We start from the raw sequence: 72,089 nt of genomic DNA, 5'->3' as shown, positions 1-72,089 counted from the left end.
CTGACAGCAAAGAGTAATGAGATCAAAGCTGTAACAGTTGGCAGCAGTCTACAGACATGTAGCACATGCCATGAGCGAATGCCAAATCAGGCATGCAAGAATGAGCACTATAACCCAAACATGCAGCAAACTACACCTAATCGCTTTATAAAGCTTGCATCTATCAAAGATGACCTTCGAAAAGATTATGTTTGCTTTTCCGTTGACATGAATTGATGCACTTCTATATCAGTTTCCATTTATGCTTATGGATAACTCTATGTTGAGAATTACAATGGCCCAGGAGATAATCTGCATGCTCACCACTCAGAAAGCATGAAAAGCTAAGAGTTGCTATACTGCTCAGCTGTACAGCAATATATATATACCAAACATATAGGGGGCTTTGCAATAGGAGGCTTTGCAATTTTGCTCCAAAAAATGATTAAAAATGTTTAGAAATTGTGCAAAAAGATATGCTAAGCATTCCATGTCATCTCTATACATTGGTCTTCTATCTATAATATATAATTATCTCTAAATAAATAATAATGGCCTAATATAATTTACTAATCAACAGTCATTTTTCTTAAAATCTTAATCAACACTAAAAGTAATTTGTCTGGCGCATTGTTAAAAATTTAAATATAAAAATGTAAAAACTTTTAATCAGTTAACAATCGGGGAACATAGTTGGTAGTAGGCTTACAATTCTCCATTCCTTCATAACAGCAAGGAACATTTAAAGACGAGCTGTATATTAAACACATAATATAAAATTGAGCGCATGCAAGTTCCTCTCTGTTATGAGAGATACTACCAACAGAATAATAGTATCCAATTATAGTCAAGTTTTTCAATCGACTAAAATATTGTTGTACATAAATGCAATGTACTGCTATACTCAGTGTAAGATGTATGAGAGATTTGTATTTTATTATTTAGTGATCCGATAAAAATTAACCATTATAGTTGTTAAAAATGAACATGCACAAGATTTTAGTAGATTTTATCAGACGGTATCAGTATTTTTCTATTATTTGTGATTGTTTTATGTTTGACGTGATCTGACTGCCAAGATGTTTCAAGCTTAAATTAGGTAAAACTTGATAGCGATTAAAACGCATGCAGAGCGAGTGTAAATGCAATCATGATGTATACAGTTGCAAAAAGACTGGCTGATAGAGATGCGTAACGCTGCGATTTGAATGCAACTTGAAAAAACACTCAACTTTAACAAACTTGAGCATTTTAACTGCGATCAAGTTTTGTCGATTTTAATCTTGAAACATCCTGGTATTCAGCCTGCCTCAAACATTAAAAAACAATCGCGAATGATAGAAAAATACTGATACTTTTTGATACAATCTACTAAAACTTTGATCTTACTTTCATCTGAAAACAATATTTTTGTAATATCTTAACAACAAAGTTATAAAATTAAAAATGTCTGTAAACCTGGTTTAGCTGGTGCTTCGGAGTAATATTTAAGCAATAAGCTGAGTTTTGTTAACAGTATCTCTAGGCAGCAAATATTTGAGTCATTCAGAGTTCACCTTTTCTGATACTGCTCAGAGAAACTTCAAAACATTTCCGAACGTTTTCGATGTTCTGATAATTTTAAAGCCTTTTGTTTCAGCGAAATTACAAAATTTTAAAGTCATTTCTATTATTATTTTTATTATTAGTGCATCAGTAAAATGTCGATAGAGAACAACCGAATAGATGTGTATGACGTATCTTCATCACTCAACCACAAGACAATATCACAAGAAGTCAGCGCTAATCGATATGCTGAGCCAATCAACTTATTCTTACCATTTCTAGGCTCTACAGAGTCTGCAACAAAAGCATGAATGTGATACAATGTCATACAATGCACGATTGCAAGCCTCCTTGTCTTCCTTATCTTACCTGTGAGAAAAAAGCTTCACAAGTTATTACGCAACATATATTTGTGTTTCCAATTAACCTCATTCAGTTTCTATTACAGTACTTTCATACCTTTTGCTTTCTCACATCTTCATTGTATTTACCACTTGAGCTGATATGAAATCACACTTTCATATCAGCATATGTATGTTATATATAAGCGCCTATGCAACATATGCCACATATATATTGTGACAAATACAATTGGTTACCTCAGATGAATATGCAAAATAAATAATAAAAAGTTTGTGTCTGTTTAGGCTCTCAAATTAGTACATTAAAATATTCCACTATTTGGTTCAGTAAGAAATTAGCAAATATATTTGGTATTGCTGTCTTTTATTCTTGTATTTATGTATGAAAGTTATGAGCATGATACAATGTTGCAGGGGACATAACTTCTAAAGAATATTAGTCATGACCTAAGGCTAAAGTCTGTTGCTTGTGACAGACTGAACTACTCACCCCTAATCTAACTACAGTGAATAGATAATATGTCAACAAGGTAAAATGCTAAACATACCCAGGAGTCCTGCGATGAACAGAAGGAGAAATATCTGAGAGCACCTTCCTCGGTCCATCCCATAGAGTTATACTGGCTTTAGGAATATCTCATAAATCTAAGCAAGCTTGAAGATTACTGTGAGCTGTTTCATAGAACTATGCAATGTTTTAGAAATTGAATTCCTACAAGATAAAAGAGCAGAAATAAAGTGAACCTTCTGAAATTCTGTTTAGATGAAGCGTGATAAAGCATAACCAACACAGTCAATAAAAATGAATACGAAGCTATCATTATACTTGCATTGAACTGGCCACCCAGCTCTAGTTAAAGACAAGCTACTGCTTGCGTACTCACCCGTCTTCACGGTGTGTAACTTCTCAGCGATATTGTTAGCAGCCTATTTGGTCACAATCTAATATCCAATCAACGAAAAAGCTAGCCCATGCGATGCAGTGGGCTGCCTCAGGCTGCATGACCGTGTGTAGGTTAATTGGTTTAATGCGGCATATTAATATTGTAATGACAGGTCTCATGAGATGATCTGATTAGGAACGTTGACACCAAAGTACAAATATTACATAAAATGATGAGTGCTCAGATGAAAGCTGATTTCACTATCCTTAGCCCTTAGGTGAAGACGTGCAGCAAAGGTTTAGGTGATTTGTAATAGGTTGAGCAAGATTAAACATTTAGTTAAGGTGTAGCGTAGCCCTTAGGTGAAAACGTGCAAGAAAGGTTTAGATGATTTGTAATAGACTGAGAAAGATCAGAACCTTTAGTTCGACCTGTGAAACCGACTGCAGAAGGAAAATGATTGTGGATTTAAGAAAGTGAGAAAACAAAGTGCATACTTCTGTTATTTGCTATGTTGCATGATTGATATGTCAAAAAATCACATTCAAACCAATCGTATTAACATTTAATTGCTTCTAGATTTAGTGCTAGATAATTTGTCTCATATGTTCAAGAGTACATATGATTTATGCTCATTGCAGTAGGGAAATCCATCGCGCAATTTTAGCCATTTGGTGAGTAAGTTGTGTATATGTCATAAACAATTTTTACTACTAAATAAGCACGTATGTACATAACTGGAAGCCATTTTATATGTAACTTTTTATTTAGTATGAAGAATAGAGCAGACAACTTTGTGTTGCTTAGCAGTAATTTATCGCTACTCATCCATGTAAAACTTCAAAAAATTGTTTAAGTCGAATATCAACAGATGAGCTTAAACGGCACACAAGTAAATGCCAAAATAATAATATTTTTAAGGGCGTAGCAATCCTCACAAAAGCAGAAGAAAAAGATCTAGGTTCAGAGACATAGACTGGTGCAGTAATAAGTTTAATTATGTGGATCGAGCAGTCCGCAGTTTTTTGGCTTCGTCGTGTGTGCAGGTAGAATTCTCCATTGTTTGATGGCAAGCTATGAACATTCCACATTGATCTTGGAAAAACTAACATATCTGTATTTCGAAAAAAATATGTCGTGCAATTTAGTAGCAATAGAAACGAACAACCCTTTATCCGCTTACATGCGATGCTCTCAGCCAACAATTGTCTGTATACAATTGCATTTTTGTATACATCAAACAAATAAAATGTCGGTCGGTCGGACGGTGACCGAGATTTAGTGACAAGGGTTAAGATAGTTGCTTTTTAATATAAACATTTGGAAAGGTCTATAGACTGGGAAATGATAGCTTAAGAAGATAAAAACAAACAATTGTAGCCTTGGACCTTGAAAAAACTCTAGTCACATTCTCCCAACTATTCTTTTATGGTATAGCGACTGCTACAGATGTTCCATCATGCTAACTTTGAAAATGTGCCAAATATGTCATCGTTGATTTGTCAGGTTCCCTCAGCAAGCCTTTACTACTATGTTTAAATAAACTCACACATCCCATACCTAGATTACAGACCAGTCAACCTCAGACTAAAAACTTTTTCCAATATTGCTCCAAAACTCACCTATTTCGAATTTCCAAAACTTCACCTCCTTCGAATAGGAAAAAAACTAAACTTAACCTTTTAATTAGTTGCGGTATTAATTAGTTTGTATTGACAAGTTGTCCCTTTTTTCTTATCACTTTCACTTGGTTTAGAGTTCATGATTACAAGAATTTCACGTTAAGTTCAAAAGAGCGCACGTCTTCAATCTCAATGCGTCTGTTTTAACATTGAAGGTTAATGTTTAACAATGGAAAAAAAGGTAAAATGGATTTGGACCTAAATACATTTTTCCTTTTTTCTAGACAGCAATGTTTATGTTGTGACAATAATAAATTAGTATACATGAATACCCAAAATAAAGTGAAACATAAAGTGAACATAGGTAAAATAAAGTGACATTTGCTAATAACAAAGCAAATGTAATATGGCACAAAAAACACTCTTTCATAATTAAAGATGGGCACGAAATTTGCAACAGTCCAATTCTGTTCACGTTAGCACGCTCTAACTAAAAGACCTCAGGCTAACACGCATGGCATTTAGATGACATTTTTGAGGGTCAGCTACATCCCGGGGTAAAAAGATAAGACGCGCTGCCCATACTAGCTGGAGGCCATTGAACTCCTATGGTACAACAGACAAATAACAATTTTATACAGATATTTTGACATACTATAATAGACTACACAAGACAGTCTATGTAAGTAAATGGCTCGTACGATTAATCTCTCATGCCTCTCAAAGCTAAAAATTATCATTGTTTGAAATCTGAGCGCGCTAAATAGCAGAACTACACGCGTGGAATTTCATATGAATAGACCTGGGTAGTGATTAGAGTTCTATTAAAAACTAGGGAGCAATCATATACATTGTAGGCATACAATGAGGCAGATTCTTATAGATATTGTTCATTTGTCTCTTCTATTCATCTCAATAAGCAAATCAGACTGAACTATTAATTGTCTAACCCATAAACTTTTGTATCTCTGTTCTCAATCCAGCATACTTAGTTATATGAAAAGCCAAGCTGAATAAAAGGACTTTATCTGAACGTTGGAGTTGTCTATACAATTCAAAATGGCTAGTAGATTATGCAGTAGTTGCTCCTACAACATAAACATCCTTTTATGTAAATTCCACTTAATGTAAAGAATTTATGTACAATTTTTGCTTTGTATTGCGTAATAAATTTTATGTAAAGTAAAGCATCAAGTTGGTGTAAGTAAGTCCTCGATGTTGATTTGAAAAACTAGAGTCTCATAGTTAGCCTTGAAAATATTGTTTTATCGCTTGCCACACTTTAGAGAGAAAATGATATATATAGCGGTATCTTATTACATATACCAGTACTCTCACAGTCTAGCACCGTGAGAGACCGTCAGGTGTCAGTAAAGCAAAGAGAATAAGTAACTGTATATTTATTCAAAATACTTGAAGACAGCTGATTGGTGCAGATGTTAGAGTGTCGATCTAGCAAGCGGAATGTCATGAGTTGGAGTCTCTTTAAAATCAATCTTTTTCCATGTAACCTCTTACCTTGGCTTTGGAAAAATGAACGGACAGACACTGCTTTTATGACAGTAAATAAATATATTTGCTTCATTTAGACAACTTTTATTTGTAGCATAGGCCTTGCTGATTTAAAAATAGAAAAAAGTTGATTTAAATTGACATTGAAGGTGTGCACTCTCCTTAACGTAAAATTACTGTATTCATAGACCTTAATCCAAGTGAAACTGATCAGGAAAAAGAAAGACTTATTGTCACAAACCGATAACACTACAGTTACTTATACTACAGCAAGTTAGTCTTGGTAAAAGCTTTCTTTTATTCTGACCTCTAGCCCTGGCTTCAGACAAATGGACAGACAAACAGACGCCCTATAGTTAAAATATATTGTTGCTTTACTTGATTTTAAGCACGTATATTAATTTCGTTTTTTTTTGTAGCATAGAGCTTGATGTCTAAAAAAAGTGAAAAATATATTTAGGTAATGAAGCGTCAAACTTCAACGTCAACATATTGACACTGAAGGTGTGTACTTCCTCTAACTTAACGTAAAATTATCATAACCATAAACTCTAAACCAAATGAAAGTGATTAGAAAAAAGAGATAAGTTTTTGATACAAACATATAATACTACAGCTACTGTACAGTCATTAAATTGAAAGTTGAATGTTTGTTCTATTTCAACAGCTAAATAAATGTGTTTGGTATACAATCTTGGAACAAATGAAGCAATTTACATGTATTTTATGGTTCGTATAACATACAATCCTTATACCTTATTATAATAAGTTATAAGGATTGTATGTTTATGTAGGATTATAATAAGACTTATTATTATAAGTATTATTATAATAAGCTATAATAATTAAAAATCATAATACTTATAATGTTTTCAGAACGAATTATTTACATTGTAGGAGGGTCGACTGTGCAACCCAGTTTATCCAGTTACATGAAAAAGAAAGCTAACAAAAAAGAACTTCATCGAAATGTCGAAGTTGTCTATACAATGCTACATGGCTAATAGCTAGTAGTTCTATATCTCTAGATCGGAAGCGATAAAGAACCAGGTGTTTTGTTAATTATTGTTTCTGATAACTCGGTCAAAAGTTGATGACTCAGGTCAAAGTAAATACTGAGCCAAATTAAAGTACATTAAACATAAAACTACTTCAGCTGCTGCCAAGAAACTGACAAAAATAGCCATAGATTCTACTAATTTAAACCCAACCAGTAAGGCTTTCAACCATATAACTTTATCTATGAGAGAAGAATCTTTACTACAATAATAGCCGTGTCACTCTGTTCATCTGTCTGTTCGTCTATCTGTTCGAAACCAATCTAATAGCATTAGGAAAAAAGATTGCACTGCACTGTTATAGAACCCAGATACTCAGAATTCTAGTCAAGCGAGCTACCAACGGTGCCACTCAACCATTTTGGCACATGTAAGAATAATTGTGCATATAGTTAACACATGTGTTGATCTTTAATTGGGACGGACTGCCAAGGTAATACTAAGCTATAATAAAAATTAGCACTTTGTGGCTGGACAACTGCCTCCAGTAAAATAACATACCGTCTACAGTTTTCGCACATAATGATACTCTTTACTTGCTGCTATAACTTTGAGAACAACCATTTATTAGGCTTTAGGCTAGTTAGCATTTTTACTGCATTGAAAGATTGTTTTTAATTAATTCACTAAATAAAACATAGCTGTTTTTGAATTTTATTATTAAAGAGATAAAGGCAAGTTATTTTTGTTTCGCAAGCATGTAAGCTGCAAAAATGAGCTTCATTTTATCACGTTCACTTTCGACAAACTTCATGATAGGCGATCCACATACCGCATGTCATAGCGAGCCATCATGTATAAAAGGCTATAACTTTTACTTATCTTACATTAGCTTTTATACATATAAAAGGCTGATAACTTTTTTGTTTGAAATTATTATTGCATTTTGAATTAAAAATAGAAAACTTTTTAATTTATTATTTATGAGGAAGCAGTTATATCAGGTCAGTTTTCCTAAAACTTGACACTATTACCAGGTTAAAATTGCTACAAAACCATACTCTATAGGAAACGTTTTTCACAAATCCTACTACACCTTTCGTATTATAACAAGTCTAAATTCAATTACCCATCAAAGTTGAAAGATCTGCATTCTATCAGCTTCTAATGTTAACCATATTTAAACTGATTAAAAGTCTTGAAAACGGTTGCAGTTGCCTAAAGAAGTGAAAGACAGGTATATACATAAAAAATGAAGGCAGTGACATGCACACTGAACGACGGTGTACATGAGAGCAGCACCACCGCTGACTTCACCTTGTAGTACATACATCAGAGCATATTTATTATTTATCAGAGCAATATTTCGTATTGTTATATAAATATATCGAAAAGACAGTTTTAAAAAAGCATCCTTGTCCGTACACACCTACTATAGCTTTTAATTTGTTGAATTCAAACATGGCTTAAGATATCTGCAGCAGTTATATTCGAGAAGGGCCAAACTGTAGTGTTTGCCTTCTTAGCAGAGGAAGTTTTACTTAAGAAAACAGAAAGGAGAAAAAATAAAACCAAAACCAGGTCATTATATTGCAGGCCTTCACTTACACCAAACTGTACAATTTTTGAATGGGTAAGGAAGAAAAATCTCAGGCTGTGCAAATATGAAGCAGTTTAGAACGTAGCTTCATAAATAAAACTTAAAATCGTAGATAATGCAATCGTTACGACCGCACACATACTTGCTAAGTTTATTGGATCACTTCAAAGGGTTAGTACAGCTATTTTAGAGAAACTTGCACCCTCACAGCTTAGGAACCATGGAGCTAGCTATACTATCTATACTAGCTAGCTATACTATCTAGTGTTTGCAAAACTGCCATAAAACTTTATCTTCAGAATAGGCTAACAAATTTGTTCCAGTAGCCAGTAACTTGACGCAACAAATATAGTTGGCTCCAAATTAAATTAATCACAAGGATGAACAATTTCCACTCATTTCATCCATTACATTTAAAATATTTTTACTACCAAAGTTATTCAGCGTCGAAGTCTTCCACAATATTTCATCTGCAACCAGAACTAGTAGTGCTGAAATTGTTTTCAAAATTTTAGTTAGAAGTTTGTTTCTTTACATTTCTGGTGAGGAAACCTCAGATGGGTAAACGACTACCATGAATTAAGTATTATGTTGCTACAAAATTCAGCTTAGCGCAATAATGGAATTATAACACATTAAAAAATACATTATTGCAACTATATTCTACATAATCTATGCAAATCATAATTTGAAAAGTTGTCAAGAGACATAACACCAAAGATATCTTCAGTATGACGTTACATACTTACGTAATGCTTTCTTTTGACCTGCTGTGATCAAGGCAGCATACCTAATGACTGCGCTGCCAAGGAAAGGCTGTTAAATATTCAATTGACATCCTTACTTAGTCATGTGATAACACAATCATCTTTGTAACAGCCATTCAGCATTTTCCAACCAATGCTAGACTTACTTTTGACTGACCCGAGTTTTATTGCTAGGCTCAGCCTAGTTTCTAATCTCAAAATACACGTATCGGCTAACAAATCAACAACAGTAACATGATTTACACTAAGCTATCAGTTACCAGTTACTGAAATAATAGCTTTAAAAATGTATGCTGTAGTCTGAGCTCTTACAGCCTAATGGGGCGTATCAATGTGATTGTCATGTTCTGTATAATAAGTTAATAACTAAAACCTGATAATATTAAATGAAAATTATTCTTGAATCATTCAAGAAACATTGAAATTAACTTTACTGAATCATTTAAAAGTCAACAATGGTAAAACTACTATCAATGCTAGGTCAATTAATTAGATTCATGTTGAACTTCAAATGAACCTATACGTACTAAAAACATATAGAAAAAGTCACTGGGGTGAGACAAAGATTATTTGTACCGAACTGACAATTGCTAAATATGCAGCCTTTAAAATAATGTTGTATTTCGGGCTTAAAGTAATCAAATTTTTCTCAGCAAATCTTACGACATCCACGATAGCTTTTTTAAAAGATCCAAACTTTAAAAAACCTGAAAGTTGACAGTTTTCGTAAATTCCCCAAAATACTTGTTTCCAATCATGGTAAAGCAAAGCTCAGACAGTAAGTATTTTATATTATTTCAAATCTTACGCTAGTTATCAATTCAAATTCAAAATAGACCTGCAACAATTTTGAACAAGCGGCTTTATACAAAGTTAAAAATGGTGAATTTTGTTTACATTTTATGAACAACAGTGCTCTATAACTCATATTAATCAGACGATACCATGCAGGCCATGTTTTACAAGGGTATGTAACTTCCAAATAACAATAATTTGACTTTCTACTGCCTAGTCATTTAAGGTTAACTGACAGCATTTCAAAATCACATCTATTTATAGATATATAATCATGATATTTCGTTTTTCAACAACTATTTGGATGCTAAAAGAATAAAAAAGCAATTTTGGAGACAAAAACACTGACAAAAAAGCAAAAAAACAGCTTGGAGGCAAACTCTAAGCTGTAACATAAGGATTCAATTTTCATCTAATCATTGAGGTATCACATAGGTGTGTTTTGCGAATGTCGAAGCCTACGATTAGGCAATGTGTCAAAAGCACGAGACAAAAGCTCTTCTGTTGGCTACCATTATAATACATTTTCCCCTTTTAGTCGCCACGCTACATGCTTTAGTTATCTAACAGGGGAGATAATTCTAACGCAAGATCATAGCAGATTCTACAAATACTGAAAAGTCGGCACCGTAAATCTACATCACACATTAAATCCCGAGTCGCGGTTATAGAGTTACATACACCAATCGGCTTGTGCGTACATCTTGTAGAGTTGCTAGCAAAAGATTAATCCTTTGCAGACAAAAGGATAAATAAAAATTGACCATAAAAAGGAGTTATTCTCAGAAGTCATCTGTTTAGAACCTATTAGCGCATGCTCTGCGAAACATGGATAAGGATTTTAATGGGACCATTTTTAGATATCCAAACGTGATTTTAATATAATTATATAGCATCACAGCGGGTCAACACTTTGCAAGGATGGCGAATCTTTCTGTACATTTTCATGACATTAAAATGTTGTTAAAGCCTGGTATTTGATTTCTAGAGACAGATGTATACAGTAGATTAATATCAGTCAAGAAATATGCCAAAAAACTGAGAAAATGGTGAGAGAAGACTCAGACAAATATAAAATAAAAAGTTAGAACGTTAGAACTAACATTAGAATGTGTAGTAGAGAAAGTTGAAAAGAAAGAGAAGGGCAGATTGGGTGAAGAACATAGCTGGAAGAGATTGGTGGCAGGGTGAGAGAAGGATAGGAGAGCATGAACAAAGGAAACAAAGAGGAAGAACATGAAAACATTGTTGCTTGTATAAAAATAAGATTATAGCAGAATATGTCTGGGTAGCTTTATGAGCAGATTTCTCAGGATTCTTTTTCACCCCGGCCTCAATACCGAGTTGCCCTCAAATCATGGTGATTTGAATATTCGAATATTTGAAACAAATCATATTGTACTGATTTGACACAAATGGTGATTTGATTCGATTTGATAAGTCTGGGAAGTAACTTGATTTGAAGTTTCAGGCTGATTTGAAGATTTGATTTGAAAAATAAATCAAATCCCACCACAACCTATAACTATGTTTTATGTAACTGATCAAAATAGTTTACGAAGTTAGCCCAAACTTTGGCAAGAAATGCGCACCATTGATACCGAGGCTAAGCGCACGCTCAGATTTTCCTTTCTCAGGAGTCTCTCACACCCCAGTCTTAATACCTGCGAAATCACACATTTCTCAGGATTTTCTCACACCCCAGCCTTAATACCTGCAAAATCTGATCATACCCAATCAACATCGGCAGTTTTATCTAGTCTTCCAAGCCTATTCAAACCAGCTGAAAGTTGTACTGAAGTTTTTATAAAGCCTTATCAGGTAAACAAGAACACTCATGAATAATGTGAATCATTTCTGATGCAAAACTGAATAGAATGCTAAGCGCTGATCATATTTCTGATGATATAATTAGACTGTATATATTATAGTGTCAAATATATCATCATGTTTGCAGACAAAAGTCAGCGCTAAGGCCAGCATAGTAAATAAATAAAAAAGACAGTAATTCTGTTGTTATTTCTATAATGCTGTTCGACGGTTGACACTGATCTCAAGTCATCACAATGAAATCAGCACAGAGGAAATATATATGTCCTGTACAATTCCATCCACATTAATGTATCCAAGTGAAATAATTTTCTATGATGCAGCAAAACAAAAATGTTATCGGCATCTAAAAATAGTCGCTTGGCATTCAATCAAAATAGACACAATTATATGTACAAAAATTGTGTACATTTGTGAGTAATTATAAGCAAAAATAAATAAATAATAAATGCACCTTAATGGCCAACTGGCGGTTGAGATAATGTCATAAAATGAAACAACTGGAAAACGTATCACTGACCAACGGAAGAAACTGCCATTGAATGCTCGGTGTTATATAGACTACCGACAGGACACCAGACTGTGAGATAGCACCAGCTATGATAAAAACTCATAATCCCTTCTCACAGCTCAATCTTGTCACGGTTCTATCCAAGAAGGTATAGGAACACCGAGTTTGATCAACAAACGCTTCAGGTAGGAATTTGGAACTGCGAAAACACGCTCTAGATGCTCTTTCGTTTCAGAATCAACGTCGGCGTAATACTTACTGCGACCTTTGCCTGACCCAAGGCATTTCGACTTGGTATTACTTATGACAATGCAGTAAAATCCCTTCTCTTTGTCAAATCTGTAAAAAAATACAGTTGAACTAGAAACCAGAAATGTCAGTAGCTTTAGCAATGGTAAAGAGTCAGTTAGATACAATTAAAGATAAACTTACAGAAAATTTTAGTAGATTTTATCAGAAAGTATCGGTACTTTTTTATAATTTACGATTGTTTCTGATGTTTGCGGGGATCTGATCGATCGCGATTAAAACGCTCAGATTCAAGCAAAAGAGCAATTACGACATCTACAGTTGCACTCTGGCAGAGAGACAGAGAGAATAGAGTCATGTAATGCTGCAACTTCGACCAAATAGCCGATATGAATAGCGAGAGAGACAGGCAGTCGCTCAACCCATGACGTCATTTTAGTATGCATTTTCCTTCTGATAGTTTTAACCGTGATCAAGTTTTGTCGATTTTAATCTTGAAACATCCTGGCAATCAGATCACCTCAAACATCAAAAGCAATCGTAAATGATAGCAAAATACCGATACTTTCTGATGAAATATACTAAATTTTTTGTAATTTCATCTTTAACTGAGTACTGTTACTGTCTCATGCCACCATGTTTGTGTTAGCACTTCTCCAGCAAATAAGTTTTTACCAACTTATCAAATCTCAAACCGTAATGTATCTCAAACCGTAATGTATCTCAAACCGTAATGTATCTCAAACCGTAATGTATCTCAAACCGTAATGTATCTCAAACCGTAATGTATCTCAAACCGTAATGTATCTCAAACCGTAATGTATCTCAAACCGTAATGTATCTCAAACCGTAATGTATCTCAAACCATAATGTATCTCAAACCATAATGTATCTCAAACCATAATGTATCTCAAACCATAATGTATCTCAAACCATAATGTATCTCAAACCATAATGTATCTCAAACCATAATGTATCTCAAACCATAATGTATCTCAAACCATAATGTATCTCAAACCATAATGTTTCTCAGACCATAATGTATCTCAGACCATAATGTATCTCAAACCTTAATGTATCTCAAACCATAATGTATCTCAAACCATAATGTATCTCAAACCATAATGTATCTCAAACCATAATGTATCTCAAACCATAATGTTTCTCAGACCATAATGTATCTCAGACCATAATGTATCTCAAACCATAATGTATCTCAAACCATAATGTATCTCAAACCATAATGTATCTCAAACCATAATGTATCTCAAACCATAATGTATCTCAAACCATAATGTATCTCAAACCATAATGTATCTCAAACCATAATGTATCTCAAACCATAATGTATCTCAAACCATAATGTTTCTCAGACCATAATGTATCTCAGACCATAATGTATCTCAAACCATAATGTATCTCAAACCATAATGTATCTCAAACCATAATGTATCTCAAACCATAATGTATCTCAAACCATAATGTATCTCAAACCATAATGTTTCTCAGACCATAATGTATCTCAGACCATAATGTATCTCAAACCATAATGTATCTCAAACCATAATGTATCTCAAACCATAATGTATCTCAAACCATAATGTATCTCAAACCATAATGTATCTCAAACCATAATGTATCTCAAACCATAATGTATCTCAAACCATAATGTTTCTCAGACCATAATGTATCTCAGACCATAATGTATCTCAAACCATAATGTATCTCAAACCATAATGTATCTCAAACCATAATGTATCTCAAACCATAATGTATCTCAAACCATAATGTATCTCAAACCATAATGTATCTCAAACCATAATGTATCTCAAACCATAATGTATCTCAAACCATAATGTTTCTCAGACCATAATGTATCTCAGACCATAATGTATCTCAAACCTTAATGTATCTCAAACCATAATGTATCTCAAACCATAATGTATCTCAAACCATAATGTATCTCAAACCATAATGTATCTCCAACCATAATGCATCTCAAACCATAAGAACCATCAACTAACAGCCTATTAAAAGTGTTACATGCAATGCTCAGCAGCATTCCACTTTAGCACACAGCTACAAATGTACAAGATGAAAAAATATTGCTGACTACCCCTCAGTAAGTGACGGTCCACTGGATCCCACAAAAATGGGACACCTCTCTGTTCTTTTAGTATAATGCAGTTTTGTCAAAGCCAGCATGCTATTATTCCTTTACAAACATCTCTGAATGGGTGATTATAGGAGAAAAGCATTAAAAAAAACGACAGCAACACCAAAAAACAAACTAAGGCATCGCCATCCTCAAATACATCCAATCTATATATATATATATTCCTCAAAGTTTGTGAGCGTATTCGTGTGTTCGTCTGTGGATGTGATTGTCCAACTTTAGCTATTATTTTAGCACTGTGGTCACGCGTTACTATGCCTCTGTTAAGAAATATTTTGGGACCAAAGTATATGCAACACGATGCTTCTTCATCTTTTTTTGTTAGGGTTAATTTATTCTCCCCCGCGATATCGACAATAGTTTATCTCGAACTTGAAGTTTGGGGATTTGTGTACTGATTATATACGTTATTAAAAAATATACGTTACTGAGTTATCCGCACCCGTTATCCAGTATATCCGGTATCCGCAAACGGATAAATGATAAAATTTCTGTTGAAAGTTAGAAGTTTACTAAAATACATACTAAAACTTCCTTCATGTATGTGTTTAGTAACTAAATTCATATGAGTTAGATTCAGCATTCATGTTACACGTCTGTCTCGAAGGTAAGAACTCTCCATGTAGTACATTGTAATGTTACATTTTCTTGCAGATCATAACCATAAAATGCACTAAAGTCATTGTAGGTACCTATAGTTACTATGGTTAACATAGTATTTTGGTACTATTTTTAATGATGATGATTTTTACTAGGAGGTGATTGCATTAGATAATGACTATGGGGTTCTATACCATTCTATGTACGTCTATAGCCTACGATATTAGCCTACATACCAATTTTTGCATGCCAACACTGAAACGAACTAAAAACATATAATTGTATACCAAATAATTTTGATTGTAATCGTAGCGAAATAGACTATATTTAGCTATTACTTGCTAATGATTTCACATTTACATTTAAACACCTTTACATTTTTATCTTTCCTTCTAATTTATTCCAACGAAACACTTCTTTCAAGTAATGAAATTCTAAATTTACAGTTGTTTGAAAGCCTTTATAGTTGTTGTATTTATTTTTAATTTAGTTGTCCTGCACAAAGCCTTTACCTCATGATATGAAGTTTGAAAGTTACAGTTGTTTGACAAAGTTTGAAAACCTTTACAGTTGTTTTTATTTTCTCTCCTAATTTATTTCAACTACACAAAACACTTCTCTCATGATATGTAGTTTGAAAGCTAAAATGGCAAATGTTGATATATGTTAAATGCAAATCAATTTTCCGTCCAAAGACTTTTTTTATTACCCGGGCAACGCCTGGTAGCACAGCTAGTCTTTACTATGATCTTTATTATAAGACTGTCCGTTCGTCTGTTCCAGACCATCTTTAGAGGTTAGGAAAAAATGCCTTGCACAGGAGTCAAACTCAGATATTTGGATTAGTAGCAATGCATACGACAAAGTGCACCACTCGACCGTCATGCTGCATTGTGGAATAATTATGCAAATAGTTATTACATACAATGACCTCTCACGATGCACGGGTCTGCCAGCGTACTAATCTATATGAATCTCAACGTTTGTCCATCATCTGTCATTTGTGTGTCCAGTTATAGCGATTAGAATCTAGCAACAAATAATCTGCTTCGCAACGGAATTGAACTAGAAACCACCAGTTTTGCAAATAGGTGAGCTAACCACTACACTACACTGGTCTTGCCATACTATAGAATAATTGTGCCCATACTTATGCAATGCTTGCAAAAATAGTATTGGTTACTACTGACACGTTTGAAGATAATGATTGCGTGAGAGATCATGACGCGTAACGTAACGATGAGGCTTCATCGTGATCGCGATCATGACGCGTAACGTGGCTTCATACTGGACACAGCTCTTATAGTAAAGATTTAGACAAGCTTAAGTTACTAGCTTAAGTTACTAGCTTAAGTTACTAGCTTAAGATACTCAAATTCATTGGGTAAATAACTTTTCGGTGTAAAAGCATGTTTTAGTCCCCATGCAACGCTGGGCATTCACCTAGTATTTACTATAATAAGAGCCACATTTGTCTGTCTGTCTGTCCAAAGCCAAAAGTTGGGAAAAAATATTACATTATACGAGAGTCAAACTCGTCTTTTTAGCAGGAATAGCATAACTTGTCTGGTTCATTTGAAATGAAATGACACAGACCAAGTAAGATTTACCTAATCGGTATTTGGAGCAGAGATACATTAACTAGCATTATGTCTGAGCAGTTCATATAACATCGGTATGCGTTACTTGTAGATTAGCCTACCGGAGAAGATTTCCATAGTCTATTTTGGTGTCCACATTAATAAAGTCCTGTACATCACTCATGACTCTCACAGGATCGCTCTTTAGCTTTTCTCCATCTATATACATTATCTACAAGGATAACATCCCAAGCTATTACCACTAGGAAATAGTTGTAGCCAAACGAGGGTATAAAAAATACTTTGTAAGGGGTATAGCTAAAAGAGAGATGGAGGCAGCAATTTTGTTAATGATTTTGTTAACAATTTGGTTAATGGCTTGGTTAATAGATTTGGTTAATGACGTGGTTAACGATTTGATTAATGATTTAGTCAACGATTATGTTAACGATTTTGTTGAAAATATTGTTGATGACTCTGTTAATGATTCTGCTCCAGATTTGGTTAATGATTTTGTTAATGACTCGGTTAATGAATTGGCTAACGATTTGGTTAATGATTTGGGTAACGATTTGATTAAAGTTGTAAACAATTTTTGTTGACAATCTTGTTAATAATTTTGTTAACAATTTTGTTAATGATTTTTTTATGACTTGGTTTTAATGAATTTGTAAATGATTTTGTTAGTGATTTTGTAAATGATTTTGTTAGTGATTTTGGTAATGATTTTTTAATGATTTTACTAGTGAAAGCAGTGAGGGTTACAACAATGAATGAACAATTACGACCAATATAAATGGAATAGCCCAGGTCATGAAAAATCGTGATGATGAACTCATCAGCTGATAGTAACAATAGAGGGAGTAAAGACAAAGTCGAAGTAGTAAAAATAGTCCTTGAGTCGGACAGCGTTTATTCAGTAAACGATTTTGACGCAGTTTTGGTGCAGTCATTACACCTGCATCAAATAAACAGGCAAAATTTTCAAGCGTGTATCTTTTTCCCTAAAGAAATTAAACGCACATCATTATGGGAAATTTTAGATTTTGAGACAAAGAACTTTCTCTAAGGTCAGAGAAGACACAAACAAACAACAAAATAATTTTATTTTACACCTGTTTATTTCCATGAAACAAAACTACATAAAATAAAGTTTTATTCATCAAGGTCAAACAATCACAGAAATGCCACAAAATATTTGCTAAGTAATTTGTACGAACTTGAATCAGCCAAGCAACTGGTTTCCTCTAAGCTGGTAATATAGTAATACAGTAACATCATGTAAGAGAGTTACACAGATGTGATAAAATCCACTAAAAACAAACCGCCATAGATTGTGGTAAAATATATTTTTATTTTAGTATGGACAATCTTATAGCAGTCTCAGCTTTTATAGCTCAACAATTTCAAATGACTCACTGTTTCCTCGGTAGCGCTGTAACAATTTCAAATGATCCACTGCTTCCTAAGTAGCGCTGTAACAATTACAAATGACCCACTGTTTCCTTGGTAGCGCTGTAACAATTTCAAATGACCCACTGTTTCCTTGGTAGCGCTGTAACAATTCCAAATGACCCACTGTTTCCTCGGTAGCGCTGTAACAATTTCAAATGACCCACTGTTTCCTTGGTAGCGCTATAACAATTTCAAATGACCCACTGTTTCCTCGGTAGCGCTGTAACAATTTCAAATGACCCACTGTTTCCTCGGTAGCGCTGTAACAATTTCAAATGATCCACTGCTTCCTAAGTAGCGCTGTAACAATTACAAATGACCCACTGTTTCCTTGGTAGCGCTGTAACAATTTCAAATGACCCACTGCTTCCTTGGTAGCGCTGTAACAATTCCAAATGACCCACTGTTTCCTTCGGTAGCGCTGTAACAATTTCGAATGACCCACTGCTTCCTTGGTAGCGCTGTAACAATTCCAAATGACCCACTGTTTTCTTGGTAGCGCTGTAACAATTTCGAATGACCCACTGCTTCCTTGGTAGCGCTGTAACAATTTCAAATGACCCACTGCTTCCTTGGTGGGGCTGTAACAATTTCAAATGACCCACTGGTTTCTCGGTAGCGTTGTAACAATTTCAAATGACCCACTGCTTTCTCGGTAGCGTTGTAAAAATTTCAAATGACCCACAGCTTCCTTGGTAGCGCTGTAACAATTTCAAATGACCCACCACTTCCTTGGTAGGGCTGTAACAATTTCAAATGACCCACTGCTTTCTCGGTAGCGTTGTAACAATTTCGAATGACCCATTGCTTCCTTGGTAGCGCTGTAATAATTTCAAATGACCCACTGCTTCCTTGGTAGCGCTGTAACAATTTCGAATGACCCACTGGTTCCTTGGTAGCGCTGTAATAATTTCAAATGACCCACTGTTTCCTTGGTAGCGCTGTAACAATTTCAAATGACCCACTGCTTCCTCGGTAGCGCTGTAACAATTTCGAATGACCCACTGCTTCCTCGGTAGTGCTGTAACAATTTCGAATGACCCACTGCTTCCTCGGTAGCGCTGTAACAATTTCGAATGACCCACTGCTTCCTCGGTAGTGTTGTAACAAGTTCAAATGACCCACTGCTTCCTTGGTAGCGCTGTAACAATTCCAAATGACCCACTGCTTCCTTGGTAGCGCTGTAACAAGTTCGAATGACCCACTGCTTCCTTGGTAGCGCTGTAATACACTCTAATTCTGTTCTTACAGTTTATTAAAGAATAGAAAAGTTCTATGCAATGACTAGCTGCCTACAAGAGCATGATCATAATATAGTTTAATGCATTGGTATGCTGACACTAGAAATTATTTTTCATTACCGAGTATCCAATCAAATACTATGGCGTGATTTCTGATAGTCTGTAAAAATTGATAAATGTGTACACAAAAGATGCCAACTACATGTAATAGGCATCTTACAAGATTAGGATCTCTTGGAACCTAATCTAATTTTATGCCTGTGTGGATCACTTTCACCTAATCTACAGCATAAATCTAATTGGCATAACGACTTATCCCTATGAAATAGTGTTCTGCGAAGATTGTTTAATAACAACTTATTTTTCCAAAATTTCTAAAAATTGGAGTTGTCTGCACTACTCAATAATATCTATTATTGTTATACTAGAAATTCCACTGTCATACAGCCCACGACCAAAGAGATGGCCAGAGATATTGGCAAAAAATAAAGGGTACTGATGGTTGAGAAATGCAATATTAGCAATCAAATGGCTCTGCAGTGCAATAGGATAACTGCAATGGTAGCTGTAATGTACTGGGTGTGGGTGTTATTATATACAACAATAAGCAATAATGAATGGAAAAGATGTTTATATTTTCCCCCTGCAACAGGAGAAATGCAATATTGGCCAATATTAGAAGTAAAATGCACTGATATTCTTAGAATAATCAATTTTATTAATATAGTAATAATAGAACTAGAAATCAAATGGCTCTGCAGTGCAATAGGATAACTGCAATGGTAGCTGTAATGTACTGGGTGTGGGTGTTATTATATACAACAATAAGCAATAATGAATGGAAAAGATGTTTATATTTTCCCCCTGCAACAGGAGAAATGCAATATTGGCCAATATTAGAAGTAAAATGCACTGATATTCTTAGAATAATCAATTTTATTAATATAGTAATAATAGAAAAACAATACAGTACACAATTTTGTTTACATTTCAAAACGTCATACGTAGCAATATCGAGAAGTTGTGGTATTTATATAGGTTTTTAGAAAATTTATTTAAAAAGTGTTTGGTCATGACAAACAACAACAATGAAAGGAAAATATTACACGTTTATATCTCTCCCTTGCAATAGGAGAAATGCAATTTTGGCCAATATTATAAGTAAAATGCACTGATATTATTAAAATAACCAATATTGTTAATATAGTAATACAGCAATAATAGAAAACCTATGAACGTTCATGCGTCTCGAAGATTTCTGCAAACTGCAGCAAAATAAAAGCTGTTATAAAAGTGTTATAAAGCTGTAGGCCTAATTTACTGTAATGTATGTAATTCAACAACAATAAAGAAATATGTTTATTATAACTCTGAAATGCAAAATTAGAAGTAAAATGGCAAGCTACTGTGTACTATACACAGTTTGAAAGTTGGTTGCGTTGAATGTAGAATGGTTTTGATAAGCGAATGTAAGAGAAGATAAAAATTCAACAGATGGACCTGGGTCCATATTGTTGGCTGCACTGAATTTATTAACAGCGTCAGGTCTAACTTGTTGACACGTACGACAAAGTTGTATTTGAGCATTGTATGTAATAAAATGTTTTTCATTACATTCAGTACATGTGAGCTGTGATATGTTGTTCTCAAGTCTGCCTAAAAAGTTGTTACGCAGTTCTTGAAAAGCAGGACAATCTAAAGATTGAAAATGAGGAATGTGATGAAGGGGGGCATTATTGGGAGGAGCAATATTGTTTTGTGCAATATTTTCATTGTCAATGATGTCCATAAAATCATGATCATCATCTGGAAACAAAGGGGCTGTCAAGTCGATGTCATTTACATCGCCTACAACATCTACTAAAGAATTATCTGAATCAGATGAGTTGTTGTTATTAATTTGAGTAGCGTGTTGTTGAACATTAGCATTTGATGTAGATGGTTGCTGTGAGGACCTATTTATCCTATTTATTCTCCTATTGCGCTGTAATAATTGAGAGACACGTGGACGGCCACTGCGTCGGCCGCGACGTGGTGTTCTGGGAAGTTGTATGTTCATGGTAGTTGTCAAGTTGTTTTGAAATTAAATTCAAAGTCAATTATGCAAAACAAAAGGTTGTAAAAAAATCACACCTAATCCACTACTATCCCAAAGATATGCTCTACAACCCGATTTTACTGAAAATCGCCACAAAACGTTTAAAAACTTTGTTTAATACAACAATAAATCACACCTAATCTACTACTATCTCAAACCTGTTTCACAACACTAAAAAATATTAATTAAAGCTGTAGGCCTAACCTACTGTAATTTAACAATAAGTAACTTAACAATAACGTAATTTAATATTTAATTTAATAATGTTAATGGAATTTATAGTTTAATAATGTAACTTAACAACAATTAGCAATAAGGAAATATGTTTATTATACATGTAACTCTGAAATGCAAAATTAGAAGTAAAATGGCAAGCTACTGTGTACTATACACAGTTTGAAAGTTGGTTGTGTTGAATGTAGAATGGTACTGATAGCGATCTTTAACAGAAAGCAAGTATGAGCTTTGACGCGTCTGCAAGTTTTCTGCAAACTGCAGCAAAATGAAAGCTGTTATAAAAGTGTTATAAAGCTGTAGGCCTAATCTACTGTATTGTATGTAATTTAACAACAACAATAAGGAAATATGTTTATTATAACTCTGAAATGCAAAATTAAAAGTAAAATGACAAGCTACTCTGTACTATACACAGTTTGAAAGTTGGTTGCGTTGAATATAGAATGGTTTTGATAGCGATCTTTAACAGAAAGCAAGTATGAGCGTTCAAACTTCTGAAAGTTTTCTGCAAACTGCAGCAAAATAAAAAAAAAGTTATCGTCATAAACGGGCGTTGTAGTTCGGCCCTAGCTGGTACGTAAGTTGTAAAGAATTTCGGCTAACGTTTTAAATAATGAAACCTTCGGTGATTGGACAAAAAACATAGGCTGATAAACGGTGTACCACAATTTCGTACCTGTAAATCGGTCTACGCCTCAAACGGTCTACGTTTATTACAAAAACCTTCGAATAAATTCGATTACAAGTAAACAACACCATAGACTGGTGAAATGAGTACGGTTTTCTCGTGAAATACGCACTACTAAATAGTTCTACAATCGGTCGCACGGCTATATTGGCGTTTCAATTTTCGGTCTTAACTTTTATTAAACCGAGCTTTTCAACCTTTTTGTGGCAATTTTCGTTCAGATTAATCTGTCTATTTGTGTATAATCCGATCAGATGGGTAAGTTTTAAGATATTATCGTAGGTTTACAAAGACTTGGTAACATATTTAAATAGTTTTAAATGTGTTTTGTATCGTTATTATACTTTAACGACTTTAAATTCCGATGCTTAAATTTTTTGATGAAATTTCTTGACGAGGGTTTGTCTCATTGTTGATGAATAATTTTCGTAAGTTGTGTGCGCATGCATTTATCATAAAAACTCCCACACTTCCGCTCCGCTCGTGTGGTCGTGGGAAAATTTAGTTGCTCCTGTTTTTAATGTTTCTGTGCGCATATTGTGTGCAAAAATCTGTACATGAGATGACAATCCTTAATGTACATGAGATGACATTCCCAATTGTACATGAGATGACCATCTCAACTGTACATAAGATAACACTGCCAATATAATAATTACCAAGCAATCATACAATCATTAAGATATTATTGCAACAAAACAATATCACAACATTTACCACATTTACATGTGAGGTTCACCAGCACTACGTAAGTGCCACCTAAGGATGATAGAGCTTAGTTGTCTTTTGGTTCTCTTCCTATTAAAGTTTGCTTTTGATATATTCATAATAAACGATAGCACCGCTAGAAAGAATAAATCTAGTTTGCTATGGTGCGAAGTTTCAACTTAAATGGATGATCACAGGCTGAGTAAAGCCCCTGCACCATAATTCAGCATTTTTCCATTCAGTTGATTTTGGTGACAACCAATGGGCATCCCGGGTGAGCACTGCTGCGGACCTACACTGTCAATCGACATCGGGCATGCGAATATATGTACATTCGTTATTCCGAATGGATATAGTAAGCACACTACCAAATATGCTGTAATTGATATTTACTGTTACACAGTGAAATCAAGCTTATTCTGCGTGAGAAAGTGGAACTATGAGTTGACTGGTTATCACAAATGAACAGATTTGAACAAATTCAAATTACGGTTCAGTCCACTTTAACAGTTTTTCGAAATAAATCGGTTAATTGATATGTTGGAAAAATTTGACCAACTATCAGCTAGTAAAAATACATCTACACATTAAATCAACTCATCAGATTGAATGATGCCCTCCAATCATGCCATACCCATACAAAAACCCTTTCATTGACTTCTTTCTCTAAGTTCAACAAATGAAAGTGAAATTCTATCAGAGGCACTTGTATTTGGGGTTTTCATGCCTTTTCATTCAAACACTATCAATCCTTGAGCACTGGCTAATGATAAGATAACTCCCTGAATATGGGATCAAAAATATAAACACAATGATAGTTTTGTCAAATTATTGCAAAAGCTAAAAGCTTTGTCCGTTTTTTTAAAACAAACTCTCACGCTACATGGGTTTGTTTCAGTACTTTCCACATTTCCCCTGGTGATAACAGCAAGATGAGACAATTTCACTGTGAGAGGAATGTTTTTCTAAATACACAGTTATAGCCAGATGAATCTGAGAGATTGAGTACCACATACGTACCTGACTGTCTGAGTAATATTTACGCAACCTCTGTATGTGATCATAGTAAAACCCAGGCTTCATCATTTGAGAGAGCAGACTCTGGGCAGACTTGCTCGTATTTTTACCTCTCACTAACTCACTGAAGGTCAAGGATATCGCAGCAGTATTATTGTGAGCTCTTTGATGCTATAAAAGGCAAACACATTAGTGTAAAATAAAGTTCTCACTACACACACCGATAAGATATATAATTAAAATTTGATGTGGTTATACACTAATGTAAATAAATGATGCAATGCATTGATACATAGATTGACATTGAAATTCTTCCTGAAATTTTTACTACTATTATTGAAATGCTGTCTGAGTATTGATTAGCCACAGTTTGTGAGGGCAATAGAGTCCGTGTGACTAATTTTGCTCAAGAGGAACATTGCTACACATCAATGATGAGAACCAGACGAGTACAAAAATAATTTTGGTTTATAAAACAAATCAAAAAAGACAAAAACTTTTTATTATCGGTTTCAATAGATTTATTTAGTTGAAGAATTAACTGAAATGCTTTATAGGCAGTTCCTGTTTATAACCTATCTGTTACTTGTAAGCATATCTTTATCCAAGTACAAATAGATGTTTCTGTGAAACCCTATAGTTGTGATTCGTTAATTAACCTCCAATTCAATAGACTTGAAGCAAAAATGAATAAAACGGAACCGGGTAATCATTGTAAGCACTAAGAGAATTCAGTATGAAAACAGTTTAACGCCCTGAAGAAGAATACAGCCACTATGTAGTACTCTATCATCAACTACTCATATACTGTGTGCGGATTATTATCAAATTATCAAATAATTTCCAAAGAAAAATGCACAAACTAAATATAGAACTGACTACACGTATAAATAGCGTGGCATTTGAAAAATTATCCATAAATATCTCCAACTCTTCCATTTGTAAAAATTCTAAAAATTTATCTCATAATATCTGACTAGCTGCCAGCACATAGACTAGATGAAATTTTTAATAGAAAAACATGCAGCGTATTTATAATTAATATTTTGGCATCAATTCCACAAGTGAATAAGGGAATAGTAACACTTTTAATACTTCAAGTAAACATACACAAACCTCTTTACGATCATTTTACACTTGAATAACTGTAGGGTACAAGTTTTCTTAAACAAAATCATTGACAAATTGGGGTTCACTCAATAAACCACTGTCATTGCATTGACTAGCTAGACATGGTAGAAAGTTCACAATTTTATATACATCTGCTGTACACAAAGATAACCTGTGAAGCTATTAGTTGTGCAGCAGTAACATCTGATACAGCGACAAATAAAGACTTGTGCATCATAATTTGATATACATGTAAATGAAACTAACTGCACTGCACAATGGCTCGCAACCAATTCTACCACTTCAACAGTTTAGTGCCACATTTTTGCCAGTTCTTGGTGTGGCTAGTGGCATTTTAATGATTTAAAACGTACATTAGACATTTTTGCAGGAAGTTGAAAAATGGGCTTTTCCGTACTGAGAAAAAACATTTCAAAAAATGTCAAAGTGTAAATAATATGATTCGCGTAAACAAACAAGGCGCTGTTGGTTGCAAAGGGGCTTGTTTGTAGAGAATAACTAATTACTCTATAAAGATATTTACTCCATTTGTAAATACATTTAAAGAAGTTGACAGAATGTGTACCCCCCTCCATATAAAAGGAAACTTAAACGATTAAAGTCTAACTAGAGGTCTGACATTGATCCAGGTTGATCATTAACATTGGCATTGAGAAACGTGTTTTATAGCAACTAGTAAACTGGCTGTCGGGTGTCAGGGTGACCTGGTGGTAGCGCATTTGACTGTCAATCAAGGGATTGGTTAGCCTGGGCATGGCTCTCTTGAGGGGTGGGGGAGAGAGATCTCTCTCTCCCTCAACCCCCAAGAAAGCCATGCCCAGGCTAGGGATTGGTGGTTCATGTCCTGCTTAATTCCGATCTGATAAAAAGCTCTCAGCAAGCTTTCAACCCTAAATTACTGGGTCTTTCGGATATAGATCATATCATGGAGGCCCCGTGGACCACACTGAGAACGTGGGCACGTTAAAATCCACCTGTCCTTCGCACATTGGGCAAGTGAAATGTCTCAAGTGAAAGGGCAAGTGAAAAGCTCTGTCACACTGGATGTGTCGCACTGGCATCCCTTCAGGTTAATCTGACAGTTCCGGAAGTGGTACATACTGAGTACCTGGTAACCTCTTCTCTACCATACTGCTAGATTCAAGTCATAGTCGATTTCCAACAGACAGCCATATTATTGCACTGACTGTCCAGTGCGCCGTGCGAGATCATAAATTGTAATTACTATCAGCAAAATTATTCCAAAATGTGGGAAACTGGTTGATTGTTGCAGAAGTTAGAGTGTCAGTCTATTAAGCAGAATGATATGAGTTCGAATCCTATACTATGCAATCTTTTTTCCCACCATCCAGCCATGGCCACAGACAGACAGACAGACAGGGCTCTTATTATAGCATATACTAAATGATGCAAGTCAATATGCAGCAAGATACAGCACTTCAAGCCAAGGAAATGCACCGAGACTGTGTATTGCCTCTTCTATTGTTGTCCAAAACCAGGTCCCATGGCAAATGCTTCTACTGCATGCCCAAAAACCCTACCATATTGTCTGGATAAGAAATTCTAGACAGCTCAGTGAAGTGCCGTAGGTAAAAAGCATGAAGAAATGTATGTCAATGGATCCCTAGCCTTCCCATAAGGCCATCTGTAAGCCTATTGGCTACACACTGATCATTGAGAATAATGCTGTACTTACATGATACCAAGAGAGAGCCCGAGCTATAGGATCCAATAGTATTACAATTATTCTAGCCTTTGGTAGCAAAGATGACATCTGTTTGGCAGCAGAATCTTTATCAAAGTATGTCGCTGACTTTTCGAAGTTAATAAGAGAGTCATCAGTGAAAAACTGCATATACCTGTTGAGTAACAGAAACAACGAGGCTTGACCCGACAGATTGCACAAAGTTTGAGAAACGTTTCGTCTTTGCTCGACAAAATAATGATTAAATATTATTAATTATTGAATAATCAGCTATTGACAGTAACAAGTTTTCCTTAATGAGTTCATGAGAGACAACTCATATACTAGTTCTTCAGGCACATGACTCCAATAGAATGCCATGTACTGAAAGTCATACTCCAAAACTGTTTTTAAAGATGAACTGGCACAAAATCTTAGTAGATTTTGTGCCAGGAAATGTCGATATTTTTCTGTCATTTGCGATTGTCTTTGATGTTTGAGGTGATCTGACTGTTTCAAGATACAAATTAACAAAGCTTGATCATGGTAGTAGCATGCAAATGTATACATTTATCAATAGTACATTTGATCTTAAGTTATAGTTCAAAAACTTCATCCATTCCTATTTTACAGAATATCAGTTCCATCCCAGCGTAGCACAGGAGTGTGGAGGGAAAGACAAAGAAGAAAATTGAGAGAAGTATGAGCAACATCTGCGTAGTTATCTTACCAGTCAAGGCCTTTGTTGTAATTAGGGGAACCAAAGAACTGGAGTTCCTCATAGCTTGTCGGACTATCTCTGTTGGCTGCAATGTCTGGGTGCAACTTGAGGAATGTGTAGAGGGCAGTCGAGCCTGTCAGAAGGAGGTAAGTATATGAGCCAATCAGAGAGAAGCGGTAAGTATATGAACCTATCAGAGAGAGAGGAGCTAGGTGTATGATCCTATCAGAGACAGGAGGTAAGTAAATGAGTCTAACAGAGAGAGGAGGTTAAGTATATGATCTAATCAGATACAGGAGGTAAGTATATGAGCCTATCAGAGAGAAGAGGTAAGTATATACGCCTATCAGTAAAGGATGTAAGTGAATGGGCCTAGCAGAAAGGAGAGGTAAGTATTTAAGCCTATCAGAAAGAAGAGGTAAGTATATGAGCCTATCAGAGAGAATGGGGTAAGTGAATGAGCCTTTCAGAAAGAGGTCAGTATATGAGCCTAACAACAGCTCACTTACTGCCCTGTACATAGTGTAACAGCCCTTCTAAACAGAAAATTGACCAGAGTGGGATGAAGGTCTAAAAATTCTTGCTCCGGCTGAAGTAACTACTGTACTCAGCTAAACCTTTCTTTTCATGCAATTATCAACTAAAGTTAAAACCTGACCATCTGAGTTAATCAAAGGAGAAACATTGTAATAAATTTCCTACTATCCCGGATCCATCGGCGACATCAAGTCCTTCAGCAACTCATCATGAGCCAATCACATTTGAGAAGAATTCTCAACTAAGGCCCTTGCTGCAACTGATAGTGCCTTTCTTCACACACTGACATTGGGTTTACCCACAGAATAAGGTATAGTATAATGCATCTCATGAAAAACACTTTTAACTACGTCAAGTTTGGTTTCTGACCTGTCAGATGCTACAAAGTTGGTTAAACCCAGGCAACAATGACAAAATGTTGATGAAGTACTGGAATTTTCGCATCTAAAACCAGCAGTACTCAAACTGCATGCTGCAAAGAGCTTGAGCAAAAAGGAAACTGTATGGAAACTAGTTTCGTCATTTGCATCCCCTAGGGTGAACCTATTTTGGTTAGGTTTATGTTCATGCTGCAACCTTAATTCAAAAACACGCTTGATACATGAGAATATTCACTAGTGTTACATGCTACGAATTTGTGTCGGATTTTTCATCTTCGTAGCATATAAATGGTTTCAAACGTCGCATTTTCGAATCTTCGAAGCGATTCAAACCTCCGATTCAAGGAGGTATTTTTGAAAACATCGTATCAACAATGAAGTACTGTGTATGATGTAACCATCAATATTCCTATTATTGCACAAGTCTTTGCGATCGAAGGTTGGATTTTCATCGTACTCATTGGGACCCTTACAGCATCCCTACGCAGCTCTGTTTTCTACGCGTGTTTTAAAAATAAAACACGTTTATTTTAAAATGTCAAAACAAATGAATTTTAAAAAACAAAATTTTAAAATTTCAAAACGTATGGGAAATTTTTCTTTCAAATTTGGAGTTATTTTCTAAAATGATGAACGCTCTGTTCTCAGACAAGTTAGTTATCACAATGCTCGACTTATTGGTTGCGTTAAACATTTTTTTTAAGATAGATGGCCGAAGAGACAAGAATACGGCTGTGTACAACCAACTGGCAGATGCCGTGAATAGTCATTGTAAATTGGAAGACGACGATTGGCATTGACATTTGACCTTAGGCGCATTTTAATGGTTTCAGCCGTGATATAAAATATGCACCCTGCTGTAGCTAAAAGCACAACAGGCTAATATAGAAAACGCAGAGTTGTGCAACAACTTCTTCGTAGCATGTAAACTCGTCAGCTAGAATCATGCAAATACGTACTCCTCATTCCTACGATCAAAACCACAACTTCGAAGCTCAAATATTCGTAGCGTGTAACACTAGTGAATCTCTGATGCAAGCGAGTTTCTCCCTGGAAGAGGCTAAAATGGTTCGCTTCGAGGCAATTTTACGTGAGCTCATCTGAAGGAGCAATCACTCAGGGGTCCACAACCTATCCTCTAGTAATGATCTGAAGTTATGTTGCTGTAAGGAGCTGTATGTTGCTAAAATCCATCGAGAATGACATAACATAGAGCACAAGATGGGATCCAAACCAAAAAACCAACCTGTTTTTTGAGGTCCAACAACCAAAAGTGACGGTAATTTCGTACAGCTTTTTTCCTCATTCCAGATTTCCATATGTCTTGGGTCATCACATGGGTTCAGCCAGAGAGGTTGGAGCTCCTCCGGGTACCTGCCAAAGTAGTCTTCAGCCAGTTTCTCAGGAGGTGCCCCCTCGAGCTTGAGCGTGGTGGCGTATGTGAATAATTCAAAGAGTTTGTTAAAAGTGTAGATGGCGAGCCTGTCATGCCCATAATTCTGCTGGTGTGTCATATATACATTCACCTGAAATACGTACAGTCAAACATGGATAACTCGAACTTCAAGGGACCGAGCAAAAGTGTTCGAATTATCAGAGCGTTCAAGTTATCAGAGCACTGTCACAAGTCCATATATTTACTTATTTATTAGTAGATACATGTACATATACAAACTATAATATAAATCAAAAGCACAAATGGCTTGTTTCAAATTAAATGCTTCTAATGTAAAGTTTAAAACGTTTTCATGAAAAAGTATAGAGATTTTTCTATCACTTGAGATTGGTTTGTTGTTTGAGGTGATGTTATTGCCAGGACGTTTTTCAGATTGACATTGGCAAAACTTGATCGTTGTTGAAATGCTCAAAAGAAAAGACATTTTTTTCTTTTGGGGTTTTACCCACGATCAATTTTGCCGTTTTTTCTTGAAGTTTATGCAGATTACCTTACTTTACCTGGGATTCGTTAAGAGCAAGACTCCGAGGCAGTTCAATTAGAAGTTTTACGAGGTTTTACAGTACATTCTATATCACTCACGCTTTTTTAATATATACTTATTGAATGTACACACGTATTCTGTGTTCAGGTCAAACGATGAATAGTTTTTTGTAGCTCAGACAATGTATACGTTTAATTACAACAATTTTTAAGACGTTTTAAACATTCAACATTCCGACGTTGATTCAACACGGAATCAACGTAGGAAAACTATTCATCACGGGCTAGCCGAGTCACGCACTCAAGGATTTTCGCCACGCAAATACAAAACAAAAACAACATGCTGTTTTTGTTTTGTATGTGCGTGGCGAAAATCCTTGCGCGCGTGACCCGGCTAGCCCGTGCTATTCATCGTATCGCAGTATAAATCAAATTTCACCAAACTTTTAGAAAAGTCGTTGACAAAAATATTTTGCCGATGGTGGTAATAACGACGCTTATGAATTACGAAAAGATGAAGTTTACCTCTATGGCTTTGAATAAAGTGATTTTCTAAAGCGATAACAACCGTTTCGGTAGCCGTTGGGCAAAAAAACAGTTCGAATTAACAGTGTTGAGTTCGAGTTATCTATAGCAATTTATCATTACGTGGGAACGGACCAAAGGAAATGTTCGAATTAACCATGTGTTCGAGCTATCCGTGGACGAGTTATCCATGTTTGACTGTAATTGCATATTTTGTCATCTAGTCTATGGACAGCGTGGGTCACTACAAAATTATAAAGTACTAGCTATGCTTCCCGGCGTTGCCCGGGTAATAAAAATCAGCTTATAAACAATGAGAAGTGATGAGAGTTGCCGGCCACTTGCTATTAGCCTTACACATTGTTAATGGAAAATTTGAGTAAGCTTACTAATGAGAGCTGATTGTCTCTGTGACGCAATCACCCCACGTAGTACCCAAAGCTGTTAGGTATTTGCTACCATATAGCAACATATATTGGCTAGCGAACATATCAATTTCTGTGGCCTAATTGGTACGGCGTCGGACTGGCGAACGGAAGGGTTTGGTATGCATTCTTTATTCCAAGATTCTAATAATAGCTATAGCTGGACATACCGAAAACAAATGACAGACGACAACCTTTGAGAAATATATAGACAGCACAAGTCTATTTGACAATGGCTTAGAAGTTTGTTTAAATTATGAGGGATACTAAGCATTTTTGTGCAACAGAAAGCCCATTCGTAAATTTCAAAAGCATCGGCGTAGTGGATGTGCGAAAACAAAGACTCGGCAAAAACAGCACAGACCAGTTAGATCGACAGAATCAATCATAGGAGCTAATTATTTTCAAGTTTCAAATGCTCATTGCGAGTCACCATCATTCACCCAATAGGAGCAAAGAATCCCCACTACTTATCCAATAGGAGAAAAGAATACCCACTACTTATCCAATAGGAGCAAAGAATACCCACTACTTATCCAATAGGAGCAAAGAGTACCCACGACTCAAACCATTAAGAGGAAAGAGTTTCTATCAATAAACTAATATGTGCGAAGAGTGTACATTTACTTGATAATTAAAAAATTTTGAAGTTTCTAAAACGGCAATCTTATTAGCTCAGTAAGAGTTCAGCATCGCATTCAGCGTCGAGTTCAACGTCGAGTTCAGCGCCGAGCTCAGCGTCGAATTCTGCGTCAAGTTCAATATCGGGTTCAGAATCGAATTTAGAGCCGAATTCAGTGTCGAGCTCAGCATCGAATTTAGTACAGCAAACATGCTGACTCAACTGCCTCTAGTCAATCATAGAGATTATTGAGATTATGAAAAATAGGACTTTTATTAATTGAATTAGTCTTATCTCATAGCAAACTAAAAACAAGCCTGAGCCGCAATTAGTTATGGGAGCACGAGTCGTGGTGCAGTAGCGATCATAACAAATCACAAGACATCGTTGAGAAACATACTGTAGGAGTCTGCCACCATAAAACGTGAAGTAAAAATTATTGAACACCAGTAATCCCCAACAATATTTTAAACCACAGTTACAAAAATTGTGATTAGACATTATCGGTGAAGAGTCATTGTATAATTTCCAAACTTACTTTCAGATACAACGCCTGCATGTGTCCCGATCAGTCTAGTAACCCACACAAGTATGACTAATATAACTTGTAGGCTTGTAACCCGACTTACGTAGTTATAGAGAACCGTGTCAAACAGCGCTCCGCCCAGTATGTTTCTTTCTAAAGCTTCAGGACCCTTTGGGTAGCTGGAATAGTTGAGATTCTTAGTGTACAGTCCACAAACTTGTCGCGGCAGCACCTGAAGAAATTCAAGTTTGCTAGTTGAGCATTTGACCTCAGTCCTTGAAGGAAAGATAATCATGAAACCAAGTTTATGAGTAACAAAACAATTTAGACTTTCCAGGTCTGAAAGGTACTACTACTGCATATAATCTGTTTGCAATCACTTGCTCTACCTAGTAGAATGGAGTTGATTGAAAACAACCCAGTTTCCCTGCTTTAGGTGTTTAGCTTTGTTCATATGTGTAACTTTCAAAACCAAGATAAATCAAATAAGGATGAGCAAATTATAAAGACGATACTAGCTACAAATAGTTATATCAGCAGTCATCTGTTAGACCAACTCAACTAAGGTAATCAAATTTTATCCCTCCCAAATTCGTCGTAAAACCTAAAAGTTTTTTTATTTCAATGCAAGCATAAAATTGTCTAATGATTACAAGTTCTTTAAAATTTTAAACAATAGCAACAAAAAAACAAAAGAAACCATATTCAGCAAAAATGAATTATGCCTGCCCTCACCTTTAATCTCCTAGCTTGAGGGTGTAAGAATTTGCAGGTTTGCTAGATGAAAAAGGACTGCACACGTATAAAGCCTGACTACACATAATAAGTACAATTATTAGTAATATAAATTATGACTGGTAGATTTACAACACTATTGCGGAGAGTGTCAAAATAACAGTCTTCTCGCTAATTTCCTCCGTAGATGCTCGCATGTGAGTCGACCCAGAAAAACATATCTAAATGGCAAATTTTATAAAAATTTGCATATAAGCCAACCTTATAATTCGTAGCATGCCATACACGCCAATCACAGCAACAGGCTGCAGAAGAGAGTCAAGCATAGAATGGATATTTTAAGCTTAATTGAAAATTACATTCACGAGCGCTATTTCGAATTATTGGAATTGTCTTCCCTCAGAATGAGACAATTACTGGATCAACACTGACCTTGATGTCTAGATGAGCATAGCCTCGTAAAAACCAGGGAGGATTGAGATGAGGGTACTCTTCAGTAGATGTCACTTGTATACCCCAAACTTTCCTCCATGCCTTATAAAGCTGTTCGTGCACAGGGTACACACCTGAGTGGTGTGGTGCCACTGAATATGTCCTTGACACCGTGATATTGTGCTCCTGTAGTCAGAACCAATAAATCTGCTGCCATGACTGACCCTTGACATTAGCAAAAGTAGGACATATATAAATCCCACATGCAAGTTTGTTAATGTTCTCACACACAGTGCACCCTCAGGATACGATATGGATCCATTCCAGAGATGGCATCGTACGGTGAAAAAATCGTATGTAGGGGCATAGAAACCATAATAATTATATAATGCAAACATCCCCTGGTAAAAGTTGTCAAAATTTTATATATATTACTGCTGGACATATTAAAAATTAGTAACAAAATAGTATGTTAACCTTAGTAACTATAGTTACTTACAGTAACTTTAGTATATTTAGTGTATTTATTGCAATAAAATGTAACGTTATAATGTACTATGTGGAGTCCGTACTGAGGGGATCTCTTACCTTCAAGACAGATGTACATGTAACATAAACTTTGAATTCACCTCAAACAAGCGTACCTTACTGAACACACACACATGAAGCTAGGTTTTAGTATGAAATTTTAACTATTTTTAATTATTTTACTGAATTTCCACTTTTCATTACTAAAATTTTGTTACTTATCGGTTTTTGTTTTTGCTTTCACTATAACTTTTAGCGGACCCGCTTAAATTCTTTTTTAGCCTAAGTTAGCAAGAAAATCTGACCAATGCTGTTTTCGTAATGAAGTTGATATTTTTAGCAGGTTAAGGGAAGTTGTCTGACCAGTAACCTTCTGTTTGAAGGGTTCGCCGCTCCAACTTTGCTACCGATTTTAAAAGGAGAATATTACCATTTTACGCTGAGAATTTCTGAGCTGAGAGAAATCGGTCATCGTGTCTCTTTCAGGCATTGTGAAAATATTTTCGGCAAACAGCATTTCGGTGTCTTTGTTATTTTAGCGTATGTAATAAGCACACTGACTGCCAAGCTTTAACTCGAGCAAAAATGTTGTTGAATTTGTATGGTGAAATAAGATTAATATAGTGAGGTGAAAAAATCATCATGTTCCACTTCCGTAAGGTGAATAAAATCATATATCAGGGTAATCCTATCCTGAGGGTGCCCTGTACTATTTTTTCGCATACATTTCTTGTCCCATCGAAGACCATGCAACAATTACTGCACTTCTGAGACCAGCTATGCTGACAACAAAATATGAATGATTTAATAAACATTAATAAAAGAAAAATAACAAATACACTAAAAAACAACACGGATTAGTGTTAGCGATATTCTACATTGTCTGCACATGCAGATAGATGATTCCAAATATTTGTCATTATCTTTGTCTTTGCATCATGCAGTCTCATCATAAACACTCTTTATACCTGTCTTGAAAATTCATTGCAGGCAATTTGATTTCCTGTTGAGCACCACAAAAGTAAACGATTACTAGATATATTTCAGCTAAACAGTAAACTAATAGCACCCACTTTAGCAAAGGCTTTAGACAGCTCCATCTGCTCGACAAGCTTAGACAGATTGTTGTACTTATGGGCCTGCACATGGGCCCATGTATGGTCAAACCAGTGAAAGTGACCTGCCTGCTCTGTAACAAAACAGTAAAGCCATTCTCATTCTAATGTTAATGTAGACCATTTTGTCTCACATGACCAACAAAGCATACTTCGATAAACTATAGCCTGAAAGGCGCTCAGGCTGGCCTCTCAGGTTATACTCTGATGATACACCCGATCTACTTTTCCAAACAACCAGGTCAACTTATCCCTGATTCCAAAAGAGCCTTGACTAAGAAGTTCAATGTCGCAAGAAATAGACATCTCGTAGTCTTAATATCTGACTCATCAATATAAAAGAGAATAAAATAACAGAGTATCGTTGATTTTCTCTCTGGCAATCGTGTCAGCGAATTAATGACTACGGGTTATAATTGTAATTCAATGTAAGTTGAACATTCCTATAATGCAAGAGCAACTTTTAAGTTGGATACACTTACCAATAAGCAGAAGTTAGCAATAAAATGAAGCAAATCTGTATTTAACTGTGATGGTATTTGATCGAAGCAATTGTGATGCGCGAGAGGTGACAACTCCATAGGCATACCGATTTATCGGCTGATTATACTAGATTACCTTGAGTTTAACCATCCCTCAAAATGAGCATATTCATGATTTTTAAAGCTAGCAACAAAATATTTAATATGCGTGTCTACACAGGTAATTATAGATAGTTACAATATCTAATCTATGTGCCTACACAGGTCAATATAGATAGTCACAATATATAATCTACATCAACATGTATGTGTCTACACAGGTCACTATAGATAGCCATAATATCTAATCTGTGTGTCTAGACAGGTCATTATAGATAGTCATAATATCAGCAGATGCTGTTCTCATCGGATCACGCATATTGATATGCGAAATGAAAGCAATATCTATGACGGAAAATAGCTCAACGTCCATACAGATTTTACCATTTTGGTTTCTCTGATCAAATAATTGTATGTACCTCACTGGCGTTGAGCATGCAAATCAAGAATTGAAAATAGTTGCAGCTATATAACATCAGCTCACATGCACATGAGTAATGTGGCCTTTATTGAAAACCGATATGCGCTGACAATAGAATTCTCCAGTCCAAAAGCATCATCTGATGCTAACTGGCTATTAAGTATTCACACAACATTATTGCTTATGGGCACCAGATGACACCTACTGATAAGCTCTACATCACCATCTGCTTCCTCTTCTAAGCCAGCTTTGTATGACTTGCCATTAAACCCAAGATAGAAGTTAAATCCAGGCACGTAGTGCTCCCTCCATACACTCTGAGCGTTTTTCAGTTCCTACCAACAGTTCATTCTCCATAGATAAACAACAATAACAATAGATAAACAACAATAGATAAACAACAATAGATAAACAACAATAACAATAGATAAACAACAATAGATAAACAACAATAGATAAACAACAATAACAATAGATAAACAACAATAGATAAACAACAATAGATAAACAGCAATAACAATAGATAAACAACAATAGATAAACAACAATAGATAAACAGCAATAACAATAGATAAACAACAATAGATAAACAACAATAGATAAACAACAATAGATAAACAACAATAATAATAGATAAATGACAATAACAACTTATTATAAACAGCATTAGTAAAATGGGAGGCTAGACAACATGTGAGGCCTCTTATGGATGATAGTGCAGCTAAGACATAAGAAAGTTCTCCATGAAATAGGACGTCGACACAATTCATGCAGTGCTATGAAATATAAGATAAATGATTGCTCATAGCTACAGTAGAGCATACGACCCATCCAATAGCCATAAATAAATACTATGCTTCGGAGATACTACTACATAGTATACCCAAAACTAGGAGATACTATGTAGAAGCATAAAAAACTCAGTGCGTACCAAAGCATCAACAGCTTTCATCTTAGTTCCTCCAGTACTGCTGCCGAGAAAGATGTCATCGATGTCTATCTGTATGAGCCTAGTCTTACTCATCTTCATGGCTCCGTTGGTAAGGAAAGAGAGGGCATCCAGAAAAAGTATCTTATGTATCCACAGACTATGCTTCTGACCAAAAAATAGTTTTACAACACCGTCCTCTAAACCTAAGTCGAGGACAACTAAGGAAAATATGCCATGACTGTCACGGGTTTGTCCATAAGCCAAAGTTCTGTGAGTAGCTTTTGATGGGTGAAACTGTACCCAATCCTTAATATGATTCATATCGTGGCCAACTCCATGTCTAGCAATGTCTGCAAACTCCGTTTCATTCACGATGTACTTGTCAACAGTTCGTTCCACAGAACTGAATGATAACGGAAAATCATAATCTATGCTATTCATCCTCGGCTGCGGTAATGTAAAAAATATGATGCCAACCTTATATACTTTACAATACTCGGAAATCAAAGACTTATCTTCATTCCGCATATCAATGTATATAAGCAAATCCTCAATAATTATGATGGAATATTGACCTTGCAGAGAGTTTTTAGTAAACATGGCTTTGCTAGAACCCTTATAGCGAACAGTGTCAAACTTCAGTCTGCTGTACAGCAACGCAATCGTAACACTACTGTAGGTTCTACTAGATCTATGAATGAGCAGGGCTTTGTTCTCAACGGTAGGTTGAGGCTGATTGTCGTCAATATCTATTTTATGGCCTGATGGTAAAGTGCTAGGAGCTCTATTCACTGCTAGCCGAGGGTTTGTATATTGTGCCACAAAGTCGAGATGACCGCGAGAAGATGGAGAACTCAATTTGTAAAGCATCCAAGTCATCGAAGTCAAACCCAAGCAGCAGAAGATCATAAACCATCGTTTGAGACTCCATTTTATTAGGGAAACAGTCATTCTTGTGCACCCTATAACAATGAAGAAAGCATCTAAATAATTCAAGCAGTCATCAGTATTGAAAAGTCACAAAATAAAACAAGGAATAAATATCGAAATATAAAAAATAATAAAAATAAATAAAAATATCAAAAATAAATTTCAAAATTCGCAAACCTTTACTATAATAAGAGCTGTGTCCGTTTGTCCAAACGAAGCCACGGTAATAGCCTTGGCAAAAAAATTACTTTACGTGGGAATAGAACTCGGACCCCCATTTTCCAGACTGGCGCACTAACCACTACAATACTCGGTAACCTAGCTACACCATGGAATAATTATGCACATACTGACTGCTTATTACGATCTGGCATGGTGGACAGAACTTCTAAGAGTGCTATTGCATATAGAATGTAGTCACCTGTTTATTCCATGTACAGTTAAATTGTTTCTCCTATTGTACTTGTTTTCTGGCCTAAGAATTGTAATTAAAGATAAACTTACACAAACTTGTAGATTTCATCAGCAAGTATCGGTACTTTTCCATCATTTGCGGTTGTTTTTGATCTTCGAAGTGATCTGATTGTCAGGATGTTTCAAGATTAAGATCGACAAAAATTGATCGCAGTCCAAATGCTCAGAAGGTAAATATGTGTGAAATGATGTCACAAGTCGTCATAATTGTGATAGTTAATATAGGCTATTGCATTCAAGTCGCAGTATTACGTGTCTCTATTCTGTAGATATATTTTCCACTATCGATGTTATAATTGCACTTTCCCTGATCTGAGCATTTTAACAGTAATGAAGTTTTATCGATTTTAATCCTGAAACAACCTGGCAATCAAATCACCTCAAATATCAAAGACAATCGCAGATGACAGCAAAAATGTTGGTACTTTCTGATGCAATCTACTAAATTTCGGTGCAAGTTCATCTTTAAAGGTTAAATGGGAAAGTAAAGCTATTACACTAACAATGCAAATGGTTGAATCGACAGTCAGCAGCCTTCTCATGATAATGCACATTATTATAGTACATGAGCCAATCGCATATTTAATAATAATATATAATAAAACAACTCTATAAGTTATAAAGAGTTAAAATGGTTTCCGTTATTTGAGCTTTATGTTGGCTATGCGTAGTAATTAAATCATTTACATGAACTTCTCGACAAGTTTAGGAACACTTGAGTAGGAAAAAAATATTTAAATAAGGGCTTTTACAAAAAAAGGTTAGGGAATGCATAAATCACTATGTTTGATGCACAGGTCTAATACTAAAACATGCTTTGACAGATTATCAATGTTATGAACATAAAATGTAGGCATGTTCATGACTAACGCCAGAAAAAAACATGGTTTAAAAGAGCTTAAACTGTTGTTTTACACTAACAAATATGAAACAGTGGTTCCTAATTTAATACTTGGACTAGATGAATGTCCAGTGTTGCCCGGGTAATAATAAAGTCTTTGATGAGAAAATTTATCTTTATCTAACGCATGACAACAGTTACCATTCTAACTTTCAAACTTCATACCGTGAGAAAAGTATTTTGTGCAGTTCAAATAAACTAAGAGAACAAATAAAACAACTGTAAAGATTCTAAAACATTTTAAAATAACTGTAGCTTTTAAATTTCATATCATGAAAAAAGGGTTTGTTTAAATAAATTAAGAGAAAAAATAAAACAACTGGAAAAGTGTTTAAATGTAAACATGAAATAATTAGCAAGTAATGGCTAAATAAAGTCTGTTTTGCTACGATTACGATGAAAAATTATTTGGTATACAATAAAATGATTTTAAATCGTTTCAGTGTTGTAGCGAAAATATCGTATGAAGTGGTATAGAAACCCATAGTAATTATCTAATGCAAGCACCCCCTGTTAAAAATCATCAAAACTTTACATACGTACTGTATATAAATGTACATACTGTGTATGTACATTTACATATGTACTGTATATAAATGTACATACTGTGTATGTACATTTACATATGTACTGTATATAAATGTACATACTGTGTATGTACTTGATTTTATACTTGAATTATAGTGCGCCTGAAAAAAGTAAGTTCATGTGAACTGTAAGTTTAATGTAATAAACTAATGAGATGATTTTTCTACTGACGAAATGATCTGGCAAAAAGCATTTATTTATAAACTATATTTATGATGATAATTCACCATAAATCTATGAATAAATCTGATGATAATTCTAAAAAAAAGAAAGTTCTTTCGGCATTGACCATGCAAGTTGTTAAAGTAGTATATTACTGGGTTCCCATGCTTCAAATGAATTCAGAGTTCCTTCAACTCCCAGAATCACAGAAACAGTAAAACTGAATGTATTTGACGCCATTTCGCTTCACAAAAATTGTATGAAGGTATTCGCAGTGAGATTAGTATTTGACGTCACAAAAACGCTCACTGAGGATAGAAACGAATCAATATTACCCAGTTGAGCTCTCCCCAGTGGAGGTAAAACAGTTCAGCGCATTTCATCACACTAACACGCGGGTACTAACTACTATTGCCAACAATAGGTAGCTCATACGATGATGATGAGATAATTACCTTTTTATTTATTGTATTACTCTTATTCATTAAATAACTTAACCTACCAATTGTGCAGATTCTCACTGCACTGGTGCAGACACTTTTCTAGGCTTAACTCTTCTACCATAGAAAAAGTTTTTGTACTAAAAGCGATTGTCGTTCCTCTGACCTTCAAAGCAATAACTGTATATCGAGTAGCCAATTCTGTTGCTGTTTTGTAATATAAAGGGATATTATTATTACTAATGATAAAAAAACTCGGATCATTTATCCTGGCAGAGTTAGTACAACAAGTGTGTGAAGTGTGAATTAAAAAGTGACCGTGACCTAAATGCGATTCTACTTTAACAAGTTCTGTTTTGAGAAGTACATCGCTAGTCTTGAAAAAAATCAATAACGTGCAACGCCGAATTGTTGAAATGATAGGGTGTGAATTCATCGGCAGAGGTCAACTCCAAATCCATTCGAAACATGGAAACCCAGTGATTCATGAGAAGAGCTTCATGAGTATAAAAGCTCTAATGAGAATTAGCTCTACAACGCATTAATCTTCACAGTTAACCGTAAAACAACTCATTTCACCAATGATTGTCAACCGTACTTCACAATCATTGCTTAGAATTTTTTACTGTAAATCTTTATACATCTGTTACATGAAAATGGTTGCCAATTTGTTCTTTCCGATTTTCAGCTTATGTTAATAAAAGTCATGGAGTAAGATGAGAATTTCTTGCTCTGAACTCGGTAAGTTGAGGTGTACATTTTGCTGTACTAGTCAAGCTCTTGTTACAGCACTATATAACCATAAACAAGTTGATTCAGCTGATGCTGTTATAACCATAAACCAGGTGAGATAATGGTATGTTTTCGGTATGTCCAGCTATAACTATTAAAATTTTGGAATTGAAATTCCACATTTTGCTGGATTTTAACTCACGAAGATTGCGAACACAGTTTGATAATTTAGCGCTTTACCTACGAGACCACGGAAGCTCTTACTACTTATCGTATACAGCATTTTCCGAATTCACACCAATTACGCATTAATTTAAACTCTATGAACTCTTTTAGGTCTAGGAAACGCTATGCTTTTTCGTCCTCGCCGTATTAGGGCTAATTTGTTTTCGGCAAAACAATATCAACAATAGATTCTCTCGAAATTGAAATTTGGCGATTAACTCTATGAAACACGATGTTTTTTTTGCGTTTCCACGAACTTCTATTTCCGGCTTTTTGTAAGGCTCAATTGCTAAATCGCGGTTAAAGACAATACTTTTCACACGAACCATTGTATTATCTCGAGTAGGAATGGGCTCTACATTCTCTCACCGTTCGGTCAGACAAAGATAGTACAATATCTCATTTTTACATTTGTACCAGTATCGAGAGGTAGCAGTATCATCGTATTCAGAGTTTTGATGGATAGCTGCTCGTGCAACAGTAACTTATTTATACACACACTTCTATGCAAGAATTGTTGTTATTAATTCAACATATTCAAAATTTCTGTTTTCTTAGTTCGTATTAATTGTATCATTACCGAATCATCTCTTATTGTAATCATAGCAGAACAGACTCAATTTAGCTATTTTTTGCTAATTATTTCACATTTACATTTAAAAACTTTTACAACCGTTTAACTTTTCTTAATTTATTTGGCCTGCACAAAACAATTTACTCATGATGTGAAGTTTAAAAGTTGTTTGATAAAGTTTGAAAATCTTTAGTTGTTTTTATTTTCTCTCCTTATTTATTTCAATCACACAAAACACTTTTCTCAGTTAATTAACTAGCTTTTCTCAGTAGTTTGAAAGTTAGAATGGCAAATTTTGTTATATGTTAAATACAAATAAATCATTTGTCCAAAGACTTTTATATTACCCGGGCAACGCCGGTATGAAAAGCTAGTCTATATATAAATATCTAAGTTTGTGTGTCTGTGTGTAATTCGGTTTGTCAAGCTATAGCTATTAAAATGTTGGAATGAAAAATCTGTATTATATAAGATTTGAACTTGCAACCTTCCGGCTCCCAGACGACTCGCTAAACCACTGAGCTACGCGAGATTGATGGATACATTGGACGATAAGAGTGAATATATTGATGAATATACCGCTATGCATTACACAAAATTGTTAAAGCTTGCTCTCACGGCTCTTATTAGTAAGCTTAGCAATATGTATATTAGCTTATCTAAAATAACCATTGGCAATGAGCCAGGCTAATGGCAAGTGGCATTCAACGGCATTACCTGTCACTCTTCATAAGCTGATTTTAATAGCCGTGCAACGCCGGACATTCTTCTAGTTATTGTATAGAACAACAGTACTTACGCTAGATAACTATATTTGATTGTGCGTCAGAAAATTTCCACAGTAATGTGTAAAGTTTATCATCTGTATAAATAATGATCCCTCAATTTTTATATATACACCAGTGTAGTTGAGTGATTGAATCTTACCCATTGTGTTCACGTTATGTCACAATATCGTCATTGTAGTATACTAATGAATTGTCCGCCGAGAAAATCCCTTAATCATCATCTTAAAAGAACATTTGACAATGATTAGTGTGAAAAACCTATCAAACTTTTTTTAAAGTCGAATACATGTACATGTACCTAAAAAAAACTTCCATATCAAATCGCTGTATAATGTCGGGTGGTTTGTACAATATTATTTATGATAACCGCAAACTACAGACGTTAATATGTAACGTTTGCAGCTAAGGTCAATTCGTATAGATAGTCTCAGTACATAAACCAACAGGCGATAAATGTACTATTTGATCTAATGCAAAGACCACGCAAAGGTGCGTGTGTAATTGGTATCATCTTAACCATGGTGGATGGTATTTGTACGGATATATTTCTACGATAAGAGAATAGCAAAAGCCATGGAAAGAGTGATGCGTGCGCTGTTGCGGAAAGAGACATGTTTTAAACCTAATGAATTAAGCAACAGTTTGTGATGTGTGTTGAAATCTTGCAAACGCGAATTATTTATATTGAAAGCCGATTACTCAAAGTTGCAAGTATTCGGCTTTTTGTAATTACAAATGTAGAATCGTCCAACGCTTGTGTTGAGCGTAAAATGTAGTAGAAATATTATTGGCATTTTGAACAACTTGTTATTTTCAAATAAACAATCATGCGTTAAACGGCAATGGTTTTACCGAATGTGTCACTATCGTAGTCCAATACGTAAGTAAAACAAAAAAATGTCAAATAACTTTTGCATGAATCCACGACACATGATTATCATCTTAACTTACTATACATAATGGGTTTACATGACTTATGTAATATAACAGTTTAGGTAACTTCAGTATATACAATGAAGTAACGTCATTGTTAAAATTATCTTGTCAAGTAGCATTGAACTAACTGACCAAATGTTTTTGAGTCAACTTATTGATGAGTTGGCTAGTTACTGCACAACTGGATGGACTTGACCCTGAATTAGTAATGCACCAATTCACAATAGTAAGTAGTAAGGTTTGAAATTATACTCCAAAATTTGACTTCAGTACATCATAAGTGGTGATATGAATTTGTCTTACCAGACCACATCCTTGTAAACAAAAACTTAAATCAAAACCCAAGGTTTTTAGTGTCAAATTATTTTTATATTGGTAATAATGGAATATATTATCTATACTACAATAATATGCCATCGTATAACATGTTAGTGCACTGCAAGATATGCATAAAATATTTATTTCATGCTGTTTAGTAACTATGAAACTATATTAACTATGTTTCTTTGGACTCAATAAATATTACTTTTGGTAATATTTTTTTCTCTATTACTCCTTGTGTGATGCTAAAACTATAAATAATCAACTCCAAGAATACAATCATAATAACATATGTAAATCATTCATAATTTTTACACAAAATGTAGTACTTCATGTGGAAGGGATTAAGCGTGGAAGAGCATTGAAGTCATCAATGGAAAAATAATTTTAATGAGTTCATATTTTATGAATAGATTTTTTGTTATAACCTACACATTCAAAGGTCTCTTGGTCTTACATTAAGTGATGTATGACGAAATAAGTTTTACTCAGAGGGGCTGTTGGGCCTGGGACTATGCCAATTAGGTCCTATTGTGTTCGGTTATGTAAAATACTAATGCATAAAATTTGACCATCATAATAAACTGTCATGTCTCTGAAATTCTTTATTCAACTGGCATTACACTTTAGGTCAGGGTAAAAAAGCATGTACAACAATTGGTACAGCCAGCCATCTACAAGCAACAGTGCCAACAGCTCATCATGGGTCCAAGAAGCTGGTTATCAAACAGACCGAACTGGTATGTTGTTTAATCAAAACTAAATCATGTTCACTAATACAGGTTAGGATTTTGCTCAGCTGACTAAAACTAAGCCCCATTTATAAGGGTTAGGTCATAATTTTGTTTGATTAAATTTAATTCTCATACGCATTTATGTTGTCTAATGACATTTTTTGGCTTTGAAAGGCTTTGGATTCAAGCAACAGAGTGGTGCTGCTATGTTAGCCAGCTTGGATGACAAAGTTGCTGATGCCGATAGCAAGCTGCGAGATTTCATGGCAGAAATTGAATCACTAGATACTGGAGATGCCGCTGCATCAGAAACGCCTAGCGATGCTACGCGAAGCTCTATGCCAGGTTTTGTCAGCGGTGGGCATGTGCTGCCAGCTACCTCTTCAGGTACTGCTTTTACACAACTTAATAAGCACCGCATGATTGAGGTAAACCATGAAAGCTTGTGTTCTTGTAGGGTGCTTTAACACATTCTAACCTAATCATATATGCTTATGGCCTGTCGCTTGCATATTTTTATTAGATTTTTGAATATCTTTTTTGCATGTGATTCTTTATAAAAACTCTTTGAAAAAATCTTAAATAAAAAATTGATAAAATAATAGAGATTCTTTAAACAAACTACAAGATTTGATGGCTGGTTTTTATGCACTTTTGACTGTATGTATATTAGGAACATACGGCTAAATTCGGGTATCAGATTTATTAGTAAGTTCATTACTCGATTCCAAGTTCAGCAGTGAAAGCTGTGTGAGGATGTTGCTCTCTACAGCTTTTTTGACTTCAGACTGAATTCAATTTTGTCCAAAATATTTTGGCTGACGTACGCTCAGCTTTTGTGGTGTAAAAGCTAGAGTTTCTATTCTAGAGCTTCAATCTAAGTTTTTTTTCAATCAGTGGAAAACTTTGCACAAGAATCAATGCATTTGGAAAGTTTTAATATTGTCATGATAATAATAAGATACGTTTAACATTTTTTGTAGCTTAGTAAACTGGCTGTAAAAGAAAAACGCTGTCATTTTTTTAGTTTGACCAAAAGGCAGATTCTATTCTCTAATATAGAAATTTATTTATCAGAAACATAGGCACAATGTTGAAGAATTTCACTTGCTGAAATACCTTTAGATTCTGTGTACAAATTTCCTTTGTGTTATTCCTAAACTGAAAAGAAAAATGTTTTTAAACCACCACCTTGTGCTGTGTTTTTGAGTAAAAAGAAAACCAACTGCTTTATTTTATTTTGCGAAATGATAACCCAATATCTTAAATTTATTGTGGCACATTGGGTAGATAGATCTGTTAATTCCATGAGTTGCGATCAATCTATATAGGCGAGCCGTTAGTAATAGAGAACCATAATAAAAGAGTTAAAAATTCCCAGGAGGATATTCTGGGTTTTTCATTTGAAGTGTGTTGAATAATTTCATGTTTTGTTGAAATAAGGTATCAGTAAAAATCATTTGTGGTTAGCTTGAAATCTATATTTTTTTCTCTTAAAGTTTGTGTATAAAGGTGTCCAGCTATAGCTATTAAAAGCTTGGAATAAAGAATTTGTAATGCAGAAGATTTGATCTCTGTACCTCCCATTTGTTAGTCAACTGCCTTACTAACTGAGCTACAGAGCTTGATATATGTCCCTATATGGAAAAAAATAGGCTAGCGCTTTATGCCATGACGTAAAGTCATAGCGTAGCTCCGTAGAAGCCGTAGCTCTTATTAGTAAGCTTACTCAAATTTTGCATTGGCATTGTGCCAGGCTAATAGCAAGTGGCAGGCAACTCTCAATACCTCTCAATGTTTATAAGCTGAATTTTAATACCCGGGCAACGCCGGGTAGCGCAGCTAGTATGTTCATATATAAAAACATATGAATAGATTAGCTTTTTAGAAAGGGCATGTTTACAGTGTTTGTTGACAGTTTAATTTCTTTAAAAGACTTAAAAATTTGATCCTTTGATATCTTTATTACAACAGTTTTCAAAACCACTGGTTGAGCATTGGCTTATTTGTACTAGGCTCAGAGTATTAACATTCATTGAAATACTAATGTTGCAAAAGTGTACAAGCTGTGCAGTCAATTTTAACAAAAAAATTAAGGGCACATGCCTAGTTGCAGCTGTATACCATTGGAATAGTGTTTTGTGCAGGCAAAGTTGAATGTTTTTATGTTGTTACCTGATCTAGCTAGCTTCAGGCGTGTGAGAACATGGGAATAGTTAGGTTATTGTATGGTAGTATTGTATTAAAAACTCTAGCTGGATTCGCTTCTTGAAACATGAGTAACCTTTTAGCAAAGACTGCACAATATTATAAGTCATGAATGTATTGCTTTCGCACTTAATGTCATACCATTTTTCTCAATTTTTTTTATTTTCAGTTCAAATGTGATAGGAATTGTAGCTTTTATATGGGAGATCTTATTAAGAGTTGTGTTGTACACCAATAGCTAAATATTAAAGGCATGGTAGTAGCAGTCATTGAACTTAAAACCCCTGGAATGGCAATCACGTGACTTTTACGTTGATAATAATACGTAACGTATGCGCCATATTGGAGAGCTAATCGAATGCTAGTTCCGTTTGTAAACAAACGGTGAAAAATGACAGAAATCATACCTGCCAACTCTCACGCATTGGGCGTGAGACTCACGCAATCACCCCAAAGAAAAAATAAAAATGCGTGAGATTTTTGCCCCAATTTCCGCAATTTTATATATACTATCATTGATACATCAATTGCCCCAAAACCAAATCTCACGCATTGCCCCACTCTTGGGTTTGGCAGGTCTGACAGAAATGTACATGTTGAATAGTTATTTTCCAGCTGGGTGTTAATGAAAGCTACTCCTACACAACGTTTAAGGCGTGGTCACACGAGCACCGAACCGACGTAGGTTCGGTTCGGAGGCTGGTTCGGTTCGTGGCACATGTCACACGGCATCCGAAGTCACTTCGCTTCCTAGATACCATACATATAGAGACAGGACACGGTTTCATTAGTAGTTGTTATGTATTTGAGTTAAATATTTCTATTGTAAACAAAAAACTTTGAGGAACAATTATAAATTATAATTACACAGCAGATTTATCAGAAGATCGTTCAGATACTCAAAATAAATCACTCGATACAAAGATTTTGCTAACCCTTCCCATCAACATAATTATATTTTTTTATTAACATATGAATGTTTTTCTATGCTGAGTACATAACAAACAAAAACAGTCTTTATCATAGTACTGTGGTTTTACATAAATAAATCAATCAACGATACTTCATCAGGATGAATATGATACATTACTTATATTCTACACGAAAAAAAATCACAACCATTCCCTTACATTTATGCAAAACTTAAGTGCAACATCTTACATTTATGCAACCCAATCACAAGTCCGGGTGAACCTTGTCGTAAATTGCTTCATGTTGTTTATTTAACGAAATAAAAGTATCGTCCCATTTCTTTTTTTAACTTTACTCATACGCACGTAAGGAGAAATGTGACGCGTGCTCGCTAGAATTCTAGAATTTTGACCAGCCAATAAGAGCAAGGGTTCGGCACGAAATTTCGAGCAGTACCGAAATAGTTCGTTTCGGCTAGAAATGTCTTCAGCCGAACTTTTTACAGCTGAGAGCGACGTCGTTTTGCGTCATTTAGTTCGGTTCGGTGCTCGTGTGACCACGCCTTTAGAGTGCCCTGATAGAAGAAAATCTATTCATAACATATGGAGTGGGATATATCAAATGATAAGTAGATGTATAATAGATTTTCGTGGACCATGTTACTCATCCAAACTGTTGTATTACAAATGCATAAACCCAGCAAACGATATATTCAGGCAAATAACGACTGTTCCATTATATTAAAATTTATAACTCTTATGCATAAATGCATATGGAAAAACTTAGCACATGAAGTATTTCGATAAAAACAACACATATGCTGCCAAAACAGAAACTGTTTTCAAGATTTAAGTGATAATAGCTTATGAATGTATGATATGTATAATACAGTATCTGTAAAAGATGGAATGAACTACTGCAACAACTGAACGGAAATTAAAAACAGTTGTAATAGAGGATAATCAAAATAATGCAAACAAGAAAATGCTGGAATTAGTGTAATCAGATGATTAAACTTATGCATACAAGTTACAGAAACTGTGTAAAAGGAGATTTGTATAGAACTGGATATTGAGCCAGGGTGCATCAGAGTTTCTTAGAACTAAATCAGATTAGGAATAACAGCACAACAACAGCTGCAGATGAATATTACAGTGATTACATTGTTACTGGCCTTTAAAAAGTACTACTTTAGTATTGTATGCCACAAAGATGCACCTTGCAGTTTGAGTGTAGGATTTTAGCATAATGATGCTGTCGGAGGTCATAAAACGACTGAATAAGGTTTTTCATCAATGACGCAGTGGTTGGATATGTCATCTACCGTATCCGTAAGGTGTTTCCCAAAGCATAACACATCACTAGATCTTACACTACTGATAAAATACACCACACAATGGAGTGGATCTGGCTTTGTATGAATACGAAAGTATTGATCTGCAACTATCAGGATCCTGATGACATCGCCTGATGGACCCACCAATCCTCCATTGTTTTGTAGCTTGAGTAGAGTATAGAGATGTCGGTACTGGATACTTGACTTAGTGGTAACCAGCAACTGACGGCCAATGTAACGACAGCACTTTCGTTAGCTTTTGCACAATGTAGCCAGCTATATAGACTATACTGTTACCTGTAACAGAAATTTGACATCTGAAATCATTGCGTTCCACAAACTGATCAACTTCTGGAGTAGCCTGTATGATGAGAATCTCGTTTTGAGCAGTAACATTACCTGTCTTACTAGCATCTGATTCTGCACCACATTTGCTGATAAGTTTGCGAAGGTAGCCTTAAACTGAGTAACAGTAGGATTATTATTCCAACCCCCTAAACAAAAGCATCAATTATAACAATTACATAAAATCAACAAAAATGAATGTCTTATTCACATAAACATAGTACCCTTAATATACAACAATACAACTAATAAAATAAACGAAAATAAAACAGCTCAAAATGCTACCATATCGCTATGAAAAATGAAAATGTGGCAATTTTCGCTGGAAGTCATTCACACCCATCTTAGGCATAAAGCTTAAAGGTTGACTTGCAACAAAATTCACATTACCGTCATTTGATATGAAAAGATTCATCATGTCTTACCCTGTTGTGTTGTAGGCAGGGTTGTTAAAAATCGATGCTTTTTTTTAAATCAAAAAAATCGATTTCTATTGATTTATTTGATTTTTTTACTTAAATCGATTTTTTTGTTCCAAAAAGATGTTTTGTGTTCTAAATTGCAAGTTATTGCTATCAATTTGGAATTTATGATTTGCAGGGGTATTATGTAGTTTTATTACAACAACTAGGAAATGAAAAAACATTTACACAGTTAACACACGATAAAAAGGACAGCATAATTTATGCGTTGGACATTAAATCCTAGAAACGAAGATGAAGAATCACAGAGAACAGATCACACAACTGCTAAGCTGCAGACATATTCATAGGCACTTGCTGTGGCAGCTGTCACTGTTTTGGGTGCTGTTTGAGGTTTTTAAAATTTTTTTAGATATAGCTACTTTAAGTTGAGCAACCTTGCAGCACTGTGCTTGACAATATGGTTTTAAATTCAATCATTGAAAAGTATCATTCAACATTGAAAAATATTACCTTTAAATGACTTCAGTCAAACGTTTTAACCTGCTGTCAAAACATGGATCATTGAAATGTTCGTTGCAGATAAGTGCTCAAGGATCAGGCTTATTCACTCTTCCGCAGTTGCGATACCATTGTAAATAACGAGAGTTCTCAGTTGCTTTGTTTGGAAATCTAAAAACTAAAATGAAACTGTAGTAGTTAGTTAGCAACAGTAGTAATAACAATAGTATTATTACTCTTATCTCCTTACTGCTAGCTAGATCCAGGTACAACAATAAATAATATTATAAGCACAACAAACACTTCCTTCAAATATAAATATTTAGAAATAACCTAATGGGTTGTAGTTCCAAAATATTAATATAAAAAAATTCCAAATTTAATTAATAAAAAACCTTCGTTCTGAAGGAAGAAAATTTCACTCACTAGCTTATAAATTTATCTAATCACCGACAAAATACAGTCAAACTCGTACACTCAGTAGTGACACTGATCAACTCTCACTCACCCAGTGACTAGTGTAGTAAACTAACTAGTGGCAGTACTAACTAATAGTAGCACAACTATTAGTAGTCGTAGACTTGAGCAATAGCAATAGAACTAGTAGTAGAAGTGACTCACTTGTGAAATGTCATGCCTTTTCCTTTAAAAGTCCATTCTTGCGGTTTTTGCAGTTCATGGAATAGCAATAGCACTGTGCACCTACACCATTATCTCTCGTACATAAATTATTAGTAGTAATCTCAGTAGTCTGTTCCTTTGATTGAGCGGTGTATTCGTGACCTTCCATAGCTGTTAAATCTGAAATTAGATTTCTTTCTCACATTGAACACAATGAAATTAACTTGAACATTAACTGATAATGGCGTCGGCCGGATTTCCGTACTCGCAAATGACCTTTGCCCTTCCAGGGGTTTTTAGTTCAATGGTAGCAGTCTACTCATTTCGCGAAAGTTATGGGACGAATAACTCTATGTTAATCGGGAATAATTTCCTACTGGACTAATTTATAATGTTTGTCTTCTTTGTGTGCGACCCGTAGTATAAGTCGATGACAAAAGCATATTATCCTGTGTAGTTATTGGTGCGATGGTTTCCTTGGCGAACTAAAATAGTTTTATAATTATTATTGCACAGGTTTTCTTTTATAGAAATTTTTAAGGTAATTTAATATCCATCACGGGGCTCCATCCTACGAGCTGGTTCACACTATATCGACGTTGATACCACAATACTTCGGTGATCGTCGGTGATAACGATGTTCACACTATAACAAACCCATCCGCGTTTACTTCAGCAAACACTCCGTGACATAGTGTTCGCATTTTTCTTTTTAATTTTTTACGAAAAAATCTCTTTATTTTCGTGTGCTTGAATAAAATACTAGTTCCACAGCAACTATTATATACAAAAATAAATAAATCAGCGACCGCGAATTACCATCGCCGAAATGGTTCACATTATACAGGTAGTCGTCAACGCTCGGGAAAATATTGGCAAGGTTTGACAGCTGCAAACCTTCCCCGACGTGTCCGCGTTGCTTTCTCGATGCCCTCGGTTTACAGTTCACACAATCGACGATGAGCGCCGAAAGGAAAGCGCCTACATACGGCGATATAATGTGAACCAGTCTTACTAAAAATAAAATCGCATTGCATTTTCGCAAATAATTGTTTGGAAACGTATGTAATAGTTCAACATTTTGAAAGAACGAATCTTTTTTATGGTTTATCGAACTTGTTCAAGTATTACAAAGACAGCATATGCAATAACTTGATATTTTTATGATACTGAAACAGCCCTTTATCAGTTGCCAAATGCGCTTATTGAAGTGTTGCGTAGACAACTGTGTGTAATCGGCAGCATTTGCCATCACTTGCGAAATGGCAGACCGAGGTAGGCAAATCTCAAATTACTGCTGACACAAAATGTGAAGCGGTTGTGACAGCATAACTGTGTAAAATTATTATGTCCAATTTTGTTTAGAATTATGTCAACACTGCAGACGCTATAACAGAATGCCAATTGAGTTCTTTTGTCTAATCATATTCAGCAGAATCTGAAAGAGCAGCGGAGGAGTCTGCGGCGGCGGAGGAGCCGGTGGTTGAGCCCACTACCAGCTGGCAGCACTTTTTGGATGAGAACACAAAGCATTATTACTACTGGAATTCAGAGACTAATGCCGTTACTTGGAATCTCCCACAGGTGAATAGTTTTATTAGGGTTTGTCTAGTGTAGTTACAGCTCTTGGAATCCTCAATGATTCACAGAGTTCAGCAAAAAAATGTTGACTTCCGAGTATGACTACTTACCAGCAGCTTGAAGGCTTAAATATGCACACTGCATGGGAAAACAGGTCTTCAGTTTCATTCGTAATTTTGTAGCTGTAGTATTTTTTGTATTCATTTTGTAGCGGATTTTTCATTCATGTTGTTAGACCTAAGGCTAGCTAGCTCACACTATATCGCCGCATGTCAGCGTTTTCCTTGCGGCGTTCATCGTCGATCATGTCAACCGTAAACCGGTGGCATCGACGAAGCAACGCGGACACGTCGGGAAAATTCGCAGCTCTCAAACCTTCCCAATATTTCGCCGAGCATTGACGACCTCCTTTATAATGTGAACCACTCGGCGATAGAAATTCATAATCGCTGATAGTGGGATTCATTTATGTCCGTTTAAGACTATTGCTGCGGGACTAGTATTTGATTTCAGTGATGCGAAATCAAAAATTTAAATTTAAAAAGAAAAATGACATCACTACGTCACGGATTATTTGCTGAAGTAAACGTGGATGGGTTTGTGATAGTGTAAACATTGTTATTATCAACGATCACTGAAGTATTGTGGCATCAACTCCGAGATGCGGCGATATAGTGTGAACCAGCCTTTAGCCCTTCTTTGTGGAACTGCAGGTTGACTTCGCTTGTTAATATTTACTTGTTCTCAGCTTAGTTCAGTAGAGCTCAGCTCTACTATAGAGGATTGTTAGCCTTCCCTTAGCTCTCTATAAGCATCCAAATATCAGAAACTACAGGCTACTAATGCTATGGTTTTATCATCTTTTGGCCTTCAAAGGCGTGCATTGTGTAGCATCAGTGTCTGTCTGTTTGTCAGCTTTTGTCTGTCTTCAAAACACTCAAGATTTGCATAATTTTACACATCACACATTCTATATGTATATTATTACCTTACTGCTATACTCTAAAGTACTTTAAAAGCCTCTCCGTTGTTGCTTAGAATATTTAAAAAATAATTTTAATAATAACATTTTATCTTCATAAAGTATAAATTACAAGAAACAATCATATGTCTGAAGATTGAATTTTATTGGCTGGAAGTAAAAACTGCTCTTCTAAAATGTCAACATTGTTTAGACACTGTTAAATGACAGAGAATTGACCTTTGTAGGGAATTTGTTCCAAAAGAATGTTTCTATCAATTAATTGTTGAGTTTTTTCTTTTGTGTAGCCGAACTTTCAATTCTGTAAGCATGGAAAACTGGTTATCTCTTCTGCAGATTTTATTGGTAAATAATTATATTTTAATTATTTTTATGGTTTTATCATAAAACTTTTACCACGCTTGTGTTGTTCATTTTCATCACATCCACAGCAATGGCTTGGATGCTTGAATATATTCTAGAATGGATATGTACAAAATATTTTTCACACTATTTAACGGTTAGTATCTTTTATGTTATAGAATGTTGTTGTAAATAGCGACAAAGCTGACTACGGTAATAGCTCAGTACAGCACTGAAAAGTTAAGTTTAAGGGTGAGTTATGCTTTTCTAATGAATGAATGCAACCTTTTTAGGACTATTCCGAATATCTCGTAAGACTCAAACTCTATCACGAGGCAGTTGCTGCGGGCCGAAAGACTCTACCCGCTGCGAGTATGGATGCGGCGGCTAGTAATAACGTATCAACTGCGGACAAACAAGCAGCAAGCGGGGAGGAAGTTTGTGTAGCCATTAGCAATACAGCTGAAGCTACGGAGGAGGTGAAACAGAGCTCTGACCTGCCAGATGAAATAGGTACACCGATTGAGTTTTTATAAGTAGCTGGAGTCATGTGATGAGTCATGTGATGAGAGTGGTTGCCACTGGCGTTAGCTGAGAGAAATGCTTAGCATTACTGTCATTCTCTTTTGGGTCATGTTCCTAGGTTGAGACAGACTAAAATACCATATGTACACATGTATACATTGGTCTCATGTATAAGTCGATAGATATTTTAAGACAAAAAAAATCGCATTATTATTAAGTATTACTAATATATAAATCGACCCGGCTATTATAGAATATCCTAGAATAATTATATCAAATTTTGTTATTCAATAATAAGCATAACTTTAAAGATTTGAAGTTGTTTGTACTCAATACAATAAATAGAATTCTTCAACATATTTAATAGAGGTTTGAGGTTATTTGTGCAATGACTGCACACTGCAACGAATGTCAGTTGTTGTCTGTTCTCAATCACATTTTTGCTACTTTTTGGCTGGTAAACAAATAAAAAACAATTGCGTGCATGTCAAGGTCTTTAAACATACGTACATTCGACTTGACGAGGAATTTACAGTTGTAAAGTTCCGCTTAACGTTTTCCTAAGTATATCCCAAGATTCCAAACTATGGCGTTTTCATGATTGCTGTGATTAACTGTTCGTTTTTGAGCTTTTAAGAGCTTGTAATCACATTTCCACATATTTTGCACCTACAACACAGCAGAGTAAGACATGAAGAACCTTTTAATACCAAATAACTGTGATGTGAATTTTGTTGCGAATAAACCTTTAACCTGACCAACTCCTTTAGTAAATCACATTGTATACACAACGCATGCCTGACATCTGATCAGCAAATGGTGGTTTCTCCATAATATTGTTAGATAATGGACATGGTTCCTATAGGACTTTTTGTTGTTGTTACATGTGTTCTTGTTTAGATCTAATGCTATAGTTGTTAGTGATGTAATGGGGAGGGACAGTAGTTCTGTTCACTTTTGCTATCCGTTGCATCTTTCATGATGCAACGGATAGCATGCTGCAAAGCTGCTGCTAAACGGATAGCATGCTGCATGATGCAAAGCTTGTAAAACTTCTGTCAATCCATCGTTTTTTTTGACGTCATCACTCTGTTTGCACATGCGCTCGTTCACAAAAAAGTCGCCATCTTTGTAGAAAACGATCATCATTCTCTTGATTAATAGTATTTTTTGGTGTTGTTTTGATACTAAAATAAAAAATTTGCAACCAAAAGCATTGTTTGCAATAATTAATTGCAGAAGCTTCGTGTTTTTAATGATAAAAGTTGTCCATAAAGATGGCAGACAACGATAGAATGACATCACGAAAAAATGAAGGATATGATGTGTTAGACTATAACTGGTGTCGTTTTTTCAATCATTCGCTAACTATTGGGTTCAGAGAATGAAGGAATGGATTTCATACAAGAGCATGTAAACTAATACCCAGTTTTAAACGCACTGCTGTTGTAGGGCCCCAGCTGCCCAAAAATCTACGAAGCCACCTACCTGCTGACGTTGATTCAGCAACAACTATCATGCCAGAAGCTGACGCCTCTGTGAGTGCTGACACGATAGTAACTCCTGTTGCATCCACAGACACTGTGATACCCTCTGACGCCGCTGTTCATAGTAGCGTTACAGACTCGGTTACTGAATCTGCCGACATACCTCACCACACAGACGAAATTGTTCCCGAGTCAGTGACAGCAGTAGTTAAATCTCTTGGAGGTATCGTCGGATATGAGTCAGATAGCCCGTCTGAGAATGAGGATCCTCCATGTGTGGAGACGAACATAGAGGGTGGTACTGCAGCCCCCAAACTCAAATCACTTGTTGCCTATGATGACACATACACAGTGAATGATGAGGAAGAAAATGGTAACACTGGTTAGTCTATAGATATTAGTCTATAGAATGGTAACACTGGTTAGTCTATAGATATTAGTCTATAGAGTGGTAACACTGGTTAGTCTATAGATATTTATGTTCATTCTAAATAATTTATATATTTCTCTGGATCGTAATTCATCACATATTACAAGTTTTGCGCTAAAAGTAAAGATTGTAGAAATTCGAAATTGACTTTGAAAAATCTTTATCGTTTTGACTGATATTTGGCTAAATATTTTTCTAGAAGCTGTCCCAGAGAAGTTGGACCCCCCTGCTGTTAGCGGACCCCAATTACCAGCCGAGACAGAAGATACCAATCAAATGACCAATGGTTATTCTATGCAAGATTATAGCCAGGGATATGAGCAGATGTACAGTGAAAATACTGACCCGAATAGCATGATCATGTATGACCAGTATAGCCATTATCAGGGCCACTTAGACTATGGTACTGCGGAAGGGCATGCCACGCTAGCCTTAGGTGCAACAAGCGGCCAAGACACGGATGTAGTGTATGGTCCAGTCGCTAGAGATGTTTCATATGGGGCCAATCAAGAAGCTCCTCTGGTTTTCACAGGTTTGTTGGTGACTTATCTTATTCATGAATATGATTGGTGGATCGAAAGTGTAAACGCAGTAGAGCTACGTAGCATGCAGATTGTAGATGAATAACATAAAACTGAGGCTACTTTAGGTTTTTGTTCCTATGTTTTGCTATAATTGGTCCTTTAAGATGAAATTTCTCAAGATTTTATCAGAAAGTATCGGTATTTTTCTATCATTTGCAATTACTTTTGATGCTTGAGATGATCTGACTGGCAGGATGTTTCAAGATTTAAATTAAATTGACAAAACTTGCTGGCAGTTAAAACGCTCAAAAGAAAAATAAATGCAAGATGACGTCAATAGATGGTATCGTTGCGATACTTGATATCCGTTCTAGTTGCAGCATTACTTGTCTTTATTCTGTCTGTCTCTTTGCAGCTACAGACATCATAATCATGCTTTCGCTTGATCTGAGTGTTTTAATAATTTTGAATCATCATGGTACTTAGATCGCCTCAAACAAAAATCAATCGCAAATGATAGAAAAATACCAATACTTTCTGACAAAATCTTCTGGTATTTTGTGTAATTCCATCTGTACTTTATGATATTATAGGTGTTAGTTTAGGTAGTTGTTTCAGAGCCGTTACTTGTGAAAGGGGAGAATAGCAAAATATGTACACTTTAAATTTCATGGTAAAAACTGGAGTTACCATAAAACCTCTAATTGAATGTCATCTCTATTTGAACGCCGCCTTTATTTGACCGCCACTACGAGAACAAGGTTGAAAAATAGAGCGCCACTCTTTATTTGAACGCCACTCTCTATTTGAACGCCACTTTGACTATCTTTGATCTTTATGAACCCATAATATCAAGCGATCACTAGAAGTGTCCTCAAAATCGTACTAATAATGAATCACATTAATAATAATAATCAATTCTCTCGTCCAACTCCAAAGATTTTCGCTTTTTGTCGTTAAAACTTGGCAAACAACATCATAAAAATAATTACTAACTGTCTCAGGCTAATAGTAGTTCTTTGTTTAACGCGGTCTTAATACTTCAAAGAACATGCATATAAAAACGGTTTCCAAGTTTTGGCCCAAAGGTTACGTTTAGCCAGCAAACTTTAACGCGTTGCATTTGGGCTAAATGCAGCGCGTAAAAGTTTTGCTCTACCAAAAAATTGTTTGAACGCTAATATCGACTAGTTCAGCAGTGCAGAAGAATAATTGAGGTCAGAAAATATTGTAGAAGGTATTGAACAACTAGAAGATGTTCGTTCCATCGAAAGCAACAATCAGAATGCAGCTATCCGAGCAAACAATACAAATATTTTTGTTTCAAAAAGTTAATTTTTGTTTCTGCGTGTAATATAAGTATGGTTCATTTATGCCACTTGTTCATGAATATGTATTTGTAGCATTTGATAGATTATCATTATATAGCTTATAAATACGCAGATTTATAGCATGTTATTTAATAGCATCCTTGCGGCTATCTTACGGCTTACAATAGATCGATGCTCGTAACTCCATTTATATTGCACATAAAAAACTAGTTTTGGCTACAACTGTAGCAAACATATCAATTAGTGCAATGAGCCTTTATGCAAAGTTGTTAAATATAGGTATAAGACAAAAATATGTCTTTAAATTTAGAATGAAATAAAAATTGAAAATGCCAACAAATTGCAAAGAAGGACACGGGATATAATATCATCGCAGGTCAATTGCAAGGGATAGGCTAGATGATAGAGGTAGATGACTGGTAGAGATATTTCTTGGTTTCTCGATGCATATTTATTAAGAGACATTTGACAAGTTGGAGGTAAGTTCGCAGATTTATTGCATCCAAAAGGTTTAATATTGCTCCACCGGAAAAAAAGAGCAAAATATAGGTGACGTTCGCTTTGCCCATAGTAGGGCTAAATTTATCTACCCAAAATTATGACGAGCCATTTGAAAAATACAACGACAGCCTCTATTTCAATGCCATCTCAAATTGACCGCCACTACTGTAACAGTGGAAGGGTTGAAATATAGCGCGCCATAACGTTCAATTAGAGGTTTTACGGTATATATAGATATAAAGCAATATATATACAAACTGCAATATATATATATATATCAGTTGATGACATTTTGGGAATGTTTAATATTGCATAAAGGTAGTTTGGTTTTGCTTGTTGATATATTGTGAGTTGTCAACTCATGCATACAATGTTTCAATTTTCTGTATCATATAATGCTTCGTAGTAGATTAGAGGCATTGTATGGCTAGATGTGTTGTTTTAAACAAAGTGCGTCCCATTCAAAGATGACCACAGCAAAACTACATTTAATACGCACCATTAATCAAACAGGAAGTACAGCCAGAATAACCAGTTTAAAAGTTGTGGAAGTGTATCTAATAATACAGTATTTGTGGAACAGGTAAATCAATTTGTTTTTACATGCCCTGATTTAATTTACATCCGCATGACATCAGCCGCAATCTCCTTGAACTATGTAGTGATTTGGAAAAGTATAATGCAAGAACATGCCAAAATGACAAACTGTTGACAGAGCTTGTTTTTCCACAAGCTCGGATTTTCCGCTAGCTCTGGTAATATTTATTGGCATTTTTTTATGATAATCTTTTGTGCTTTTAGGAGCGCCTCCACCACCTCCTCCTCCGCTAGAGCAAGCGGAAGAAAAATCAAATGGACTATCATCCATGGAGATATCTGAGTTTTCATCAGTTATAATGGAAAAGCTGGACTTTTTGGACACACAAATGTCAAGTCTGAGCAAACTCCAACTATTGCTTGTCCAACTCAAGACTCGGCTAGATGACTGGCAGGCCGGTGGGCTCTCCAAGCGTGAGTCCTACATCTATTTTCACCTAGCAGTTCAGTCAAACCACTTCTACTTCTACTTGAACTTTCACTTCAACTTCAAGTTTCTACCTAATACATGATTCTAAACCTGAAGTAATTTCTAATATACAGCATTTGGAGTTTCTTGAAGCACCTTTGTTTCATATTTGAATGTGAAGCGGTGTGTGAAGATGGAAATAGTCGAAAAGTATGAAATATAAATATATAATGTTAAATAAAAATATTAAGATAATAACGATTTATAAGCTAACTAGCAGTAATTCTAGCTTTGCCCAAGAGTGTTTTTTATTTGGAGTGGATAGCCTTTAGGTGGGTGTTTAGAAGGCTGGTTTTCAGGAATCAAATGAATTTTGAAACCAAATACTTTGGATTACCTGGTAGAAGGCACAGAACATGTGCGTGTGAAGTTTGGATTAAATCGGCCAAAACATGTATAAAACCGCAAGTCACATGAACTCATAAACACGCATAGACACAATGACAAAGCTGGATTTAATAATATAGATTTAAACTTCACTTAGTTAATGTTAGAGTAAGTTACACCGCTGGCCTTTGTCACCACTCTTACCTCTTAAACTTTCTATGGCAGAGCTTCCACTTACATTCTTACCTTTTGAGGATAAAATAAAGATTAAAACCTCGTAATTATTTATTGTTTCATTGTTATTGTGTTTAAGCTCGTGGCTTTTTACATTTAATTTTTGATTATTATGTGTAAGGACCTGAGGGATTTATGATGCCGATAACATATGTTATCGTATGTTTTTGGGCTGTTGAAAAATTAGAAGAATTGCAGCACATTCATTTTATAGGAATTTTTCTGGATTCTAGAATGAATGCAGTGTGTTTTTACAAAAATAGTTGCTTCAACATACAATGGTTTTAACATATGAAGCAGATATTAGGGTGAATTAACTATGTATGTAGAGATAGGTTTGTGCGCTATCTCCTTTCTCTGTATCCTTCGCGCTTTCATCATAACCAAAATGTTTTTTCATGTCTGGCAAATGTGAAATAGAGTTTTCTCTTTTGTTGATGCTAGTTACCTCTTTGCCAAGTTCTGCGACCTCTGCGGAATCTGTGCAGCTTGTGCTTGGAGAAATACTATCATTAAAGAGGTGGTTATAACGGTGGTCAAACCTGTAACTGTTTTTTTTTATTTTGGCAATGTAAGTTCTTGTTAGCTCGTACATTCTCAGTTATAGGAGTTGTGTGCTCGCAACAAACAGTTTAGGAAACCTCACCCATATTCTAAATCCTAGGTGCCCAAATGGAGGCCCGCGGGCCTAATCCGGCCCTCCAGCTGTTTTTATCAGGCCCCCCAGCTGTTGCAATTTTTAAAGTTTTGAAAATTTTAAAGAGTTTGTTTGGCAATGTATTATTGTATCAGTAGTGATTATTACCGTACTTTTCGAACTATTAACCGCACCTCTATATTGGCCGCATCTGCTTTATTTAAAAAAACGGTAATAAAACAATACATAGCCTTTTATGTACCTATGCCGCAGAACTCATGACGGGGCTTTTAACACGGCAGCAACTTTGCTCGTTAAAACAGAACAGTGCCGTTAGGCACTGTTTTGTATTAACCGACGCTTTTAACCCAGTGCCTCACGGAACAGTACCGCAGTAGGCAAAGTTTCGTTTTTTATTTCACCGCTAGAGGCGCATTAACCCTAGAAGCCAGTTAATGCGCCCTAGCGGCGAAAGAAAAAACTGCAGAATAGCCGCAGCCTCTAAATCAGCCGCATGGCTCAAAATATCGCAAAAAAGTAGCGGCTAATAGTCGAAAAGGTACGATAGTTATCTGAAGTCACCTGACCAGCATTATCGACAATACTAGGGTTTAGTTTTGCGTTAGTGTTGTGGATTTCTCAGCATAAATTGTTTGATTGTATGACTTGTAATAAAAAAAGTGGATGATAAGTACGACACTGAATTTCCGCCATTGTCGACGCAGAACAAAACCCTTAAAATGGAAATGGTGGCCCTGAGAAGGGCCGAGGTGGTTGGTGGGACTACTGGCACTCAGAAATCGATTTTGACTGGTGAGTCCAGTAGCCCGAGAGGGTCACTATCATCCCCGATGGAGTCTACCGATGGGCGGACGATCTTGGACTCCACTTCATGCCGTGGAGTAGGGCAAGCATCACGGGCTGGCCTCCAGTACGGCCGTCGGTCCTGCCGTGGCCTTTGGTAGCGTTGCCCTCAGTGATGGTGTTGGCGACAGGGTGAACGCGCCCTCGGTCTCTGGGGTTCAGTCTGGGTAGACTGTGTTTTCCGGTGCTCAGCAGAGACGTGCGCATGCAGGAGAGGCTGAGTGGTGAACACCTCATCACAGGAGGAGCAGCGGTGTCTGTGTACACGAGCGTGCCTCCGTAGGTCACGCTCTTTGTTGCAAGAAAAATCGCAAAAAGTACACGAGTGCTTCATGCTTGAAAAGCGAATGAACTGTAAATCAGTGTGTACCCGTATTTATAGACAGTCAGCATGCGTAAGAGAGTTGATGACGTCTTTTCTAAGCCTATAATCTGGCAGCTTCAAATTGCTGACTCAATGGATCTATATTACGTTCGTCGCAATTCAGACAGATTTGAATAGTCATTTATAAGGCGCACGCTTAACACTTGTCCAATGTATGGGTTATGCTAGCAATTTTTTTAAGTTAACCATTTGTTACCATATTGTTCTAAGATTTGTATGTTACTATACAAACACTAAAAATTATTAATACTCGTATTGCGTGATTATTTAGTGACAAATGTTATCGTTTTTGTATTCGAAATATGTTATTGTGGAATTGGTTGACCTAATTACTGTGCAGCCAATCAATTGTAGATTTGTCCCTGGGATTGCTATATAACCTGTCAGTTTTATCATTGCTGGTGTGTTACTGCTTGGCATTGAGAGATATAACACCAATAAAGATACTGCGTTCTTTACAATAACTCTGCTTGATTTTCAAAAGCAAATAGGGTATAAAATTCTTGTCACTGTTTCTGACTTTAGCATTGTGATATTAGCCAGCGTATCATAGCTGCTTTCACTATAAAGGCTATTGACCGAACATCAAGAATTATTGCGCTTGGCTTGCTAGGGTGTAACAGTTGAGAAAAGACACCATCGAGTCTGTTTATCGGCTCACTATCGAGTCTGTTTATCGGCTCACAATCGAGTCTGTTTATCGGCTCACGATCGAGTCTTTTTATCGGCTCACTCCCGAGTCTGTTTATCGGCTCACCCACGAGTCTGTTTATCGGCTCACCATCGAGTCTGTTTATCGGCTCACGCCCGAGTCTGTTTATCGGCTCACCCACGAGTCTGTTTATCGGCTCACCCACGAGTCTGTTTATCGGCTCACTCCCGAGTCTGTTTATCGGCTCACCCACGAGTCTGTTTATCGGCTCACTTCCGAGTCTGTTTATCGGCTCACCCACGAGTCTGTTTATCGGTTCACCCACGAGTCTGTTTATCGGCTCACGCTCGAGTCTGTTTAACGGCTCACCCACGAGTCTGTTTATCGGCTCGCCATCGAGTCTGTTTATCGGCTCACCATCGAGTCTGTTTATCGGCTCGCCCACAAGTCTGTTCATCAACTCATCGAGTTTGCGTGAACTCGCTCTCGATTTGGGAGTTGTCTATCCTCGTCGAGCAGAATTTACTTCAGACTAGTGACTTAAAAAAATAATTCGTAAGCAATCATGGCTCAGAGATTGGTAGACAGAGAAAACCGACGTTTTAATCCAAACTGGACTACACAATTCTTTTTTCATGAAGTAAAAGGGAAACCTATATGTTTGATATGCAATAATTCAGTCGCTATAAACAAGGTAGCAAATATCAAAAGGCATTACACTCAAAACCATCTTGACTATGACGGAAGATTTCCTCTAGGGACAGCTAGGAGGCAGGAACAGCTTGGTAGATTAACAAGGCAGGCTAATGGACAAATGGCTATGATGAGGGGAGCTACAGGCTTGCAACAAAGAGCAGCTACTGCTGGTTATGAAGTTTGTTATAAAATTGCCAAAGCGATGGCTCCATACAGCCACAGTGAACTGTTCAAAGAATGCATGGTTTCAGCCGTTCAAGGGCTTTACCCCGAAAAGCTAGATATTCAGCAAGCTGTTCAGTCAGTACCGCTATCTAGGAATACGTGTGCCCGACGGATAGAAGCTATTGCCAATCATGTGATTGAAGGTGTCATATATAACTTGAACAGGTGTAAATCATTTTCAGTTGCAGTAGATGAGAGTACTGACATAAACGATGTTGCTCAGCTGAGTGTGTTTGTTCGGTATTATCTCAACAGCAAGTTTAGTGAGGACCTTGCAGCAGTTATTCCACTGACAGAACGTACGACTGGAGAAAATATATATCAGGCATTCAAGGCTTACATGGACTCCCATAAAGTGTCATTGCATAAGATAATTTCTGTAGCAACAGATGGCGCCCCAGCTATGGTGGGTGTATATTCTGGTTTTGTTAATCGCCTGAAAGAAAACAATCCTCAGATGATTGCATTTCATTGTATCATACACGAAAGCATTCTCTGTGCACAACTGAAAAATGAATATGGAAGCCTTATGCTGGACATAATGAAACTAATAAACTTTCTCAGATCAAAATCATCTCTACGACACCGCCAGCTTAGAAAATTTCTGCAGGAGTCTGATTCTCAGTATGATGAATTGTTAGTACACAACAATGTCAGGTTAGTACCATACTGCTATCTTCGAATTATATTTGACATACTTATTTTCATTACATTATGATGAGGGGAAAAAGCCCAGCAAAGTTGTGAATATTGTCAATTATTTTTAATATACAATGTACATTAATGTATATTTGCAGATGGCTGAGTAAGGGTAGAGCTTTGCAAAGAGTATGGACTGTAAGACAGCATATTGAGCAGTTTCTTAGTGAGATTGGAGGAGATGCAGCAGAACGATTTTTAGAGATTCTCAGATCGGAGCATTCACTGAGAGACATGGCTTTTCTGACAGACATCTTGGCTCATCTGAATGACCTAAATTTGAAATTGCAGGGTGAAGGTCGTAATGTGGTAGAACTCTGGCAGGCAGTAACATCTTTTAAAGACAAACTCCACTGCTTTTACGAGGACATAAACAGTGATATGAACCACTTTCCGATCATCAGAGAATTTGTGAATGGTCGTGATGATGTCGTGGACCTTACAACAGCACGCGCTTTTCTCATTGATGTTTCTTCAGAGATGGAGCGTCGCTTTGCTGCCTTTGATAGTATCAATGGCATTATTGAGCTGGTTGCGTGCCCATTTCAGGCACATCATCTTTGGAAAGCCCAAGTTGATAACTTTCCTCATGTTCAGAGAGGTGTGGCAGAATTAGAGCTGTGTGATTTAAAGGCAGATATATTGGCTAAAGCTCAATTTGCTGAGCAAACTATTGTAGGGTTCTGAACGCAACCTGCTGTCCAGGAGAAGTATCCTATGCTATGCAATATGGCAGTGCACTTACTTTCTTTGGTACAACCTACTTGTGTGAATCAATGTTTTCAAAGCTGACATTTATAAAAAGTAGGTATCGGAGTGTACTGACAGAGGAACATACTCAACAGCTCTTAGCTGTAGCAGTAACCAAAGATAAACCAGATATTGCAGCAATAGCTGCAAAGCAAACTCGCTTTCATGTGTCTCATTAACATTACAGATACTTCTTCTGCACAGTAGATTTTGTTGAGAATAAACCTACATGTGTTATTATGTTACACCTAGTTACTTTCACGTTTATGTTGATGTATATATGTTTACTTACACATTACTCAAAATACACATACATTTACATATATACAGCTGTATTCATGCCTGGCCCTCCTGATAAGGCCTGGTTACCTGTTTGGCCCACCAGCAAAAGTATTTGGGCACCCCTGTTCTAAATTCATTCTATAGGTTGGACAACTTGTTTACTATAAAATCTTTTTTTTTTGTGTTGCGCTAGAATTACATACATCTGTTTGTGCTAAATAGTAATAAAGTTCGCAGCCGGTATGCGAATAGGCATTTGCTAAGAAAGTGATATTTAGTCGTTCCTAAATTAAACTAAAGAATCTGTAATTAATTTGGCTCTTTTTATATGATGAAAACATTTTATAATACATTTGATCATCATTCAATTTATTGACAAATATTTCTATATCATGCATGCACGAATAACAATTGGCATAGATAATACGAAGCTATAGATTTAAGGTATGTTAGCCTTGACTATTTTTAGCCATACAACCTTTTTAATAAACTGTCTGGTTATTCACTGATTTTTACAGTTGTCATTTGACTTGGCTCCATAACGTTGTCTGAATAAAAAAATATTTTTGGTACATGCTATCAGCTTAGGTTACATGTTTGTACATGTTCTGGTTCCATTTTCTTTGCTTGTCAGAAATTGGCAAGGAGAAATTGATAACCCGACAGCTTATGACCTTGCTAAAAATAAGCAACGTGTGGAACAAAGTTTGGCATCGCTTGGCTCCTGGACTGCATTAGCTAACCATTAATAACTTTTCGTAGGATTCTTCAGGATGAACACTATGTAGTTAAGATGGCAGTTTGGTGTTAGGCCATTTTAAATAATAAAATATTTGGAAATTTAAATGTTTATGCTCTTTTCCGTTTGGCCTTGTCTGTTCTTGATTGTTAGCACTTAGATCAATGCGTCTTCACTAACTCCAATAACTGTTGAGTTTTTGTTTTGTTTTCCCTCTTGTAGATTATCTAATAGAGCGACTGGAAGAAACAGATGCCCTTCTGGAAATTTGTGAATCGGAGTCGGCGCCTGTTGGTTGGAAATGCAACTGGAGTCGTAAAGAGAAACAGTATTATTACATTCATGAAATCACTGATGAACTTTCATGGAGTTACCCTCAGGATGATGTTGAAGCTGTGAAAAAGCTGGCTGCAAGACAAGATGGCAAGTCTAGTGGGCAGAGTACGGCGCCCTCGGGTACCTTGTCTCATCTATCTCAAGCTATTGAAGCTCGAACTGTAGATGCGGACTTGAAGGCCTTGTTCTTACAGAAAGTTATTGAAAAATGTACAGATACAATGAAGGAATCAACTAAAGATACTGAGGGTGATGCTCCAAATGACAAGGCTCCGACTCTGCCATCAGAATCTTCTGGTAAGGCCGGTGGTAAAGCAGATGCTCATGCCTCGAATGAAAATAAGAGTAAAGAGATGTTAAAGGAATCTTCAAGCAAATCATCAAAAACAAAAAGGCCACTTCCAGAGGATTCAGACTGCTCAGATGACTCATATAAGAGCAAGAAGGCCAAGCATAAGCAAAAGAGTGAACAGGTTGAAAAAAAGCATAAAAAACACAGCAAACACAAAAAAAATAAATCGTCTAGTAAAAAATCAAAGCAGAAAAAGCGGCATAGCCGAAGTAGCTCTTCTGAGGAACCGGGTGAGGTAAAGCCGAAAAAAAGTAGTTATAAACCCAAGACAGATAAAAAGATTAACCGATCCCCTGTGCAAAGAATAAAAACCCCTGATAGTTCACCTGATACAAAAGCCGCTCGACTCCGACTCAGCTCAAAAATATTCAAGCTGGACCATTCTGGCTCGGGGTCTAAGCCACCCCAACATTCTAGCTCGAGTTGTTTTGCAGAAAAAGAGCCGAAAGAAAAAATAGACATGTTTGATAACAGTTCACGGGTGGTTGCCCATACACCGTCGCCTCATAACATGGAACCCAGCACAACTCTACAGACGAGCAAGCGCAAAGAAGACTCTATTTCCATTAGCCATCGCAGCCCAAGTCCTCTGGTTGAGTTTGCTACTGAGATCCCACCCATGCCAAAAACTGTCAAAGACAAAAATTCTGATGACGAGATGGAAATCTCATCTGGTTCAAGTAGACCACCGTCACCAGAACTTGAAGGTGATGCAGCCATCAACAAAACACCAGGCCATATTGACACCGAGGATGATATGGAAAGCTTTCTTCAATCAATTCAGAGAGATATGCATGCGGGAAAGTCATCGCAATCAATGGTAAATCCTGAACCACTGTCAGGAGATCATGAGTTACCTCCTCCTATTTCTTCACAGCAGTTGCCCCCTCCTAAACCAAAGCCGAAGCTATCCGCTTCCAAGATAACACCGGAATTGCCCACTCCTAAGCCAGTTTCTCGAGCTGGAGCTCCTGTATTTTATGAAGCTCCTGCAGAAAAGCAGAAAGTGGTAATGAATGCACCTGTCTTGTACTCCGCTCCTACAGTTCCCGCGCAGCAAGAGCCACCTGTTCCAAACCTTCCCGTGAGTCAAAAAGATGTCAGTCCTGTTAGATTCCCTGAGGTCTCTCAGCAAGCTCCAGCTGTAGCTGAGACTAGTAAACCTGTCAAAGACAAATCTAAGCATAAGAAGTCATCAAAGAAAGGTAGTAAGATGCCAGCAGCATTGGTTCAAAAATGGCAAAAGGTTCAGTCTGAAATCACGACAGATATAGAAAAGGAGATACAGATGAAAAAGGAGCTGCTCAGCTAGTCTTTAAAGAGACACGGTGTCTTCTATTTAATTTTAATTCTGTATAAAAACTGAATAAGATGTTTCAATGAAAAAACTGTTCAGCTGTAAATAATTGAAGGCTTCTTCTGTATATATTTCATTTTTATACTAAAAGCTTTGTGTAAGGTGAGTATCAATTGATTTGATCAATTTGTATTTATTGCTTATTGACCTTTTCACTGCATATTACAAATGATATGATGTATTGTTATTATCCTTATAGGAAGGCATTAATAATCAAGTCTTATAAGGGCACCATGTCAAAACGAATCCAGTTTTCCTACAGCTATAGTTTCCTTGTAAGTGATGTAGCTATATTTGATGCTGTTCTACTCAAGTTCGTATTAAGTCATCTGTGGGAACTTTGGCCTTTGGCTATTTAATTGGATAAACCATTCACTGCAGCCGATAATGCTCTGAAAGTTTGTATGTATCGAATGACATCAACATTACCTATTGTTGTCATTGACAACGAATAATCAATAGCAGAGTAGCCTGTCGCATTGAATGTGCATTATATTTGCTCGAGAACACGCGATGTTGAACTCTAGTTAGTATTAATTAGTTACCTTGTTGATGTCTTTCAACTGCGTGTGCCATCCACAATCTAGCTACTCATGGTGTGGCCTGCTGTTCTCACAAACATCCTAGACAGTTGGTGAGCTTATCTACAAGCAAGGCTGGTGAGTACTGTTATTTCGGGCGTCTTTTGCGCTAACAGAACGCTTTCACGCATTGTTTAGGTATTCAGCTAGAAAACAAATAACTCTCTGGAAAAGCTACACAGCAAGTTTCGTATTTACTTTGTCTGAAATTAATTACATGTACATGCTTCACTTGTGACTACAAAATGCTATAATACACAAACCTATCAAATATTTCTGTTCTTCATGGCAGCTTAGTTGGGTAATATTTTTATATCATCGAAACATTAGAATGTGACATTTTTTGTGTCAATGTACTGATGGGCCAACAAAGTGTAAAGTATAGGAAAAAAAATTTATAGGCTAGCTTGTTTATACCATAGATTGTGTGCAAACTTCTGAATCAATATGTAAATATTACCTGAGGTAATCCCATATCATTGGAAGACCAAACAATGGATGAGTCTTCATGATATTTGTCTTTATGACAACTCGTCACCAAGCTGAGTAGTTCCTTTTGCCGTAACTTGCGTATCGCAAGTAGCTGTCTATCACAATATTGGTTCGCTTTGTAAGCATAAGAATATGGCATATGTTCATCTCTTCACTCTTGTCTTCCGGTCTGCCGCAGCTCATTCACATTCATTCCTAGAGCTTCCATATCTCAGTTGAACATGTCTGTAATTGTGCAAATTCGTCTGAGATGCATGAGAAAAGTATGACTATGATACATGTATGTATATATTTGTATATGATTAATCTCAACCATATATGTATGTTTGAGATATGCATGTCAATGACCCTGTATTTCTGTATTCAGTTGGCATTGTTATGTATGGCTTTCCATTATTGTTTCTCATTCACTGGTACTTTTGGCGTTGGATACACCAGCATTGATACATACCATCTCTACAGTCATGTCCTTGTAATGATGCGCTTTGGAAGAATTCCAAATAGTGTAACACAACATGGTCCATTGCAGATTGAAATAGGTACAACCAAGACCTTAAACATGATATAACAAGCTTGTAATATTTGCAAGAAGTATCTATCGCCTTTTCTTGGTGCAAAATCTATATGAATAACTCTATCTCTAGCGAGTCATTCTTCAATTTCCATATCTTGTAGAGCAAACTATATGTCAGAGAAACTGTTATTGGTTCTTGTCGATATGATGTCTGGAAGCAGAAGTGTAACCCTGCAATATTGAAAAGTGTTCATGGTCAGCAAAATTAAAAATGTTATTTAGCTCAAAACGGGTTCACATTTGGAGGTGCTACTTGTCTAGAAGAGCATTTCAGACAAAGGCTTATCATTGTATTCAGATAGTAGCGACATGGGTATCAACAAAAAGTTATTTTTCAGTAATAAAATATTTAATAGAAATAAGGCCCACTTTGGAGACGCTGTCATTTTGATTACCTTGATATCGCACACTTTTCAAGACCTGTTATAAGCGTATTTTCTAGGTTTGTTTTCATTGTCTAACCGTATTAAATTCAACTATACACGGGATAAAAATTCAACCAATATTCTGGATGTTAGTGCCATCCAATATCTCATTTTTACGTTTGGGCCAGTATCGATTTTTGAGGGGTATAGTCGTATTCAAAATTTTGATGATAGCTTCTGCAGCAACAGTAACCTTTTTTATAGATACACTTCTACGCACTCTTTGTTATTATTAATTCAACATGTTCATGATTTTGTTTTTCTTTCCAGTTCAATTTAATTGTATCAGTATAAATTCACTTTTCATTGTAACAAGTCGTACTTTATCTAGTCATTACTTGCTAATTATTTCACATTTAAACACCTTCACAGTTGTTTTACCTTTTCTCTTAATTTATTTGACATGAAGTGCAAAAGTTATGATGGTAAATGTTGTATATGGTAAATAAAAGTAACTTTCTGTGCAAAGAATTTTTTATTACCCGTGCCACACCGGGCATTCATCTAGAATTGTAATAACCTGATAATTCTAATAATTGTGCTTCAATTTTTTATTCTAAAAATTTAGTACACTGCTCAAGTGATTAAAGATTGTTATTCTTTTAAAATACTTAACCGCTATAATATAATGAGTTTTGAAATCTCATAATTTTTAGTTTTTGTGTGTTTTTGTTTAGACTGTTAGACATTGGTGTGAGACCGGAAAAGAAATATTTCTGGTGTTGCTCAGGGAAAAAATTGAGGCCACCATATTGTTCCTATGTTTATAAATTTAGGTCGTTGGTAATAATAAACCTATGATTGCCATTGCTGGGAAGTTTTTGAGAAAGGCTTGTCTTTGTTTTGCGGGGAAAGTCTATTTTGGTCATATTGGAA

The 72,089-nt window shown here is 35.9% G+C and overlaps 2 protein-coding genes across 3 annotated transcripts; one reads left to right on the top strand and one right to left on the bottom strand.

Moving 5' to 3' along the window:
* Positions 1 to 11,958: 11,958 nt before the first annotated feature.
* On the bottom strand, positions 11,959 to 43,693 carry LOC137393194 (bifunctional heparan sulfate N-deacetylase/N-sulfotransferase 4-like). The gene is made up of 12 exons (XM_068079640.1): positions 43,641 to 43,693; positions 37,688 to 38,649; positions 36,962 to 37,091; positions 35,713 to 35,828; positions 34,112 to 34,297; positions 33,048 to 33,176; positions 30,154 to 30,433; positions 28,000 to 28,123; positions 27,282 to 27,444; positions 24,458 to 24,625; positions 17,133 to 17,242; positions 11,959 to 12,744 (listed from the first exon to the last, which is right to left on the bottom strand). The coding sequence occupies exons 1-12, from the start codon at positions 43,642 to 43,644 to the stop codon at positions 12,534 to 12,536; spliced, it is 2,583 nt and encodes an 860-aa protein (XP_067935741.1). The 5' UTR covers positions 43,645 to 43,693; the 3' UTR covers positions 11,959 to 12,533.
* Positions 43,694 to 44,034: 341 nt separating this feature from the next.
* LOC137393300 (uncharacterized) lies at positions 44,035 to 69,387 on the top strand. 2 transcript variants are annotated; one of them, XM_068079787.1, is made up of 9 exons: positions 44,035 to 44,663; positions 45,389 to 45,498; positions 45,667 to 45,879; positions 53,270 to 53,421; positions 55,036 to 55,255; positions 56,720 to 57,127; positions 57,384 to 57,716; positions 60,342 to 60,551; positions 67,319 to 69,387. In XM_068079787.1, the coding sequence occupies exons 2-9, from the start codon at positions 45,405 to 45,407 to the stop codon at positions 69,094 to 69,096; spliced, it is 3,408 nt and encodes a 1,135-aa protein (XP_067935888.1). In that variant the 5' UTR covers positions 44,035 to 44,663; positions 45,389 to 45,404; the 3' UTR covers positions 69,097 to 69,387. The 2 variants fall into 2 exon arrangements, with proteins under 2 accessions (XP_067935888.1, XP_067935887.1); XM_068079786.1 differs by having other exon boundaries at positions 56,720 to 57,136.
* The last annotated feature ends 2,702 nt before the right edge of the window (positions 69,388 to 72,089 follow it).

The sequence above is a fragment of the Watersipora subatra genome, chromosome 4 (assembly GCF_963576615.1).
Source record: "Watersipora subatra chromosome 4, tzWatSuba1.1, whole genome shotgun sequence".
NCBI lineage: Eukaryota > Metazoa > Bryozoa > Gymnolaemata > Cheilostomatida > Watersiporidae > Watersipora > Watersipora subatra.
This window is presented reverse-complemented; position numbering and strand designations above follow the sequence as displayed.

Excerpts from the sequence above, each read along its gene's own strand:
- LOC137393194 (XM_068079640.1), bottom strand. Across the intron at positions 33,177-34,111 it reads ATGCTCATCTAGACATCAAG|GTGCTGCCGCGACAAGTTTG; the intron begins GTCAGTGTTGAT and ends GAATTTCTTCAG. Across the intron at positions 30,434-33,047 it reads ACACGGTTCTCTATAACTAC|GTGAATGTATATATGACACA; the intron begins GTAAGTCGGGTT and ends TACGTATTTCAG.
- LOC137393300 (XM_068079786.1), top strand. The coding sequence starts at position 45,405 with ATGTACAACAATTGGTACAGCCAGCCATCTACAAGCAACAGTGCCAAC. Across the intron at positions 45,499-45,666 it reads TTATCAAACAGACCGAACTG|GCTTTGGATTCAAGCAACAG; the intron begins GTATGTTGTTTA and ends TGGCTTTGAAAG. Across the intron at positions 57,717-60,341 it reads AGCTCCTCTGGTTTTCACAG|GAGCGCCTCCACCACCTCCT; the intron begins GTTTGTTGGTGA and ends TTGTGCTTTTAG.